Raw genomic sequence first — 72,089 nt, forward strand, 5'->3', positions numbered from 1 at the left:
AGCATGTGATTAATACCCTTAAAAATTGCGTGCTTTAACTGCAATTAATTTAGAATCCTGCTTTTAACATTTTGTATCAACATTCACAACATTTTATGTTGTGGCCTTCAATTCACTGTTTAGATTCATGTACTGATAAGTAGCTGTTAGATAAAATGCTGGAAATTTCACTCATCATTAGGGAATTGTGTTGCAGCATTGTCATAACTGCCAAATTGAGGGATCTTGACAACTGAAATCATGCGTGACATTGAGGGGGTAGCAGCCATCTGTTATTGTTTAGCAGCCTACCAATTTGTACCAAAGATGCACATTTGGTGAGTTGTCCTCAGTTATGCTGCAAAGTAGGAGACATTTAAAAAATAAACTTTATCCATGGGGCAGTGGTGGAGTTGCTGCCTTTCAGCGCCAGACATGAGTTTGATGCTGACTATGGGTGCTGCCTGTACGGTGTTTGTACGTTCTCCCCATGACCAGCCTAGGTCTTATCCGGGTGCTCCGGTTTCCACCCACACTCCAAAGATGTACAGGTTTGTAAGTTAATTGGGTTCGGGGAAATTATAAATTGTCCATGGTGTATATAGGATAGTGTTAGTGTGTGGGGATCGCTGGTCGGCACGGACTCGGTGGGCTGAGGGGCCTGTTTCCGCACTGTATCTCTAAACTAAACTAAACTAAACTAAAGTAAACATAACAAAGTAATATATACAAAAGGAAATAATGCAAAGCTCTTATTCTAATATAGTTTTAGTGTTGGTCAGTATATTTAGTGTTGCCTGTTTTATACATAGCAGTATTAGCACATCTCTGATTTATTTATAGCACCATTGCCACTCATGTGGCTCTCGGGGGTGATAACCTCTGATCTGATGGCAAATGAATTTAAATCAGTAATAAAGACATGCCTGCCATGTTACTGTTTCACACTTCACATAGCAAACTGGTCCACTTCATTGTCATGGATAGTTCTTCCCATGAGCTGACATGATATAAATAATGTGTAGGAAAGAACTGCAGATGCTGGTTTAAATCGAAGGTAGACACAAAATGCTGGAGTAACTCAGCGGGACAGGCAGCATCTCTGGAGAGAAGGAATGGGTAACGTTTTGGGTTGAGACCCTTCTTCATACCGAAACATCACCCATTCTTTCGCTCCAGAGATGTCGCCTGTCCCGCTGAGTTACTCCAGCATTTTGTGTCTACCTATGATGTAAATGATTTGGGCTCATGCCTACCATAAGGTGGGCAAAGATTAATCCCATTGACAACCTTACAATGTGTGCATTTTTACCTCTTCTTTATCTTTTATAACTATAATGCACACATGTAAAACAACATGTGCATGTCTACTTAAACAGGCACTTTGTGCTTTTTAAAATAAAAACATTGTCTCTGATTTATTTTCAAGAAAACTATTAAACATTGATCAACTTTATCAAATAGCTTCAGAAAGCAAAGAGACTTAAAGCCTACAAGCTGGCTGATTAAATAATGTAGGACCATTATTTCTTTCTACAATTATTGACATAATGACATATACAATACCTCATAGGATAAACATGCAGGATGTTTTGATTTCTAGTACCAGCAGAGGATGGTGCAAATTGGTAAAGTACAAATGTCTTCATTTGTGCCTTGTGAACATATTTTGGAGGCTGAAACTCTGAGATATCTGAGAGCAACATAGGATGGGGCCGGGAGTTATGGGGAGAAGGCAGGAGAATGGGGTTAGGAGGGAGAGATAGACCAGGCATGATTGAATGGTGGAGTAGACTTGATGGGCCGAATGGCCTAATTCTGCTCCTATTACTAATGACCTTATGACCGTATGATGGATATAGCTGCCTTCACACCCATGGAGGACACAAAGTGTTGCAGTAACTCAGCAGGTCAGGCAGCATGCCAGGCATGGAAAGGTGATGTTTCGGGTCTCGACCTGAAAAGTTTCCTATCATGTTCTTCAGTAATGCTGCCTGAACTGCTGAATTACTCCAGCACTTTGTGTCTTTGTGTGCATTAACCAGCACCTGCAGTTAGAAACATAGAAACATAGAAAAATAGATGCAGTAGACCATTCGGCCCTTCGAGCCAGCACTGCCATTCAATATGGTCATGGCTGATAATCTAAAATCAGTACCCCATTCCTGCTTTTTCCCCACATCCCTTGATTCCTTTAGCCCCAAGAGCTAAATCTAACTCTCTCTTGAAAGTTCTTTGTTTCCTCATTTTCACAGCCATAGAAGTAGCCCATAGCTTACTGTTCACATCATTGTGTTGGTCAGCACCTATGTGCCAGCCCTTCCTTTCTCTTCTGTCAATATATCCTGCTCTAATTGTGAGCTCTTGGTTTTTAATGTTCACAGTAGCTTGCCCCTCTCCAACATTTTGCACACACGAAGGCTAGAAAACCTCTTCAACATGAAATTGAAGGTTAGACCACAGTGTACTAGTTTCCTTCTGTGTACAATGTCCATCGCTGAAGACTCGGCAGATTCTTGGAGGTTATAAATTAAGCAAATAGCACTAAAGCTGCTTGCAAAGCACAAACCGTAACTGGCCCGTCTTCCGGAATAGCAGTGGTTCTGAAAGCAACTATCCCTAACAAAGTTCACTCGCAGAAGTTTTGAGAGAGAGAGAGGGAGAGAGAGAGGGCAGAATGCTATGAATGGCATTCGGCCAGCGGAATTCATCACATCCTGAGATTGTTGTCTCTGGAGCTCCTCAGCTAATGTGATCGATTTACTTAGTTTAGGACGGACAAATTCCAAAATATTCAGCTTGCTGGATGGCACTGGTGCCTCAGTGTGGGTTGACTGATGTCGCCACAACTCCGTGTGTGGAAATCAGAAAAGCCAAATTCCAACTCTTTGAGGTGTATGACAAACTGAAGGAGGAGGAGGCTGCGAGAATGATAGATGGAGTAGAGGCTGCCAACGATGGCAAGCGGCCTAGCGAGGCATGGATGGTCATGAACAAAATCAGTAGAAGGAGGAAGGCCAAGTCAGGTCAAGTCAACGGGAATTCTCCAGAGGACCGAATCAACACGTGGTTCACCCACTACAAGAACCTATTTGGATCACCTCCAACTGTCATTGAGGAAGATGAGGAGATTGAGACTGTGCTTATAGACGTACAGATTCACAACGGCCCCTTTACCTTGGAGGAGCTGCGAAAAGTGAAGACCTTGCTGAAGCAAGGGAAGAGTCCAGGCCCTGATAACATCCCTCCAGAGGTGTTGAAAAACTGTGAGCTCGACGACATCATGCTCAAGTTCTGCAACACAGCGCTAATGACGAATGACAAGCCCACACAATGGTCATAATCCAACATCATCCCTGTCCCCATATCTGGGACCTGAACAAGACTGACAACTATTGTGGCAACAGCCTGACATATGTCTTGGCCAAGATCTACAACCGCTTGATTCTCAACCGGATTAGGGCTGCTTTCGACCCGAAGCTACGTTACAATCAGAATGGCTTCAGAGAGAAGAGGACCACGGTTACACAGATCCTTGCCCTCCGAAGAATCATTGAGGAGGTGAAGAATAACCACCTGCCGGCCATCCTAACCTTCATTGATTGCAAGAAGGCGTTTGATCCATTCATCGATGCAAAATGATGATGATTTTGAAGGTTTATGGTATCCCTCCTCGTCTCCTGTGAGCCATTGAGGATATGCACTTGGGCACCATGGCCAAGGTTGCCACCCTGGATGGCGAGAGCAAAGTGTTCAAAATCCTCGTGGGGGTCTTACAGGGAGACATGCTGGCACCCTTTCTCTTTGTCATTGTCCTTGATTGTGCAATGAGGCAAGCGCTCAAGGAACACGAGGACCTCAGCTTCACAAACACCCCAATGCATTTGAGATGAATCAGGTCACTCAACTTGTCAGACCTCGACTTCGCTGATGACATCGTCCTGCTGTCAGACCAAATTGGGGAGGCACAGGAGCTGCTCGGCAGGGTCGAGACAGAGTGTGAGAAAGTGGGCCTCCACCTCAATACCAAGAAGACAGAGTACATGGCGTTCAACGGTGGTGACCATGAGCCTCTTCAGCCCTGTGGTGGTGCATCTCTCAAGAAAGTGGAGGACTTCAAGTACCTGGGAGTGAAGATGCAGAGCTCGGAGAATGACATCAAGGTCCGGAAAGCACTCGCATGGAAAGCCCTCAATAACATGGGGAAAATATGGATGTCTCGGATGTCTAACATTCTCAAACTGAGATTCTTCCATGCAACTGTAGAGACAATATTATTGTACGGGTGTGAGGCATGGACTCTCACTCGAGCACTGTCCAAGTCTCTCGATGGTATCTACACCCGAATGCTAAAAAAAATACAAAATGTCAGTTGGAGGGACCATATCACCAATACTCAGATTCCACCTCTGACTGAGAAGATCAGGTCGAGAAGGATGCGGCTCGCTGGTCATTGCCACCGCCATCCAGAAATACCAGCAAACAAGGTTGTGCTGTGGGAACCCACCCATGGAAGACGGAACCCGGAACGATCAAAGAAGGCGATGCTGAAGACGTCAATGGAAGACGCATATGTAGAGGCAAAAGAAGACCTTGCCAGCTGTATGGAGGACAGAGATGTGTGGTGCGTCCGTCACCGTGCCCGTCGGAAACCAGCACCACTGCGTCGCTAATATTTTCAAAGATTTTAAAATTAAATTAAAGTTGCAGATAATGGAATTCTAATGCTGGAAACACCTGGCAGGTCAGGCAGTATCTGTAACCCCTCCCATTCCCAGTCTGACCTCTCTGTCATGGGCCTCCTCCAGTGCCATAGTGAGGCCCGCCGGAAATTGGAGGAGCAGCACCTCATATTTCGCCTGGGCAGTTTGCGGCCCGGTGGTATGAACGTCGACTTCTCCAACTTCAGATAGCTCCTCTGTCCCTCCCTTCCCCTCCTCCTTCCCAGATCTCCCTCTATCTTCCTGTCTCCACCTATGTCCTTCCTTTGTCCCACCCCCGACATCAGTCTGAAGAAGGGTCTCGACCCGAAACGTCACCCATTCCTTCTCTCCCGAGATGCTGCCTGACCTGCTGAGTTACTCCAGCATTTTGTGAATAAATCGATTTGTACCAGCATCTGCAGTTATTTTCTTATAGTATCTGTAACCTAATACATTACCCTGTTTCTCCCTCCACAGATATTGCCTGTCCCGCTGAAAGTGTCCAACATTATTCATCAGTTTGTGTTGCATTATGTGCACCCAGGGCTAAGGAATAATTTCTCAAGTGTGATAGTTATGAAATACATACCTTAGCATATCCAATGACTGCACTTTGATAAAATTCATTTGCATTGTGTGTAAAATTATTAATTGAACTTCCACTCCTATTTTTTTAATTTCCCATCAGTTTATTTCGTATTTTATGTGAGGATTAAAATGTCTTTCTGAATCTGAATTTTTTTTGTTTTTTTCTTCTTTGTTCTACTCCCTAAAAACTGTTAATCTGTACTATTTTTCATTTTTGATAAATTTTACATTTGAAGCACCAATGGATGTTCCTTTAGTCAATGCATGCCACCTGACCTGCTGCATTTGTCCAGGATATGCTTCTGTGTGCTACCACAAAGGTTCACTAATATTTGCCATTAAATCTTGATCCATTGAAACGAAATGACAATAGGTTTCTGGGACAATTGTTTTCCAATGAGTTAAAATTGTTGCCTTGTCAAACTCATAAGACTTTGAGTGATCACATATGACTCTTTCTTTGATGATGTTTACTTTATTTAGAGGTGTCAAATCTGTGTATTTATATAGACGGACTTGTGGGCATCTAGACTTGAATGTTTTTTATTCTTTATTCTTTGTCACTACCATGGACTTATAGCTGTGACTATTCTTTAAGAAGTCTCAGAAATTTGACCTCGTTGTTGATTTCCCAAGGTAGATCTTATTTTTTTATGAAACTAATTCTGGTCTTAGGCAGTGTAGATACTAAAATAGATGTTAAAAGCAGATTTCTATTATTAGTAATTGCTTTGAATGATGCCAGTTTCGTATTCACGAAGAATGCTAACAAGGTTATTCTCTCTCACCTGCTTGATTGCATTGAATTCTTACTAGTATTGTTATTAATCATGATGTTTAGGGGTTTAAGTCATTTGTCAAATGCCAACCATTAATATTGATGACATCTCCTGTGGCACCGAATATTTTGAAGGGCTATTTCCTCCCCAGTCATAGAATCTGCCAAAATGATGTGAAGGTTGTAAGAAACCTTCAGTGACATGAGGGGAAAAATTGGTAGATTTTAAGCCCAGTGTAACACCAGGAGCCACACCTGATGGTGCTTTTCAGCAGTGTAACTACTGTAATAGGCAAAGTCAATTGGTTGTCTCAATTGCATATGCCTTGCACTACTTTGGGTACATTGCTAGGATATGACTGTGCAAAATCCTGCCCCCCCGCTATTTGATAACTTTGATCTGGTTGTAATTTCACACTTGCCAATGTCCCTGAGCGCTCTGACAAGATGGCTGATAAAAGCTGGGCTTTATTTTTCAATTTGTTATGGAGGCTGATGGGGATGGGGCTGGGACGTTTCTTCGAACTGCAGCTGCCACTAAAATACTAGCTCCTTCCATTGAAAGTGAGGACTTTTGGCTTAGTGAGTGCCCACCTTTAACTTTCTTCCTCTTATTTACTTTTTATCTGATGAATCTGTGGAATTCTTTGCCACAGAAAGCTGTGGAGGCCAAGTCAGTGGATATATTTAAGGCAGAGATAGATAGATTCTTGATTAGTACGGATGACTGAGGTCATGGGGAGAAGGCAGGAAAATGGGATCAGGAGAGATTGATCGACCATGATTGAATGGCGGAGTAGACCTGATGGGCTGAATGGCCTAATTCTGCTCTGATCACACGATCTATGATCTCGAGTTGAGAACTTTATTACAGTTCTGCTGAGTATTATTGGAATCTCTGTGGGAGACTGGTGGCACCAGCATTGAACATCAGTGCCAGTATCTGCTAAATGGCATTTCAGCTACATCTGGGGCAGTTTGACCAGCATCTTGCCTAGATTGCACTTTGGGACGTCAAATGTATAATTCATGGCAAGATCCTTAACAGCATTGATGTACAGTTGTAGTCTTTATTGATGTAATAGGGATCTTGGGGTCCAAGTCAATAATTCCCTGAAAGTGGCAACATAAGTAGATAGAGTGGTAGAGAAGATATATGATGTGCTTGCTTTCATTAGTCGGGGCATTGTGTATAAAAGTCGGGAAGTCATGATGCAGCTTCATAGGACTTTGGTTAGGCCGAATTTAGAGTAATGCATGCATTTCTGGTCACCCCAATCAGGAAGGATGTGGAGGCATTGGAAAGGGTGCAGAGGATGTTTACCAGAATTATGCCTGGATTAGGAGTTATTGGTTACAGGAAGCGGTTGGACAGACTTGGATTGTTTTCTCTGGAACACCGGAGGTTGAGGCATGAGATTGGGCAGACAGTTAGAACCTTTTTCCCCAGGGTGGAAATATCAAAAGCTCGAGGGCATAACTTTAAGGTAAGAGGGGGAGAGTTTAAAGGAGATGTGTGGGGCAAGTCTTTTACACAGAGAGTGGTGGGTGCCTGCAATGTGCTGCCAGGGGTGGTAGTGGAGGCAGATGAAGTAGTGGCTTTAAAGAAACCTTTAGACAGTCGCATGTACATGCAGGGAATGGAGGTATATGGTCCATGTACAAGCAGAAGGGATTAATAGAGGACATAGTTTTAAGGTAAGAGGAGCAAAATTTAAAGACTTTGTGCAGAGCAAGTTATTTACACAGAGAGTGGTGTGTGCCTGTAATGCACTGCTGGGGGTGGGTGGAGTCCTATACAATAGTGGCATTGGACACTTTTGGATAGGCATGTGGAAATGCAGGGAATGGAGGGATATGAATTATGTGCAGGCAGGTAAGAGTTGGTTTTGGCATCTTGTCCGGCACAGTCATTTTGGGCTGAAGGTACTATTCCTGTGCTGTAATTTTTTAATGTTCTATTTTCTATGATTAGGTAGTATCAGGTACAAATAGAAGTTAGACAAACTTGAATTGTTTTGTCTGGAACATCAGCAGTTGAGTAGGGACCTGATAGAAGTATATAAAATTATGAAAGATCGGGTAGAGAGTCAGAAGCTTTATCCCAGGGCAGAAGTGTCAAAGACTAGAGGGCATAACTTTGGGGTTGAGAAGGGCAAAGTTTAAAGGAGATGTGCAGGCAAGGTTTTTACAGAGTTACTTCAGCAATTTGTGTTTTATTAAGAAGCATGTTGGCCAAGCAAATGGGTAGCATTACCAGACTGAGGTGGCTGGGTATCTGTTTGTTAAAATAAATTGTATCTTCCTGCTTCTTGTCTCTTCTTGTTGCACTTCCTTTTGGTCCTCTTAACCTAAGATTGCATGGATTCATTCCAAGAGTCTTCCTTGCAGCTCAGTTCTTTTTATTTAGGCATCAGCCAACAGTTTTGCACCTCTTTTTTGGCCACAATTCTGACCATCAATGCAACCCCCACCTGATCACAACAGTCACACTCACTTCTTGTTTTCAGGCATTTATAAACGTTCACGTCAGTTTACAAAATAGCTGGGGAAAGGACATTTATGTCCTTGATAAGTAGTTATCTCTCTTCATATCTATCAGCATCAGAATTGCTGATTGGTATGATGGTGTGACACCATGACTTTTATCCAACAGTTTTTGATGATCTTTCCAAATCCTTTTCCATACTCAGTCAGAGAGAGCAATGTTCCTTATCAGATGGTGGATCCTGAATAAAATATTGTTCGCACAGAGAGAGAGAGAGAGAGAGATGAAAATTAGGAAATGAAATGGAATTGAGGACGACATTGTAATCTATTACACTGTATGTCAAGTATATTCTTATACTGCAAAGTCTGTGATATCATACATTAAAATGATATATTACCACCTCGCATTCATTAATTCATGGAAATTCCAGTTGATTATATAGTAAAAGTGATATGCCATGAGTTTTGATTCTCTGCAAATGTCAAGTATATTCTTATACCTAACCTGACTTTTCAAAGTCAGGGTAGGTATAAGAATGCACTTGGCATACAGAGTAAAGGACCAACGTATACATGGATAGTGGGATGTAAAAAAACAAAGTGCTGGGAGAACTCAGTGGGCCAGGCAGCATCTGTGGGGTGAAATCCAAACCTCTGCAACACACCGACCCAGTGCCGCCGCCAGGCCAACAGGCTTTTACTGCCAAAATATGTCTCTGTACTATTAAAGAACTTTGAAACTTGAAGAGCACAGGTTGGCATCAGAAACGTGGCAACTCTTTGTGTACTGCTCTGGAGAAATCTACTACTCTTACAATCGTTGGACTTTTGTACCTATCTATGATTGTGCTTATCTGTAGTATGATTTTACCAGATTGTATTCAAAACAAAGAATTTCACAGTACCTAGGTACAAGTGACAATAAAGTATAATTGAATGATTGACTAATTGAAAATGAACTGACAATGTTTCGAGTTGGGACAGACAATCAACTGACAGGGTAACAACCCGATATGCTGTCCATCCATTTCCCTCCACGGATTCTGCCAGACCTGCTCAGTTCCCCCAGCACTTAGATTTTTTTACTCAATATTCCAACATCTGCAGTTTCTTGTGTCTCCATGGTGGACATGCAATAGATACACCATTACACTGCTTCTATTGGAACTTTGAGACACGTAGGAATCAAAGAGTTCAATTTATGGTACAATTATCATGCACCTTCTGTCAAATCCTAGCAATCAATCTTTACTTTAGACACTGAAATGTTGCACAGAAAATCCCAGTGGTGGGGAGCTTTGGGAACTGTAAGTCCAAAGTCACCTTTTCTCTAGCAAGTGTGCTATATTTACTGCACCATATCTCAAATTACTCATTTACTTATATCCCAACTTGCCATTTTATGAAATAAATTTGTCTAATTTGCATTTGTTTCCTGATGATTATTGGCTCTGGCACTAAACGGCATGCGAGTGATGAGACTGGAATAATAAAACTGCCGAGACAGATATAAAGAATAAAAAGAAGCTTTAGCAACAATTCCCCACTTGCTGGAGAAAAACTCCCCAGCTTCACTGCATCTCTTCTGGGCCTCCAAGGTTGAGCGTCATGTCAATACCATAAAACATGTCATTATCAAGCTTCTGAACAACAATCATTAGCAGCTCTAAATGGCTGAAGTGGGAATAATTCTGTCATAATATTATAAATTCAGCAAATTCACAATCATCATTAAGTTCAATGGGGAGTTTCATAACAGGGGAAAAAAACATTTACTGGTCAGAGAGGGGCTCAAATGGTGGAGTACTTTACAGAGAAACAAAACTCGTGGAATCTCACTTTTATCGTACAATCAACAGGAATTTTGACGTATAGTAAACACAAGAAGTATTAATATATCATTCTTTAGTTTAGTTTAGAGATACAGCACGGAAACAGGCCCTTAGGCCCATCGGTCCCAAGCCGTGTCCGCGCTGACCAGCGATCCCCGCACATTAATACTATCCTACACCCACTCAGGACAATTTTTACATTTACCAAGCCAATTAACCTACAAACCTGTACGTCTTTGGAGTGTAGGAGGAAACCGAAGATCTCGGAGAAAACCCATGCAGGTCACGGGGAGAACATACAAACTCCGTACAGACAGCACCTGCAGTCTGGATCGAACCCGGGTGTCTGGCGCTGCATTCGCTGTAAGGCAGCAACTTTACCGCTGCGCCACCGTGCCGCCCCTTCTAATGTATGGTATCTCAGAATTCTCGTGACTGAGCATTTCCTCACCCAAGGTAGAGGGATGTCACTTAAAGGAAAGGCAACATTACATGGATTATATTTGAAGGACATCCAGAAAAACATGAAAGAGAGAAGTAAAGAATTATGCAGTTAGAATTAGAGTATGGGATATGGTAAATAGGAGAAGAGCATTGGCACCAGTATAGACCATTCGGACAGCATGGCCTCTATCTGCTGAAAATTTTAAAGAATTGCTCATTATATTCTATCATCATTCTTTTCCATCTACACAAGGATCAAGATATTTTAAAAACGCTAGCCACTTAATAAATCAGTACATACCATTTGGGTCAAACACAGGCAAATTGGACTAACTTAGATGAGGCATGTTGGTTGTCATGGATGAGTTGTGCCAAAGGGCCTGTTTCCTGCTATTGACTCTGGCTAAACAACTCTAAAATGAATATGGTACAATTGCATGCTAATGGCTTTAGGCCAAGTAAGTGAATTGCATCTGTCCCTGTGGAACATGTAAGTTTGGGACAGACGTTGGTCACACCTCGTTGCATACATAGTTCAGTGTGTGTGCCATGCCCAATTTGTTCAATAAACGGGCTCAATAAATAACAACTCATCAACAGTTTCTCCCAAAAGAATTCAATGACAGTATTAGCAGGTGATTTTTCTCATTTAATTTGTTTGGTAAACCGAAAAATGTCACAGTCTATTTTACATGCATTATTTGAAGAAAGAAGGTCAGTGCAGGATAAAGTGAAATACTGAATTATATGCCTTTTGTTGTAAATTGTTTGTCTTGTGAATTTATTGAATACAGACTCTCCAGCAGTTCATAGAATCTTATAAAGATATTTAAATATTCTTATGCAAATGACATGTCTTTCACTACCACCGCTGTTTTAACAAACAGTCCTTCTGTTGCATAATTAAAGTTAAATTATTAATGAGAATTTGGTGAATGATATAAACCTTCACAGTAATGAATTCAAGGGTGGGAGATGAAGTTATTTTTATTTCTCCATGGTTGATGAATTTATGTCAGTTGACCTTATTATCAGCACATCACGTTGTAACCACGAGATTAAACAATGCCATATTATGATTTTAAACTATGCTTCACTATACTGCAGACTTTTATCTGTGCTACAATATCATTTAGGCTCTAATTTGGATCAAATTATATCCAAAAATTTAAAATGCACTTTGTTGGCCTAGAAATTGTTTTATGCAAAGTACTTTACAAAGTGCAATCTGGGATTCTCTGCATACTCTAGGAAGTGTGCAATTTCCTTCTTGGTCCTGTGTGTGTCAAGATAAGGGCAAGACTGAGCAGGCACTAGTCTGTGAATGACCTATTAAGGTCATAAGCATTATTTCCCCAGAATTTCCACAAATCCTTCGCTTAAGTTATGGCATTCAACCAGTAAGGGGTCTCAACAAAAATGGAATTCCAAAACCTTTTGGGACCAATAATAAATATCTTCAGGTAGGACACAAAGAGGAACAACACAATATTCATCTTCAATGACCAGAAAATGTATGATGACTCACAGCTCAAGAAATAGATATCCCTATTTCCAATGCCAACATGTAATGTGCATTTAATTTTTTTTAAACCTACATGAACTCATTTCAAGAGGTTTCAACTCATTAAGGCCAATTTTCATTCACTCCTTACAGCATTATTGGTGTTTTAGAGGTGATGGGTGACCTACAGATCTGGATAATGCTGGTTTCTCAAACGTTGGCTTGGGCTGCCGGGAAATGCTACTTGTTCCAGAACCAAACCTACTCCTGCATCATCCCCCAACTTATTATTGGGTACATGGAGATCTTATGATGTATAATGGACCTCAGTTTTGAGGTGCCAGTGGGTGGTGAATAGGCTGTGCATACTTTGACAGTTTGTGCATGGTCCCTTTGGAAAGGAGCCAGCAAATGGTTAATTATCTCCTCAGTCAGACACACCTGAGGTAGGAAATCTCTTTTCTTTCCACACTTAGCAAGTTATTGTAGGTCTTGGCTACTTGGGTTGCTTGAATGAAGCTTGGTGCTCAAAGCGACTCAGACTCTTTGGTGTCTCACTCACTATCCATCTGAAGTGAATATGTTCCTATAGTGAGGGTCCTGCTTAATATGTGCACCATTCCACCAGTCTCTTCCAGTTATTTCTGCATTGGCTTTCGGAAAGCAAAAACTGAAGTCCAGCACCATGAAGCACTTGACCTTAAAATTATATTATGCTGTACGGAATATGAGCTTTTAATTAATTAGCTACATGTCATTTGGCTGTAAATTGTTAAGAAAATATATCATAAAACCGACTGCAGAAGGGTCTCGACTCAAAATCTATTCCTTTTCTCCAGAGAAGCTGCCTGACCCGCTGTTATGCAAGCATTTTGTATCTATCTTCAGTGTAAACTAGTATCTGCAGTTCCTTCCTACAAATATGAATGAATGAATGAATGAATGAATGAATGAATGAATAAGTTTATTGGCCAAGTATTTACACATGCAAGGAATGTGCCTTGGTGTTCCGTTCGCAAGTAACAACACAAACATACAGTAAACAATTAAGAAAAAAGCGTAAAACATTAAAATATTAAGAATACACATTATGGTTTAAACATGTGAGTGAAATAAACCAGAGCTAAATGAGACTACATTGTAAAGCAGACATATTGTGGTAACAAGGAACTGCAGATGCTGGTTTACAAAACATAAGACACGAAGGGTTGGAGTAACTCAGCGGGTCAGGCAGCATTTCTAGATAACGTGGATAGGTGACATTTGGGGTCAGTAATCTTCAGGCTGAGTGTAGTGGAGCGGTAGGTGAAAACTAGAAAAGAGAGCAGGAGTCAAAGAGGGGGAGCAGTGTGTGAGGATTTCACAGAAGTCCCATCAGAGAGAGGAGAACTTCTTCAAAGTATGCACAACTTGATGAGATTTCCCAGCGGATCACTCAAAATGTAAAAACAAGGAAATGCAGATGCGGGTTTACAAACAAAATGACACAACATGCTGGAGTAACTCAGCAGGTCAGGCAGCATCCCAGGAGAATGTGGATAGATGGCATTTCGGGTCGGGTCGGGACCCTTCTTCTGACTAGGAGGAGGCAGGGGTGGCGGGGAGAGAAAGCTAGAAGAGAAGCAGAAAGCACATCGTAGTGTTAGTTTAAACCAAAATTAAACGTCCTGTCTGTGCCACCACTTGTTCATCATGTGCACACCTGATTTCTGATTTTGGCTGGGGGACATAACATAAATGCAAACAATATAAAACATTGATTAGACTTCAGATGGAGCACTGTGTTAATTCTGGTGAACACATTACTGGAAAGATGTGATTGCACCAGAGAGGGTGACGAGGAGATTTATTAGTATATTGACAGGCAGGAAAATATATATTGTGAAACAATGTTGTCTAAGCTGACTTTGATTCCAAAGGAACAGAGGAGTCGGAGGAAAGAATTAACGGAAGATATCTTAAGATGAGAGATATGTTACATTCACAGGTCTTAAAGTCCACTGAATAAAGGGATTTCCATCGTTCATGAGGATTGTGATCTTCCTGGACGATACTAATAGGCCATGCCTAAAGTACAGTAGCAAGGTGGAATTCAATGACTAGTAGAAGCAAGTAGGATTGATAATATCGAAGGCCAGTCAAATAAGCACTTGAGAGAAAATGGAATAAATGGATAAATGAGTAAATTAAAAATGAACAAGCGTCAAAAATTAGGTCGAAGATTTATGATTATCAATCAAATGATTAGAAGGGAATTAAGGAATTGTTTCTTTCATCTTAAAACATCGAAACGTATAGCACAGGAACAGACACTTTGACCCAAAACGTCTGTGCCAAATATGATGCCAAGATAAACTAACCTCCTCTGCCCTCACGTGATCCATATCGCTCCATTCCCTGTATATGCATGTGCCTATCTAAAATCTCTTAAACACCGCTATCGTATCTGCCTCCACCAGTACCCTGGCAGTGCATTCGAAGCACCCACCATTCTCTGTGTAAAAGACTTGCCCTGCGTATCTCCTTTGAAGTTTCCCCTCTCGCCTTAAAGGTAAGCCCTCCAGTCTTTGACATTTTCACCATTGGAAAAAAATTCTGACTGTTGACCCTATCAATGCCTCTTATAATTTTATAGACATCTATTAATTCTCCACTCAACCTCCGGCATTCTTGAGAAAACAATCTTAGTCTGTCCAATTTCCCCTGTAGCTAATATCCTTTAATCCAGGCAGCAATCTGGTAAATTTCTTTTGCACCCTCTCCAAAGCCTTCCCATCATCCCTGTAAAGGGGTGACCAGAATTGCACGCGATTTTCCAAATCAAAAGTGTGGAAATGTGGTAGAAGTGGTAGAATCCACTCATTGCATTTAAAATTTGCTCGGGTGAACAATGAACTCTTTGCACTTTACAAGGCCATGAACCTGGAGCTAGGAAGTGTACTAAATTGCTCCTTCCTAAACGGCTGAGATGATGGCAAAAATGTCTTCGTTACTGGCACCAATATTAATTTAAAGTAGGAAAATATCGGAACAACATCTGTGAAGAGTAGTAACTGAGTGAATTTGCCAAGAACATACAGTTGAATTTTCAGGATTGATTCGGGTTTATAATTGCTTTTTGCTCCCACATGTTCCATCAGGTTCGCTCATGATTGTGTTGCTTTTTAACTATTGCGAGCTCAGTCTGCAGATTTCTACTGCAACAAAGGAATGATGGAATTTAGATTGTTTTGTCAGTCTCTGAGCCACCGTTGCTCTGGAGGAAAAAGCTAATGAGGGAACACTTCAGAGTATTGCCTAACTTTTGTAGCAATTAGCAATTGATACCAAAAGTAAGAATTTGTCATCGTAAAATAAATGGGCTAGAAACCTCTTGATGAATGGGGACAGGAAATTTCTGAAGAGTTTGTTCCTTTATAATGTCCCTGTTACTATGGGCAGTTGGCATGACAAATGATTAATGTGTGAACTGGGATATATTGTAAAAACTTCACGCGTAAATATGTGCATGGAAAGCATTTTTTTCTCATGGTTCAGAGAGCGCAAATCCATGGAGGTAATGTGTGGCTTGATTGACATTCCATGCTAAATAAAGATGATGATGTAAAGCATTTCCCACAAGAGTTGTATAGCTTTTTGGAGGACTTTTAGAAAGTGCTAACTGCTCCCTTTTGTTTGTTGCATTTTCTTTTTCACTGTGCTGTCTCTTGCTACTTTCATGCATTCTCCCCCATATTATCATTAATTATGGCATAGATGAATGTTCTTCATTTTCACTTTAATAATAATAATAATAATAATTCATTTATTTTATATAGCGCCTTATCGGATGCTCAAAGCGCTTTACAAAAACAATCAACATAAAAACAAACAGACAAACTATCCTAACGGAAAAGCGGCGAATAAACAACGCCAGCGTCCTCTCACGTCAGGGTCCGGCAGTAGACAACAAAAAGCACAGGACACACAGATACAATTTTTACACAAACAGCCATCACAGTGATTGCTCTAGGCACACCCTCACTGTGATGGAAGGCAAAGTCTTATCTCCTCCTCATTTGTCTCCCTTGGTGCCACGAGGTGATCGAGGCTCCCAACGTTTTGAAGCCCCCACCGGGCGATGGAAAGTCCCAGGGCCGAGCCGAGCAGGCCGATGAAAGTCCTGAGCCCCCACCGGGCGATGGAAAGTCCCAGGGCCGAGCCGAGCAGGCCGATGAAAGTCCTGAGCCCCCACTGGGCGATGGAAAGTCCCAGGGCCGAGCCGAGCAGGCCGATGAAAGTCCTGAACCCCCACCGGGCGTTGGAAAGTGCTGCGGCCGAGCCACGCAGGGTGATGAAGGGCCTGCGAGCGGGTTGATCGAGCCTCGTGATTCGGGGCGGTCGAAGCTGCTACGGCTGGAGCTCCCAAAAACCGGTCGCCAGCCAGGGACCTGCGAACTCCCGATGTTGCGGTCTGCAGGGCCCACGGCCGAAGCCTCCGAGATGGTAAGTCCAGGCCCTGCGACCGGAGTCTTCAAGGTCGATCCCAGCTGGAGGCCGCCGACTCCACGATGTTAGGCCGTAGCGAGAACGGAGATACGACACGGTAAAGGTCGCATCTCCGTTGAGGAAGAGATTAGAAAAAAAATGTTTCCCCCAACCCCCCCACCACCCCCCCACATACACAGAGTTAAAAATAGAACAAAACGTACATTAAACGATGACAATAGACAGAAAACAAAAAAAAGACAGAGAGACTGCCGGTGAGCCGCAGCTGCAGAACACAGCCACGTACTTTAGCCTTTGTGTGTAGTTTTTGAAGTCACAAACGGAAACAATTTTATCGTCATGTCATTTTGTAAAAATATATTTGCTTTATTTATTTGGGTCTGTGATGATACTAAACCTTTCAGTTGGAATTTTAGTGTAGGATCGATTTCTAATTTAGAACATAGGACAATATAGCACAGGCCAATATCGCCCTTTTGCCCACAATGTCAGTGCTGCACACGATGAGAAGATAACCTAATCTCATCTGCCTGCATGTGATCCACATTCTTCCATTTACTGCATATCTTTGTTCTTATCTAAAAGCCTCTTAAACACCACTATCATATGTAATACCATCCCTGGCAACACATTCCAGGCACCCACTACCCTCTGTGTAAAAAATGTGCTCTGCACATCTCCTTTAAACTTTGCCTCTTTCACCTTAAAGCTACGCCCTCTGGTCTTTGCCATTTCCACCCAGGGAAAAAGGTTCTTACTGTCTCTCCTATCTATGCCTCGCAATCTATTTGGATAAGCTTGTCATGTATGACCTGAATTCTTTCGTTTATTTATTGTCACGTGTACCGAGGTACAGTGAAAGGTTTTGTTGCGTGCTGACCAGTCAACCAAAGCAATTAAGTCATTGGGACAAAGATGGTTTCTCATCCACAAGCTATGGGACCCACATAGCAAGGTGTTGCTTTACATGGTCAGTCATGGTGGACACTGCTTATAGATTCACACTCTATAGGTAACGAATAGAGGAATGCGGCTAAAGAGATTTCATTCAAATGGATTGGGTGCACATTTGATTGATCAATGGCCTCTCTCTGTGGTACATTTCTATGATGTTATGAACCCTGTGAGGAATCTCTCAGGGTGAATCTTGCTGCCTCTCCTCAAGTCTGAATCAAGATTTTACCCATTGTTAGGAAAAAGAATGTTAAGCGTATTTTGTAAAGATTTCACTTTAGAAGAGAGTTCACACTCTGTCTGAAGAAAGAATGGGCACCACTCTTCTCCCATGCTACACCCTGTGACAACCCCCACTGACCCACCCAATGGCTGATGAAGAGATAGAGGGAGGAGCTGATTTAAGCCATCAGTATTATTTTTGTAGTGTATGAATTGCTGATTTTTACAGCATTTTCTCTGCTTGTGTATATGATGCTGATGTATGTCCTTGAACCAAAACAAGGACAAGATCAATGGATCTGGAATGAAGGGAAACAATCAGATGGTGCTAATGCAAGAGGTGAAGATTGTATGTTAGGAAGGAACTGCAGATGCTGGTTTATACTGAAGATAGAAACAAAATGCTGGAGTAACTCAGCGGGTCAAGCTGCATCTTTGGAGAAAGGGAATGGGCGATATTTCATTTTGGAACCCTTCTTCAGAACCCTTCATCGACCCGAAACGATTCCTCTTCTCCAGGTGAAGATTGTACACTGCTGATGAATGGGGAATGGAAGACTAACTTAGTGAACCACACCTTAATAAGAGTTTGGGCAGTCGGCTTTGATGGCCATTGCTGCTCCTCCTGCTCTTGTTCATCCCCTTTCTCAGCTTCACACATTGCAAATTGCTATCAAGTCTCATCACTTCAGATTTCCCCTCCAAAGCCTCTAACCTGATATTCCTTCCACCCAGCACTGTCTATTTCTATGTGTAGGAAAGAACTGCAGATGCTGGTTTAAATCGAAGGTATAAACAAAATGCTGGAGTAACTCAGCGGGACAGGCAATATCTCTGGAGAGAACGTGTCAACCCAAAACGTCACCCATTCCTTCTCTCCAGAGATGCTGCCTGTCCCGCTGGGTTACTCCAGCATTTTGTCTCTACTGTATATTTCTATGTCCTATCCAAGATTCACAGGCAGCACTGCTCTAATTGGCCTCTTGCATCTATGTGGTTTTGCCCTGCTGTACCTATATCCTCATATCTCCACTCTGCTTTGTCCAGTACCGTCCAACCTACACCTGGGACACCTTGCATGCTCTCCACCGTTTTAACCACTTCCAATTCCCTGACACCTACCGCCTCACCCTTACGCTGACTATTTAAGTCACTTCTCTCTACTTACTCGACCTTTCTATCTACATCTCAGGAGGCAAATTAATGACTGATATCTAATACTGACCCACTGACTCCAACAGCTACCCAGGCAACAACCCTTCCCGCCCTGACCTTTGTAAGAATGTCAGTCCTTTCTCTCAGTTTCTCTCAGTTTCGGAGGCTTCGGCCACGGGCCATGGGCCCTGTGGACGTCTGGTGCTCGCAGGCCCCTGGGTGGGGGCCGACTTCGGGAGCTCCGGCAGCGGCAGCATCTTCGTCCGCCCCAAACCGTGGGGCTTGGGTCGGCCCGCTGCGGACCTTTCACCGTCCGGCGCGGCATGGAATAGGCCGCGGGATTTTCCACCGCCTGGCGGGGGCTTAAATATCGGGAGCCCTGACCGCCCCGACATGGCAATTTCAACTGCGGGAGAAGACGGCAGGGAAGAGAAAGACATTCTGGCCTTCCATCACAGTGAGGAGGTGACTGGAGGAGACTCACTGTGATGGATGTTTTTTTTTAATGTTGGTTTTTGTGATTGTGAGCTTTTTGCTTTCTTTTTTATTGCCTCTCATTGTTGACTGTGGTTAACGTAATTTCGTCCAAAAACATGTTTTTGGATGACAATAAAGGCTATTCTATTCTATTCTATTTTATTCTATTCTATTCTATTCTATTCTATTCTATTCTATTCTATTCTATTCTATTCTCAACATGAGCTTTCCATTCCTTTGTCAGGAAATGGGGCTTCTCCCCTCTATGGTTGACTAAGAGCTCATCTGCATCTCCTCTACATCTTGCACTTTTGCTCTCACCCCTCCTTCCCCTAGACAGAACAGGGGGTAAATGTCACCTCACCGTCTTTGCATCCAGCACATCATTCTCCAACATTTCTACCAGCGGCAATCTCACCACCAGTCACACCGTTCCCTCCCCCATCCCTTTCTGCTTTCAATAGTGAAGCTTTCTCCATGGCTTCTGGTTCACTTATCCCTCCCCACTCATTGCACCCTCTCCCTCTGGCACTTTCCCCTGTGATCATAGTAGGTGTAACACGTGCCACTATACCCGCACCCTCATCTCCATCCAGGGGCCTAAACGGCCCTTCCAGGTGTGGCAGAGAATCACCTGCAACTCCTCACCACACCCCTTGCCTTTGGTCTCTTGACCTGGCCTCCTCCACATCAGGAAGACCAAAAACAGACGAGGTGAGTGCTTTGCTGAGCACCTGTGCTCTATCCGCTGTGACCACCTGGATCTGGTTGGCAGCTATTTTAACTGCTATTTCCATTCCCACACGGACCTATCTGTCCTTTGATCACCCCCACTGCCAGAGTGAGGCCCTACCCAAACTAAAGGAACTAAACTTCTGTGTAGTCCATAATCCAACGACATAAATATTGAATTCTCCAATTTTAGGTAACCCACACCCTCTGTCCCTTTCTCCTCTCCTACTCTCCTACCTTCTCGGGTCCTCTCACACACACCACACCTCCCACAATACCCCCAGCACCCTATCGCCTTATTTCTTTCCCCCCTTCCTCATCTACTCTATGTGCCATCACCCACAAGATCCTCCCACTGGATCCCCTTCTCCCCCCCCCGCGCTCCCTGTTCTATCTCTTCTCTGATGATCTCATCTGTCACCATCCCTCCTTGTTGAGGTCTGCTCGTCACCTTCCTTTCCTGTCAGACTTGGGAATCTGCAGCCTTTTGTTCTCCACTTAGAACCTCCCAACCTCTCTGGCTATTTCCATCATTCCCTCCCCCACCAGACATACCTGTTAATCAACCTTTCCCCACCTATTGCTAGTTAGCTCTTGCCCCACCCTCCATCTACATCTTTATCATGGCCATTTCCCTTCTGCTCCTCCAGTCTAGATGAAGCGACTTGACCCAAAATCTTGCCTATCCATTTCTTTCCACAGATAGGCGCATTGGTCACATTGGTCTTATAGACAATAGACAATAGACAATAGGTGCAGGAGTAGGCCATTGGTCTTATTGTTTCAGATTAATAACACTTCATCAGAACCGCAGAACACAGACGATGGAGTGACACAGCAGTGCAGCTGGTACAGTTGCTGCCTCACAATGCCAGAGACCTGGGTTCAATCTCGACCTCGGGTGCTGTCTGTGTGGAGTTTGCACATTCTCCCTGTGACCGTATAGGTTTGCTCTGGCTTCCCCCCACATCCCAAAGACGTTCAGGTGTGTAGGTTAATTGGGCTCTGTAAATTGCCCTTGGCGTGTAGGGAATGGATGAGAAAGTGGGATAACATAGGACTAGTGTGAGCAGTCAGCATGGACTCGGTGGGCTGAAGGGCCTGTTTCCATGCTGTATCTCTAAACTAAAAAGATGCTGTCCAATTGCTGAATTCTCCCAGCAGCTTTCCTATTTTTGTTACTGTAATTTTGAGTTTCCAGGGGATGTTAAACGTGCTGTAGAAGTACGTTTTTCTGTGATTCCTATATTTTTGACTGTACTTGATGGTTCCCAGGTGCTGAAAACAGCGGAACTGTCCTAAAGACACAGATGTGGAACCTGCAGCAAATGACTGGGACATTAGGTCCCCTGGGATATTCCAGGCAGTGAAAGTGTTGGTCTCACTGAGCTGTTTTGTTGTCTCGCCAATTTTTCTTATGATATCAATGTCCTCGTCAGCTTGCTATGCTGCTGTGTAGAAATGTTCCAACCAGACTCATTAGCCATGCTGCTCAAGAGGTGGCCTTTAACAGGATTGCCTGCTCTGAATACAGACTGTGAAGAGTCCTGACTGCTAATGAAACTGATACAATTTAGAATGATTAACAGGAATCGAATATGAATCTGCATGCAAGTATGTGCTCAGGCACTTTTCTGCTTTGCTGTCTATCTGGTTGTCTAATGTAAAATCCAATCAGGCCTCGTGAGTCATGCCTGAACTGTGCGTGTGCATGTCAATATTGTTTTGATCATACGTGTATGTTGTTATTTTCATTACAAACTTACCATGTTCATATAAATATGTATTACTTGTTTTCTGGTCTGATTTCTCCTGTAAGCTTACAGAATCATTCACACTGCCCTTGAGATCCATAATAAAAACACACAAAAAATAAATGCTGGAGATAGTAAGAATGTAAGGCAGCATCTGTGGAGAGAGATTTCTTACATCTGCAGTTCTGATGAAGGTTTATTGATCTGAAACAAGAAGACCAATGAGACCAATAAACTTAACATCCGTGGTGGGAAAGTTACTCAAGAGGATTCTAAGGGATAAGATATACATGCAATTGGAAAGGCAAATGTTGATTAGGGATATTCAGCATGGCTTTGTACATGAGAGATAGTGTCTCATGAATTTGAGTGTCTTGAACAAATAATGAAAAACGTTGATGAGACCAGGGCCATAGACATAGTCAATAAGGTCTTCAGTAAGGTCTTTGATAAAGTTCCACGTGGTACTTTGGTCTGGAAGGTTAGATCGCATGGGATCCAGGGAAAGCTAGATAACTGGATTTCAAAATTGGCTTCAGGGTAAGAAACTGATGTGGTTGTGGAAGGTTGTTTTTGGACTGGAGGGCTGTGACCAGTGGTATGCATCAGGGATCAGTGCGGGGCCCATTGCAGTTAGTCATCCATATAAATGATTTGGATGGGTACGTACAAGGCATGATTAATAAGTTTGTAAATAACACAAAAATAGGTGGTATCACAGACAGTGAAGGTGGATATCAAGAATTACAGCAACACCTTGATCAACTGGGTAAATGGGCCGCGGAATGACAAATGGAGTTACTTCAGATAAAAGTGAGATGTTGAATTTTGGAAAGTCAAACCTTCAGGACCTTCAGAGTGAATGGCAGGACCATCAGAGTGAATGGTAAGGCCCTGAGGAGTGTGGTAGATAGAATAATGAAGAAGAGTTTTGGAAAGCATGCCTTCAACAGTCAGGGAACTGAGTGCACAGATTGGGACATTATGTTGCAACTCATAGGTGAGGCCACCCTTGGAGTTCTGTGTTCAATTTTGGTCAACCTGTTATAGGAAGAATGCCATTATGCTGGAAGGTTTACGAGGATGTTGCCAGGGCTTGTGGGCCTAAGCTTTAGGAAGAGGTAGGGCAGCCTAGCTCTTGGAACATAGGAGTCTGAGGGATGATCTTACAGAGATGTATACAATCATGAGGCGAATGCACAGTGTATTTTCTTGGTGGGGAAATCAAGAACTGGAAGGCATAGGTTCAAGTGTGAGGAAAATATATAATATGAACCCTTTCACACAGAGGGTGGTGAATATATGGAATGAGCTGCTGAGGAAGTAGTTGAGGCAGGTACAATAACATTTAAAAAACATTTGGACAGGTGCGTGGATAGGAAAGGTTTAGTGGGATGTTGGCCAGGCACGGGTAAATGGGACTCACATGGGTGGGGCATCCTGGTCAGCATGGACAAATTGGGCCAAAGGGATTGTTTTTATGCTGCCATCACTGTAATCGACGATCACTTAAAGTTGAGTATAATTGTCCTCCTGGTCGGTCCTTTCTGTGGTTCTTGAGATGGCTGAAGAATTTGCTCATGGAGCCATTGACTTTATTGCAGTGTGGGCATGGATGGCCGCTACTGGTGATGGGTTGCAGTTGGGACTTCTTGCTGGCGAGTCTCTCCTTTCATTGCCAATGCTTACTGTCCCTATGGACAATGCCAATGCTGACTGTCCCTAATTATCCCATTCTGTTCCAATGCAAGTAAATCTGATCCCGAAGAGTCCATTGCAATAGCTCTCTTACCATTTACCGGCCTATAATTTCCTGGATATCTCTGCTTCCCTTTTTTAAACAAAGGCACAACATCGGCTACTCTCCCAGTCCTCCTGGACCTCAGCCCCGGCTAGAGAATACATAAAGATATTCAACAAGGCCTTTAAAATCTGGTGAAATAAGGTTTACTCTCAATGATTAAAGATTGGTAATTTTTTTCCTCAGCACAGCTTTCGATTTTTAGCACCTTCTTATCATCTTTCATTGCATCGGGTCTCTTTAGAATTGCCCAAAAGCAAAATTTTGAGGATGTTAGAAGCCTGTGGCAAAAACAAGAAAGACAGGAAATGCTCAGATGGTGAGGCAGAATTGACTTCACATGCTGACTCTATTTCCCTTTCCACAGAAGTTGTCTGACTTGTTGAGTGCAGTCAGTTCACATTATTTATTGATTTGCTACCATAGATCTGCCTTCCTGTGAGGTTAGCCTCCAAAAGCTATTTTATTTATTTTTAATAAATGTATCTCTCTGCACTCTGTATACATTCACTATATAAATAGAATGACCAGCTTCCAGGCCAGTTAAATCCAGTTATTTGTTCTTCTAGAAACATAGAAACATAGAAAATAGGTGCAGGAGGAGGCCATTCGGCCCTTCGAGCCAGCACCACCATTCATTGTGATCATGGCTGATCGTCCACAATCAATAACCCGTGCCTGCCCTCTCCCCATATCCCTTGATTCCACTAGCCCCTAGAGCTCTATCTAACTCTCTCTTAAATCCATCCAGTGATTTGGCTTTCACTGCCCTCTGTGGCAGAGAACTCCACAAATTCACAACTCTCTGGGTGAAAAAGTTCCTTCTCACCTCAGTTTTAAATGGCCTCCCCTTTATTCTAAGACTGTGGTCCCTGGTTCTGGTCTTGCCCAACATTGGGAACATTTTTCCTGCATCTAGCTTGTCCAGTCCTTTTATAATTTTATATGTCTCTATAAGATCCCCTCTCATCCTTCTAAACTCCAGTGAATACAAGCCTAGTCTTTTCAATCTTTCCTCATATGACAGTCCCGCCATCCCAGGGATCAATCTCGTGAACCTACGCTGCACTGCCTCAATTACAAGGATGTCCTTCCTCAAATTAGGAGACCAAAACTGTACACAATACTCCAGATGTGGCTTTACCAGGGCCCTATACAACTGCAGAAGAACCTCTTTACTCCTATACTGAGATCCTTACGTTATGAAGGCCAACATGCCATTAGCTTTCTTCACTGCCTATTCTATTGGAGCGATCTCTTTTTTTATACAACTCCATCTTCCAATTTCAAAACTGTTCAGTGTAAGTTTAAATGGAAGTAATTTGCAAAGTAATGTCATTTCCTTTTAGATACTTAAACATTCGAATGTGTTTATTAATGCATGTTCAGAAAATTACAGAATTTATTTATACCTCCTGATGCATCCTCCCTCGACCATCCAGGAACCCTGGCATTCCTTCCAGGTGAGACAGAGATTCATATGCATCTCCTCTAACCACATCTGCTGTTTCTGGTGTTCCCGATGGGGACTCCTGTACATCAGCGAGACTGAGCGTAGGCGCGACGATTGTTCCGCTGAACACTTACGCTCGGTCCACCAAGGCCCACTGGATCTCCTGACTCCTCAGGATTTTAACTCCCCTTCCCATTTCCATACTGATCTTTCCATCATGGGCCTCTTCCATTGCCAGAGTGAGGCCACATGAAAATTGGAGGTATGACACCTCATAGTTTGCTTGGGTAGCTTATAACCCAGCAGTATGAACATTGAATTCTCTAATTTAAGGTAACTCTCCTCCCCCTCATCTTTCCTCTTTGCCCCTCCCCTTTCTCCCCTAAAAGTCAGTTAACCCATTTCACAGTTCGCAATGATACATCCCTCGAGATCACACCATCTCGAGCCAACAATTAGCCTATCAGGGAACATCCCTGCCTGAGGTCGTCTCTTGCCGGTTCTGATTTGTCCTGGACTTTTCCTGATTCTTGCTCTCCCCTCCCCCCTCCCCCATAATCAGTCTGAAGAAGGGTGCTGACCTGAAACGGCATCTAACCATTTTTTCCAGAGATGCTTCCTGACCCTCTGAGTTACTCCAGCATTTTGTGTCTATCTCGAGCATATTTACGTTTATTTGAGGGGTGTATTGAGAAAACATTCATGCTATTTGCACTTTTTGTTATCTGTTGAAGGTCCAAGCCTTTCACTGATAATGAGTACTTTTCCTTAAGAAGCATCCGACCCAAAATGTCACTTGTCCATTCTCTCAAAAGATGCTGCCTGACCCATTGATATACTCCAGCACTTTGTGTTTTACTCAAGATTCCAGCATCTGCACTTCCTTGTGTCTCCAATGATTTTTTCTTGGTTCTTTTGATGTTTGAACCAGTACCTGATCACATTTTCAAATATTAAAAAAACATTCGATGTCTTGCAGAATTTTGGCCAACAGGGAGACATTAGTCAGACATCTGCTTCTTTTGTCATGGTTTAGAATTGTAAACATTGCATGAGAACTGTAACGATTGATTGCACTGACTGATCAATAGATAGCTGGCAGCAAGGGGGTAAAATAAAAGGAATGATCATATTTCTTGTGGTTACTAAAAGCATGTGTGCGCTGTAGAATTCTTTATTGAATCACTGCGGTTTGTCTTCAAACTCCACTTATTCGGTCAGGGAATCTCAAAGAATGATCATAATTTTATTTTACAAGGATGTTTAATATGGAACTCATCCAATTTTGTTTAGTAAGGTGAGAGGTCGGAAAAGAGGTGAGGATTCACTTTGTATTACGATATCTAAATTTCTGAGTCGAAGACAATTGTAGCATTCCTGCCTGGATGAGATTTCTCCAAGCAATATCAGGAGCCAGAAGCAACCATGCAAGATTTTAAAAAATAAAATGCATCTGAAATTCCTCAGGGAAACGAAAGAACATGAATGCTTCGCAATGTCCCTGGAAGAAACCCTGGTCCTACCAACCGCTCATCTAGCAGCAATTCCCATTCAAGGTCTGTGATTTTCCTCCCATGTTTCTCTGGTCTGCAGCCTGTTCCATTTTGTGCAGCTATGTGAACCACCACAAAACACTTCCAACAAACCCTGACTGACCATCCCCACCTCGTCATCCCACAACTCAAAATGATCAGCGACAAACCAAAGGTATTTGGCCTGCAAAATTGCCCCAGTGTCAATGAAACTCAGCAAAACATTTGCCTTTTTCAACACTTTCCAATATTATGTTTAAATCTCTGATGAGGTATAATCTGCCACAAAATCACATCATTTTAACATATAGAGTATATTTAGTCACATTGTATAGAACATCGAAAATAGGACAGTACAGCATGGGAACAGGCTGTGCCAAAAACAATCCCAAGTTAAAGTAAGCCCTCCATTAATTCCTCGACCGCAGAACCAGCCAATCTACATCTACTAACACTCTCCTCCGCCTAGCAGAGCTGGTTCTTACCCTCAACAACTTCTCTTTTGACTCCTCCCACTTCCTCAAAATCAGAGGCGTAGCTATGGGCACTCGCATGGACCCTAGTTATGCCTGCCTCTTTGTAGGGTACATCGAACAATCCCTGTTCCAGGCATACACTGGCCCCATCCCCGAACTCTACCTCCGCTACATTGATGACTGCATTGGTGCTACCTCTTGTACCCATGCAGAACTCACTGACTTCATACATTTCACCACTAATTTCCATCCTGCTCTTAAAAATACTTGGACCATATCCGACATCTCCCTACCGTTTCTGGATCTCACCATCTCCATCAAAGGAGACAGACTAGTGACCGACATCTACTACAAGCCTACTGACTCCCACAGCTATCTTGACTACACTTCTTCCCACCCTGTTTCCTGTAAAAAGTCTATCCCCTACTCCCAATTTCTCCGTCTACGCCGCATCTGTGCCCAGGGTGAGGTGTTTCACACTAGGGCATCAGAGATGTCCTCATTCTTTAGGAAATGGGGTTTCCCCTCTTCCATTATAGATGAGGCTCTCACTAGGGCCTCCTCTATATCACGCGCCTCCACTCTTGCTCCCCCTCCCCCCATTCGTATCAAGAATAGAGTCCCCCTTGTCCTCACCTTCCACCCCATCAGCCAGCATATACAACAGATTATCCTCCAACATTTCCGTCACCTCCAACGGGATCCCACTACTGGCCACATCTTCCCATCTCCTCCCCTTTCTGCTTTCCGCAGAGACTGTTCCCTCCATAACTCCCTGGTCTACTCGTCCCTTCCCACCCAAACCACCCCCTCCCCAAGTACTTTACCCTACAACCGCAGGAGAAGTAACAACTGTCCCTTTAACCCATCCCCTCGACCATCCAATGACCCAAACAGTCTTTCCAGGTGAGACAGAGATTCACCTGCACCTCCTCCAACCTCATCTATTGTCTCCATTGTTCCAGATGTCAACTTCTCTACATTGGCGAGACCAAACACAGGCTCGGCGATCATTTCGCTCAACACCTTCACTCAGTCCGCCTTAACCAACCTGATCTCCCAGTGGCTCAGCACTTCAACTCCCCCTCCCGCTCCCAGTCTGACCTTTCTGTCATGGGCCTCCTCCATTGTCATAGTGAGGCCAACCGCAAATTGGAGGAACAGCATCTCATATTTTGCTTGGGTAGCTTACACCCCAGCGGAATGAACATTGATTTCTCTAACTTCAGAGAACTCCTCTGTCCCTCTCTTTCCCCTCCCCTTCCCAGTTCTCCCACTATCTTCCTGTCTCCAACTACATCCTTTCTTCATCCTGCCCCCTCCCCTGATATCAGTCTGAAGAAGGGTCTCGACCCGAAACATCACACATTCCTTCTCTCCTGAGATGCTGCCTGACCCGCTGAGTTACTCCAGCATTTTGTGATACCTCCAAGTTAAAGTGATCCCTTCTGCCTGTACGTAATCCATAATCCTCCTTTCGCTGCATATCCAGGGGCCTATCTTAAATGCCACAATTGTATCTGCTCCCACCGACACCCCTGGCAGCCTGTTCCAGGAATCCACCACACTGTATAAAAGAGCGTGCCCCGCACATCTCCTTTAAAATTTGCCCCTCTCACCTTGACGCTATGTGCTCTACTCTTTGAAATTCCCACCCTGGGAAAAAAGGTTCTGACTGACGTGAAAATCAGCTGAGGATTTATTTCCGCATAAATCATTGCAAAGTTGCCGAGCTGTGTTTATGCTTTAATGTATGTCAGAGAGGAAGAGTTCATAGATATTTTGTCTTGTTACACTTCCCTTGGAAAACCATCTGGGAAAATTCCTGATTTTTGTTTAAGTATGATGAATTGGCAAAAGCATGTATGCTTCAGCTGTCAGATGTAAGCTGGATACTCCTGACATCCTGTGGCTACAACATCTTAGACTGGTTGAAGGGCAGGTTTCATCACATGGGCATGGAGGAAGGGCTTGGTGCTCTCTCGTAAGGGCTACAATGTGTAACCAATACAACTGAGAAGTTTAGACTGCGGGAAGTAAGTGACTGCGTTCTGATAAAAGGTCCTGAACCTGAAATGTTAATTATTTCTCTTTTCACAGATGTTATCTGACCTACTGAATGTTTCCACTATTTTCTGATTTTATTTGTGCTATTTTTAGTGCCTCTACATCAACAAAGCTGAATTATGTTAAGTGAAAAGCGGTTTTATAGAGATGGGAATAATGTGACTAAGGATTCAAACAGGTCATTTTAGGACTGGATGGGCTTGCTTCCACAAGTTTTTCCATAGTCTAATGGTAATCCAAAGCCTTTTTTATTACTGTTCCAAAGATTTTATTTGACCAACAACAACCCAAAAGGATTATTTTTTTTGCACAGAGAGCGATTATGATCTGCAATGCACCTCCTGAAAGAGTAGGGGAAGCAGATTCAGTTGTGGCTTCCTGAAAGGAATTGGACGTACACTTAAAGAGAAGTTGTTTGTTGGGTTATTGAGAATTTGCCAGGGGATAGGATCAAATTTCTCTAACAAAAGGCTGGCAAAACCTCAATGACTCAATAGCTTCCTTCTGTGTTGGTCAGAGTGTATATGGTCTTGTTTCCACGCTGTCCAAAGTCTAAAGAAAGATGAATAGATTTGAAGATATTACTTGAAGCACGTGATTTAGGGTTTGTGCAGGAAAGAGGTTCTGAGCTACAAGATTAGAAATGATCATGGATTGGATAGCCTGCTATTGCTTACGTTTCTGTGTAACAACTCTACAATTCACTTAGTGACCCACAATGCTGAAGACTATTTGAGCTTGATTAAGTGGGGAAAGGAACGGTGGTTGAATATATTGAAGATCCACAAAATATATGTTGCCAATCTTAGAGAACTTGTCCATAACTTAACTCATCTTACTGATGTTGAAAATGAGTGGAAGGCCAATTACAGCATGGTTTATCTAGCAAACCCTGGCAGGAACTTTGGTTTAATGAACAGGATTATTCAATCAGACAACTGCTTGAAGAGAAATAAGGGATACAAAAATCAAGTCTTCAGTCCTACTACACCAAACCTCCAGTCTTTGGTCCAGTCTACATTACAGTTAACTGGAAGAAAGTAACAGAAGGAAAGAATATCTGATGAAATCCAACTCCACAAGGGAAAATAATGATGAAAAACATTTCCACATTGCACCAGAGGTGAAAAACGGCCACAAGCATATCAATACTGCATCTGTGAAGAAATACAAATGGCGTTTGTCACTTGAAAGGTGGAGAACATACAGCATTAGTATGACAATTCAGAGAGCTTGTAAGCACGCCATTTACCATTGCAGATAAACAATCAAGGAGCACTTGATAATGCAGATAGGATACTTACAATGGCCAAAGTGAAGTTAAATAAATCTCAACCGTATGGTAGAGCCAACAGAGCCACAAAATGAAGTGTGCGATTGCAAGCACTGACTAAACCTGATCAACCAAAAAACATTTGTTACCGTGCATAAGCAGAGCAAAATAAAATTCTTCTCCAACCACTATCTTGCTATTTCACTGTATAATTGCTCCTGTACATCCATTGATAGCTGTGAAATTGCAAGAGTGCCCTTGATCAACTTCTTGAAAATATAATTGAATTAGTCCTCCAGGAAATACAATACGAATTTTAAAGAAAATTGCAGTATCACTGATGTGATTATTATCTCTTGACAGATTCTGATGGAAAAAATAACATGGAGATTTCTCCACATTTTGACCTTTGCTCCTTTATCTGGGTATGCGTATTGAGTCATAATTCACCTATCACATTTGACAGTTTGATGACTTCCACCTTCAATATGAGAGACCCACTATTCACATTAGAGTGGAAAATAGTTAACATCTTAATAGAGTATTGATAAAACAATTTGATCTTCAACCACATAGGTGACAGTGGTTGGCTCCTTGCTGTAGAGTAAGAGGGAAGATGATTTAAACTCTGATTCACTGACAAAACCATAATTGAGGTTGGCATTTCTGTGTGATACCAAGAGAGGGGTTCTCCTGATCTCTGCTCAATTTCTGAACTAACATCTTCATGTGATCTTTTAACCTGCTTTTTTTGTTGTTGAGAGTAAGCCGTGTACAATTTGGCTGTCATCTATTGTTATATAATAACAATACTTCAGAAGTACCTCTGAGGCTGTGAATTGCCTGGGTTTTGGAATTAAATGCACTGCATAATTGCATGCTTTAAACTTTCCTTACAGCCACCTTCTTGAACCATGGTGGTGCAGCAGGTAGTGCTGGTGCCTCAGAGCTTCAAGAGCCCGGTTCAAACCTAACATCAAGGGCTATCTCAGAGTCATAGGGGCACACACCACAGAAACAGGCCCTTTGGCCCAAGAAAGATGCCCCATCCAAGCTGGTTCCAGGGCAACATTTGGCCCACGTTCCTCTCAACCATTCCTATCCGTTTACCTGCCTCAACTACTTAATCTGGCTGCACTTTCCATAAACTAACCACCCTCTGTGTGAAGAAGTTGCCCCTCAGATTCATATTAAATCTTTCCACTCTCACCTTAAACCTATGCACTCTAATTCTTGATTTCCCTAGCCTGGGCAAAATATTCTGTGCATTCAACCTAGCCACTCCCTCATGAATTTATACATCTCTGTAAGATAAATCCTCAGCCTCCTACATTCCAAGCAATAAAGTCCTAGCCAGCTCAATCTCTCCTGATAATTCAGGCCCTTGAGTCCTGGCAATATCCTTGAAAATCTTCTTTGCACTCTTTCCTGCTTTATGTCTCTGTGGAGTTTGCATGCTCTCTCTATGATTATGTGGGCTACTCCACTGCCCAATCAACATTTCAAGCCGGGAACACTGAAAGAGCAGAGGGGAGATAGCCAATACCATTCCTTCTCTCCAGAGATGCTGCCTATCCCGCTGAGTTACTCCAGCATTTTGTGTCTATTTTTGTGTGCCATTATAATGAGATTAGGGGGAGGGGTGTTCCGAGATTGAAGGTAACAGGTGGATCCAAATGAGGAGGGGTTGATAAGCAGATGGTTTCAGGAGGAAGAGGAACGAACAGGGTGGGAGGTAGTAGGTGGAGCTGCAGATGATAGGAAAGGAAGGTAAAGAATGGAACCAAGTGAGAGACGTAGGGTTAGCAGATGGGATTAATGGGGGAGGAGAGTACCCATTAGGAGGAGTGTATGGCTGATGGGCAGATGAGTGGCCTACCACTTGCTGGCCTTTGACCCACCTCACCTCTCTTTTCCATCATTATCCCCCCACCCCATTCAAGTCAGTCCGAAGAAAGGTCTTGATCCGAAACGTCATCTGTCCATTCCCTCCACAGATGTTGCTTGACCCGTTGTGTTCCCCCTGTACTTTTGTTCTTTGTTCCATGATCAACGTTGATTTAATCAAATGCAAAATATTGCTGATGCTGGAAATCTGAAGAAAAACTGTTTTGAAATACTCAACAGGTGATCGAGCTGAAGCATTAATTTTGCTCTCTCTTCAATGCGCTGCCAGCCCTGCTGAGTATTTTCAATACTTCTTTTATTTCACATGATTAATGATCCTGATAAAATGGTGATTTATGTTTGAGCTTCAATGGTGTGTGGTTTATTGAGGAGCACATGACAAATCCAAATGGTGAATGGGTTAAACATTATTCATTTCTTCTGTAGATATTCTGTTACATATTCTGTTTGAATTCAAAGCTCTCCCTTCTTCATCAAAAGGATAACACAGAGAAGCAAAATGTCCCAAGGCTTTGTTAATATTGAAGCATCACTTTGGTTTGTCAAAGTCTTCCAATCTTTGTGGAGCATGGCACGAAGGGCTGAATGACCTACTCCTGCACCTGTGTTTCTCCGTTTCTATATTGATGAAATTAGCAAGAGCACCTTCTCCATAGCATGAATACTGACAAGGAAACAGAACTGTTGTTGCATTGTGCCATTTATCGGAGTCATACAAAAAATAAATTCAGTAAGTAGTAGTTTATTTTTTTCTTTTAAGAGAGTTCATTCAGTTTAATCAGTCGTTCATTATGGATTGAGATGTAAAGCGAAGGCCTCATATTATTCCAATTAAGACATTAAGAAAGGAATGCTTGATTCAGTTTACTTCACTGAACCTGGAACACTGCCCAGTATGGTGCTCCATAATGAATACGTAACTAGCTTGGATAGAATTGCAACTCCCCAGCTCAGACCAGATTTGAACCTGTAACCCAAAATACCCTACTCACTGAAAGCTGATCTAAGTCATAGGATTTACTGCTTTGAAGTCACTGACATCTTAATATAAATGATCTTCTCTATTTGTTCAGTTTAGATTTATTCATGGACATTTACATCTCTGCATGAAATGGGAACTACTTGTCTGAAATAAAGCTTGGTTCAATTTTTAACAATCATTTGGATGAAATATCGTTCACAACAGCCCAATTTTGTTGCCCAGCACGGCCTTCCCAAGATCTAATCCTATCCAGAAGTCAGCCAGCAGATGGGTCAGGTACTCTCTAAGCTGCTTTCCCTTCCTTCAGTTCAAACCCTCTTCCCCAGGAAGAAACACCGGCTGATAGATTATTGCAGGATGGTAAAAGGAGAATTATTATTGATCTACAAAGACATAAACTGGAGGAATTGAAAAATTATCAATGAAACCGCTGCATGGGAATGTAGATATGTATAGATTTGGGCAATGAATAAGAGCAGTGATGTTCCAACATATTACACCTCTATTCAAATATCTGCAGATACATTAGGCTTAGAAATGAAGAGGGACCAACTGAGGAAAGGAAAGCTGCACAATGGAGCTGTGTTTCGACGTTATGTCAGAAACATGGGATCCCATGGCAATATTCAAAGAAGTATTGGAAACTTCTCCTGCTATCCTGCTGGCCAATATTTACCTTTCAATTCACATTACCAAGACTGATTATCTGGTAATAATGTCCTCAATGTTATGACACTCTTTGAAAACTCCATTTTCAGTGAGTTGTGATCTGATCTACTGGTTCTGGTGATGCATCTCACTGCCATGTTGCAACTGTTTCTTGAGTTTCATTGAATAGCAACAGAAGTCATTTCATTGAAGCATTATTTTGACTGACTCCAGGCAACCAGTTATTGAGGTAGAAATTTGTCATCAGTCACCTGGGCTAAAGATACAAAACAACCTTGACTGGACATTGTATTCTCATTGCAAAATTCAGTTCCATTGTTCGCAATGGAAAAGGATTACAATCCACAGGACCCGTAACATTGGAAAAGGCAGGAGGGTATTGAAAAAGGCAAACTTCACCAGTCAGTTCTAGCAAAGACCAAGGCCTGCACAGATAAAAGAGAGAATAGTAAGACAGTAAAGGTGACTAAAGGTCTTTTATGTCCACTTCCTGAGTTTGGAGCAACTGTCCCATTTTTGAGAGTCAGGGAGTCATTCAGCACAAAACAGGCCCTTTGGCCCAACTTCCCCATGCTGACCAAGATGACCCATCTACGCTAGTCCCACCTGCGAGCATTTGGCCCTAATCCATCTAAACCTTTCCTATCCATGTACCTGTTAATTTTATCACCACATTTCAGTTCCAAGAAGCTACAGTGACATAAATGGGCGGTATTCTTCCTCCTGCTGCTGAAATTTGCAAGTATATTGGTGGATGGATACTTATTGGCAGTTCTGTGAACGTGGTGAGGAAGTGAAGGTTGGAGCTGGTGTGATTGTCGAACAATTCCTCTGATTTAACCCATGATTGACTTAAAAGATCCTCATGTAGGCAAGACTGTGGAGTGGAATGCTGTTGAGAACATTTAAAGGTATATGTCTATTAATTTCCTTAAGCTTTGTATGTACTGCTTTAACATTCATTCCCACTAAGGCAAGTGTTAAGAATCAAAAATTATAAAAACTCAAGGTAACTTAACTCCACTTTCACTTTTTATCTGCTACTTAAATTTCCATTTACCTATCTGTCTCAGTCAAAGGTTCAAGTGCATGATAAGACCTTATATCTCTATTGGTAAAGGCAGAGGGTGTTCTACTATTTTATCTTGAACAGTACATCTTCCTCAATCACTCTTGGAAACTTAATGCCATCTTGCAATGAAAGGTCAGCTATAGCTTGGTTTGAACCCATTCTCACTTCAGTCAGAAGGTTATGTTCAGGGCTCATTCAGATTCTGAGCACAACAATCTAGGTTTATATTCTATTGCAGGGAATGCTGCAATGTCAGAGCTGTTGTCTTTCAGATAAGATGTTAAATTGAGACCGCCTCTGCTCTGTCAAGTTGTTTATAAAGATACAAGGATTCTATTTTGAAGCAGGACAGGAGGATTAGCCCTGTGACCTGACCAATCTTTATTCCTCAATTAATGTTTCTAATTAGTCAGTCATTATCACACAGGCTTAAAGCTCCAGTATAATATGTTTGTTTTTATTTTCTATCCCTATTTATACACTCATGACCAATTTTTAAAAAATAATCATATTTTAAGTTAGTTCTGGTGCCCTTGAAATTTAACATTGATGGATCTTCATCTGTGTGCTCATGTGTACTTTTCAGACTCATGCCATTTATAATCTGAACAAGTCCTACCATCCACTTTCAATTCCCTTTCCATTAGCTATTTAGCTATTCTACTGTGCATTCATGAGGTCTACAACTAACCTCAGCACCACTGTTTTGCAAAGTTCACATTATCTGCAAATGTTATGGTGCTGTATACTGTGCTCAGGTTTGCGGTCCTTTATAAAAATTGAGAAGACCAAATATTGACTCTTGGGGAAATCACCTCAGAATACCTTTGATTCTGAGAAGCATATGTTTCCATTACCATCAGCTGCCTCCTCTTCAAACCGATTTATTAGCTATTCTGCACCATTCCTTCATTCTCTCCTTTTTACAAACATAATCTGTAGCACTTTGTCAACTTCCTGCTCGGAAGTTTATTATATGTTCAACATCTACAAAAACACCTGAATGGCTTAAATCCCTGATGAAGTAACTTCAATCAAATTAGAAATGTCTTCCTTTTAACAAATTTATGCCGGCCACCTTTGATTAACCTGTGCTTTTTCAATTAAAGATTTACTTTGTCTCTGATAATGGCTTCTAATAACTTCTTTATTGAGGTGACTGACTTGATTACTTCTAATAACTTCTGCTTTCAAGGTGACTGACTTGAACTTTCCTGGCAAATGTTATCCCCTTTTGTTTTGAGAAATGGTATTACAATATTACATTATGGTATTACATCATGACAGTACTCATAGATTACAAAATAAACGACAACAAAAAATCAACTAAATTAAAAACCTCAATATTATTGCAGTAAGCCCAAAGGCCTGAATGCATCTAAGGCAGTTCATAGTTCTTAGTTTACAGTAGTTAGTGTTCACAGTGTTCAACAGCCAGATGGATGTTTGAAAGAAGCAGTTCTTGAACCTCAAGGTCACGGTTTTGAGATTCCTATACCTTCTTCCTAATGGTAGGCGTGAAAAGAGAGCATGGCCATGGCATGATGTGGCATTGGGAGTACTCCTAAGATATCTATGCTTTGAGATGCTGATTTTTTAAATCTTTTTGTAGCTTCTGCGAATCTTTCTTAGCATTTCCTCTACCAGTTGGTTCAATCATGGACTGTATTCCTGTCTGCTCCCTTTCCCTTTGTAGAATGCCTAACGCACATTCAGCATATTCGTCACCCTGATATCAGAGAGGCACAATTCTTTTCAGGTAACACATCTGTTTTTCTTTTCAGGATGCCCTTTGCCTATTGCATTGGTTCACTTTTCTTATCCTAATCCACAGTGCAGAGAACATTATAGAATACATTAAAACACAGAATCCTAAGTGATTTTACTTTAAATTTCTTGAGTGGCTCGCTGTGAATCGCTGTGTAAAGCCATTTGAAGCAGCTCTAATGTGTTTGATGAGGACCTCTGTTCAGGATGGAAGTAGAAGGGATATTGAAGATTCATTTTGCCTCCTCCAGGGATATCCTTGAGTGTAAACATGTTCAGTTAAAAGCAGCAACCAAGTGGCTTTTAAAAGGCAATGTAAAAAAGAAAAGTGTAATGTATTGGTCTCTCTAAGGTACTGCGGATGATGGATATGTGATTTTTGAATTACAATTCCGTGGATGAGAACACTGTATCTGGCCGGCATAAGGAGCTTAAATAAGTGGTTGTCAACATCACCAACGTCCATCTAACACACTTAGTCCTTGGTTGGTCTCTTCATCAATATGTTTCATTAGATGAGGGGGCAGACATCCTGCCAAATGTCTCTCTCCCACTTTAATTCAATCTCCAGTGCTTTACTTGGTGTCACAGACAGTCACTTCATTATTGGTACAATTATCCCTCCAGGTAGCAGAGGTTCCATCTGGGGGATGAACCTTGAGTATGATATGACATGGTATGGTACTTTATTTGGCACATGTACCGAGGTACAGTGAAATCCATTTTTGTATACAGTTCAGTACACGTGTCACTATACATAAGCACTGCGCCATCTTAGATTCACATCTCAGATACAGGTCAAGTATACAGCAGAGCCACAGTAAGGTCAGGCAAGGTCAGGAGACTCCTGACGGGTACCCGTAAAAGGGACCACATCACCCCGATTCTGGCCTCTCCCCACTGGCTCCCTGTACGGTACAGAATCAACTTCAAGCTCCTCTTATTCACGTATAAAGCCCTAAATGGACATTCCCCCCCCTACATCAAAAATCTTCTAACCCACCTCTCTAACTCCAGGTCCCTCAGGTCGGCCAACTTGGGGCTACTCACTATCCCGTGGTCTAGGCTTAAGCTCAGGGGTGACCGCGCTTTTGCGGTTGCAGCTCCTAGACTGTGGAACAGCACCCCTCTCCCCATCAGAACTGCCCCCTCCATCGACTCTTTTAAGTCCAGGCTCAAAACCTATTTCTACTCCCTAGCGTTTGAGGCTCATTGAGGAGGCGCTGTGAACTGTTTGCGTGCTACTGTATGTTTCATTTTTTTCCTTAGTACCTAATCAGATGTACAGCACTTTGGTCAACGTGGGTTGTTTTTAAATGTGCTATACAAATAAAATTGACTTGACTTGACTTGATACAATTTATATCTGTGTTAATTTTTACTGTTCCTGAGATGATACTGAGTTGTAGCACGAAGCACATGCATTGAATGGAGGACAATTTTGAAATGAAGCAACAAGCAGACATAAATTGCCTAAGCAAATATCATGCTGATGGACAAACTCAGTGGATCAAGTAGCAACTGTGAAGGCAAAGGGATGGTCGATGTTTTCACTCAAGACCCTGTATCAGGACTCAAAATACATTTCCATGCTGTCCAAAAAGCATGAGAGTTAAAGCCAAAATTATGGATATGAGGTTTTAGTTTTGGACTCTGTGAGATTATCAGTATTTCTGATTTGAAAATCAGGTTGCTGTAAATTTCAGAAATGAATGAGGAAAAAACAATAGGTCTTTCTAGTTCATGTCACCTTCTCATTTGGATTTAAACATGAGAATTGGGTGGTTTTCTCTAAAAGACTACTAAGTACAACTTATTTGCTTTATTATTGCATATCGGCAAAAAGCAAGCGTTTACTATGTATTTGATAATACTATTTTTATACCATTGATATAAATTGATCTAACTTTTATAATAGTTTTTGTCAGGATTCTTCAGGAAGTGACCAGTTTTCCTTTGAAGTGGAATGATACTTGTGATGATAATTATGATACACGGATTGTTAAAGGTTTCACTAAGGCAAACTATTGCATCTTTATGACTCCTGAAGGACCAATTTGTATCCACTATTTTTGGATTATTGAGATAATATATGCGAATACTCAGCATATTACCAAACTGCTTGTATGCAATATTAATTAGGCTTTGCAGTTAAGTGACCGAAAGCATAATAATAGTATGTTTGACACATTCAAGCCATACCAATTACTGAAGTTGCACAAGCTCATCTTTGAATTGAAGTTAGTTCTTTCTTTATGGAGTGTAGGGTGGGAGCAAGTGCAGTTCAGCAAGATGAAGGCTAGCCTGAATTAATCAAGTATATTTATGTCCCCAAACTCCCTAAAAATGCAGAACAGCCTGTGTCTTTGCAAACACTATAAGAAGTGACTGACATAATGAGACGAAACAAATAAAATAAATGCAGAACCTTTCACTCATTCTCCCAGTAATTTAAGCCAGAAACATGAGGAATCATTGATGAAACTCAAAGGGAACATTAAGGGCAACACTTTCATTGCTTAATGAGCAGTTTGATTTTTACCTTGAAAGAAACAGCATCAAATGTAAAGCACTACTACCTTTGACCATTTATATAATGGAAGACCAAAAAAAAAATGTGTCGATGAGACAGTAAACTCAATTGTTGATCACTGTCAGAGATGGAATCCTTCCAGATCCTCCAGACGGGTGTTGTGTGCAAATGTTGCACTAATTTAGATGAATCGGAAAACTATGGACTAAATTCAATTTTGGGAGTCTGAACACGTAATCTAGTGTGATAACTAAGGGCATCAGTGAGGGGGGGTCCTCTGTTGGAACAGATAGAATCATTCACTGGAATTTAGAAGATTGAGGGGGGATCTTATAGAAACTTACAAAATTCTTAAGGGGTTGGACAGGCTAGATGCAGGAAGATTGTTCCCGATGTTGGGGAAGTCCAGAACAAGGGGTCACAGTTTAAGGATAAGGGGGAAGTCTTTTAGGACCGAGATGAGAAAGATATTTTTCACACAGAGAGTGGTGAATCTGTGGAATTCTCTGCCACAGAAGGTAGTTGAGGCCAGTTCATTGGCTACATTTAAGAGGGAGTTGGATGTGGCCCTTGTGGCTAAAGAGATCAGGGAGTATGGAGAGAAGGCAGGTACGGGATACTGAGTTGGATGATCAGCCATGATCATATTGAATGGCGGTGCAGGCTCGAAGGACCGAATGGCCTACTCCTGCACCTATTTTCTATGTTTCTATGTTTCTATAGAGTCATTTTAAAGTATTTATTTAACTGGTAGCCAATATAGTTCAATGATCACAGGGCAATGTACAATTGATGATTGGAAACAGAGTTTTGTGTAATAAGATGACCACACAAATCCCATGCTATTATTTTTTAGAAGAGTCGGTGCTTTCCAGGACAATATTTATTCCTCAATTTACATCACTATAATAGATAATCTAGTCAAAAACACATTGTTGATTGTGGGTCCCGACTATGTTACATTTTGGATCATGTGATTGTTACAACACAAGAGTAACAATTATTATTTTTTAAACAAGAGCCATGTCTGCATGAAGTAGATGGGATTGTCCTGGATTTGTGATAAATATAAATACAAGCCTCTCTTTTTGTGCGATTTTAATGAGAGATAATATGAACCTAGAGCAGGGTATCCACCAGTGGTAAAAGGTCAGAGGAAGGTGTTGTTAACAAATTTGGAACAATGTCTGGAACACCATTCTTCAAAGCTAGAAGTTAATTGGGTAAAATGTTCATCAGTTTATCAACTGAATGTGAGCAGAATATGAGGATCGTAAAATAAACGGAAACATGATATGCAATAACATGATTTAAACTATAAACCACTCTTAATGTGCTCTACAGATCAGAAATGTATCTCTACATGTTACAGATACTTCTCTATTGAACCATAAATTGTGAACAGTATCTATGCACCATAAAGCACCACACACCACAAAGGTGGCATAGTGGTACAGCAACTGCCGCACAGCGCCAGAGACCTGGTTTCAATCCTGACTACAGGTGCTTGTCCGTACGGAGTTTGTACGTTCTCCCCGTGATCTGTGTGGGTTCTCTCCAAGATCTTCGATTTCCTCCCACACTCCAAAGAAGTACAGGTCGTGTAGGTTAATTGGCTTGATATACATGTAAATTGCCCCTAGTGTGTGCAAGATTGTGTAAATCTATGAGGACCGCTGGTCTGTGTGGACTTGGTGGACCAAAGAGCCTGTTTCCACGCTGTATCTCTAAACTAAACTAAACTAAACTAAACTAAACTAAACTAAACTAAACTAAACTAAACTAAACTAAACTAAACTAAACTAAACTAAACTAAACTAAACTAAACTAAACTAAACTAAACTAAACTAAACTAAACTAAACTAAACTAAAGCTGCCCAAACAAAGATGATTATGCAGGTGCCTGGTCAAGATCTAAATTTAGTAGAAGCATTCTGATCTCTTTCATCTGTCACTGGCACCAGATGTCCCTCAGTCTCTCTCAGTCTCCACCCTCTTACTAACAATCCCATTATCGTCTCCATCCCAACCACTCCCTTTTCAGCAATTTAAAATATGTTTAATTCTATGTTTTCTCAGTTTTTATCCTGACATGAAATGTTCAGGCTGTTTTCTCTCTCCACAGATATACTTGACCTATGGTATATCTTTTTCCCATTTTCTGCTCTAACCTTAGATTGGCAGCACCTTCATTTTTTTTCTCTTTCACTGGAATTGTATAACTCTGATGTAAATGTTTACATAGGCAGAAAACAATGTACATGAAGGAATTCATAATCGTAAATGGTCACACAAAACTGTAGCAATAAGATCATACATTCTGTTGATAGCATTTGTAAACTGTTTAATGTTGTTTAATGTCATCTATTTTGTATGTTAAGCACATTGCTTATGTTGTCAACTGATGCTACATAGCACCATAGAAACATAGAAAATAGGTGCAGGAGGAGGCCATTCGGCCCTTCGAGCCTTCATTGTGATCATGGCTGATCATCCACAATCAGTAACCTGTTCCCAACTTTTCCCCATATCCCTTGATTTCGCTAGCCCCTAGAGCTCAATCTAACTCTCTCTTAAATTCATCCAGTGATGTGGCCTTCACTCCCCTCTGTGGCAGAGAATTCCACAAATTCACATCTCTCTGGGTGAAAAAGTTCCTTCTCACTTCAGTTTTAAATGGCCTCCCCTTTATTCTAAGATTGTGGCCACTGGTTCTGGACTCACCCAACATTGGGAACATTTTTCCTGCATCTAGCTTGTCCAGTCCTTTTATAATTTTATATGTCTCTATAAGACCCCCTCTCATCCTTCTAAACTCCAGTGAATACAAGCCTAGTCTTTTCAATCTTTCCTCATATGACAGTCCCGCCATCCCAGGGATCAATCTCGTGAACCTACACTGCACTGCCTCAATTACAAGGATGTCCTTCCTCAAATTAGAAGACCAAAAATGTACACAATACTCCAGATGTGGTCTTACCAGGGCCCTATACAACTGCAGAAGAACCTCTTTACTCCTATATTGAAATCATCACGTTATGAAGGCCATCATGCCATTAGCTTTCTTCACTGCCTATTCTATTGGAGAGACCTCTTTTTTTATACAACTACATCTTCCTCATATGACAGTCCCGCCATCCCAGGGATCAATTTCGTGAACCTACGCTGCACTGCTAATATTCATTAATCATCTTTTTCTTTTCCTCATTACTGTTTGTTTTGGATTTCGTCCTTCTTCATATGTCACTTGAAGAAAAAAAGCCTGGTTTGAGAAGCATAAGCAGCAGGAAAAGTTTTAGTTTAGTTTAGTTTAGAGATACAATGTGGAAACAGGCCCTTCGGCCCACCGAGTCCGCAACGACCGCACACTCGGGGCAATTTACAATTATACTAAGGCAATTAATTTACAAACCTGTATGTCTTTGGTGAATGGGGGGAAACCAGAGCTCCCCGGAGAAAACCCACACAGGTCACGGGGAGAACCTTCAAACTCCAGACAGACATCACCCATCAGGATCAAACCCATGTTTCTGGCGCTATAAGGTAGTACCTCTACTGCTGCACAACCATGAGGCAGGAAAATAGGCAAATTTACACATGGGGGGTGGGTGGGGGGGAAGGCATTATGTGCAGTAAATAAACAGGATGCCTTATGGATCTGCAGCAAACTCATTGGAAAAACATTTTGAGTATATGTGCTTATCCTCAGTAAGCATCAAAATTGGAGAACATCTTGTTATGGGTAGAGTTGCTGCCTTACAGTGCCAGATATGGTTCAATGGTTCTTTATTGTCATGTGCGCACATCCTGACTACATGTATGTATGGAGTATGTACATTCTCCCTGTGATTGTGCGGATTTTCTCTGGGTTTCAAAGTCATAGAGTCAATAGTGTGAAAACAGGCCCTTCAGTCCAACTTGCCAATGCCGTCCAACATGCTCCATCTACACTAGTCCCACCTGCCTGCATTTGGCCCATATCCCTCTAAACCAATCCTATCCATGTACCTGTCTAAATGTTTCTTAAAAGTGTTAAAATATTTCTGTGATAGTACCTGCCTCAACTACCTCCTCCGGCAGCTCATTCCATACACCTTTTGTGTAAAAAAGTCGGCCCTCAAGTTCCTACTAAATCTTTCCCTCCCTTACTTTAAATCTGTGCCCTTTGGCGCTCGATTCCCCAACTCCAGTTTCCTTCCACATTCTAAAGATGTGCAGTTTTTTAAGGATAACTGGCTTTGTAAATTGCCCACATTGTGTAGGATAGAACTAGTCTATAGGTGATTGTGATCGAAATCTAGACTCAGCAGGTCCGGCAGCAAAGGTGGAATGAGAAACAGAGTTTTCAATGCAAAGGCATGTTGTCAGGACTGAGTGGTGACAAAAGTTATAAACTCTGTTTTTCTTCTCACACATGATGCCTGATTTGCTGAAAGTTTCCAACATTTTCTGTTTTTGTTTCAGATTTCCTGAATCTGCAATGTTTTGGATTCCCACTGACAATAACTCATCTTATAGCGCATTTGACAGTGAAAGTGTTTCTTCTTACACATTTCCAAAGGTCACTCTAACATTTATAAGCAGCCCAATGACTTGCTATGGTAAGTTCTAGAATCTGTCATCTGTGCAACTTGCTGAAGGTTTGAAAAAAGAAAGATCCCTTTGTAAAAGCAAATAAGGTCATCGGGTCAAAAAGAATAGGAGTAGAATTAGGCCATTCAGCCCATTATGTCTACTCTGCCATCCAATCATGACTGATCTATCTCTGCCTCCTAACCCCATTCAACTGCCTTCTCCCATTAACCTCTGATACCTGTACTAATCAAGAATCTATCTATCTCTGCTTTAAATATATCCACCGTGGCAAAGAATCCAACAGATTCACCACCCTCTGACTAAAGAAATTTCCCCTCATCTTCTTAAAAGAACATCCTTAAATTCTGAGGCCATGACCTTTAGTTCTAGACTCTCCCACAAATGTACAAATACAATCTCTACAATTAAGAAAAAGATTCAAGATTCAAGATAGCTTTATTTGTCATCCAAAAAACAATTTTTTTGGACGAAATTCAGTCACCCACAGTCCAACAATAAAAGCATTAAAATAGGCAGATTACACAATAAAAGCATTAAAATAGGCAAATTACACAACCCCAAAAAACACACAAAAAAAGAAACATCCATCACAGTGAGTCTCCTCCAGTCCTCTCCTCACTGTGATGGAAGGCCACAATGTCTCCTGCCGTCTTCTCCCGCGGTCAGGTTGTTGTTGTTGTGGTTGCAGGCCGCCCCGGACGGTCCGCAGCGGGCCGACCCAAGCCCCGCAATCCGGGGTGGCGAACACGCTGCCGCTGTTGCTGCACGTCGGGGCGGTCGTGATAGAATTAATAGAATTAAGCTTATTGAAAATCTGATTAAATGCATTAAAATTATCTCTATTCAGCAAAATTGCATTAATACAAGAGATTTTCTGAGAGATCAAATAAAATGTTAAGTATGAAACTAACTGCAGTTGCTGGTACAAATCGTTACTGTTACTGTAAATTGCTATATTTTTAATAAAATAAATTGTACAGTGTCAAACCACTTTCCATTCTTTAATGATAATTCCTCTTTCTTACATGGAGTTATGGAGCATGGAAACAACCTCTTTGGTCCAATACATCCTTGCCGATCAAGATGTCTACCTAAGTTAGTGCCATTTGCCTGCATTTAGCCCATATTCCTCTGAATCTTTTCTTTCCACGTTTCTGTCCAAATGTGTTTTAAACATTGTAAATATACCTACCTCCAATGCTACTCCTGGCAGCTCATTTTATATCTCTACTACTCTCTGTGTGAAAAAGGTTGCTCCTTAGGTACCTTTCCAGACTAACCCTAAATCTAGTTGTAGACCCCTTAACCATGGGAAAAAGACTGTGACTATCAACCTCACCTATGCCCCTCTTTATTTTATATATCTCTATAATGTCACACTTCAGCCTCCAAAAATCTCTACAGTTAAGAAAAACTGAATTAGTTTATTACAAATATGATTATGTGCCTTTAAAATTATCTCTATTTAGCAAAAGTGTATAAATGCGAGAGATGTTCTAAGAGTTCAAATAAAATGTTCCTGCTAAACTATTACTCCAGGAAAAAAAAACTCAGCTTCTTCTTATAATTCAAGCCCACCAACCCCGGTAACATTCTTGTTAACCTTTTCTGCACCCCTTTTCAGCTTAATCCCATCTTTTCTATAGCTAGACAAGCAGAACTTTGCATGATACTTGTGATCTCACTATTGACTTGTACAGTTACATCATCACATTCAAATTCCTTTGCTCAGAGCCCTGTCTGATGACTTGCACTAATGCCTTATTTTTTTGGTCTTTTTTTCCCCTGTCTTGTAGAATTTGTCTGTAAGCTGTGTATACAATACAATACAATACAATACAATACAATATATCTTTATTGTCATTGTACAGGGGTATAACGAGATTGGGAATGTGCCTCCCATACGATGCAATAATTTAATTAGCTAGTCAGTATTAATTGAAACAACCCAATGAAACAAATTGTAACAGTTTTAAAACAGAATAAAGTGCAAGTATATCTGTGCCGGATCACTGTGCGATGTGACCATCCGGCTCAGCAGGACCGGTTCATAGCAGCTATGGCCCAGGGGATGAAGCTGTTCCTGAGTCTGGAGGTGCGGGCGTAGAAGGCCTTGTATCGTCTGCCCGATGGTAGAAGTTCGAACAGACTGTTGCAGGGGTGTGAAGAGTCTTTATATCTTTGTATATTGCCTGCAATGCTGCTACAAGCAAGATTTTCATTGTATCTGTACCTCTCTGTACTTGTGTATATGACAATAAACTCGACCTGACTTGACTTGAAGACAATCATGCTAAATGCTTTCTTCACGACCGTGCCTACCTTAATCACCACCTTCAATGAACCATAGGCACACTGCTAGATCTCCTTGTTCTTCAACACTCTCTAAGGCCCTGCCATTTACTGTGTAAGTCCTGCACTAATGTTATGCATACCACTTGTCTGAATTAAATTCAGTCTGCCATTCCTTGATCCTGTTATAATCATAGATAACCTCTTTTTTCCCTGCTTTCTATGCTACCAATTTTGGTGTCATGTGCAAACTTACCATGCGAGCAATATTGTCACCCAAATCATTAATATAAACTGCAGACAACAGTGGACAAAACACGGATGATTACAGACCTCCATTCTGAATGACAACTCTCCACTGCTACCCTCTGATTCCTTCCCCCAAGAACATTTTGTATTCTCTTGGCATTCCCACCTGCATCCCATGTGATCTTATTCCAGACGAGGCTACCACGCCGAACATTATCACAGGCCTTACTGAAGTCCTTTGTTGGGCAGAGCATCCTGTCAATTTACTCTGTCATTGCTCATTGTTTGGTGGAGTAAGCAAAATTTAAAAAAAATCTCAAACCTGTTTTCTTTTCTTTTCCCTAACCTACATCTCCCAGGAGTACATTGTGCATCCAGTCACCTGGCTTGGAGTATGGATTCCAGGGGCTGGTGCATTTGATAATTTTCATTAGATTTAATATTACTTCACCATTGACAGAGATTTAATTCAGAAAAACATGCTAGTTTGCTTGGAATAAATCACCTCAGTTGTGAATCAGATATGGTCACATATGTCAATAGAATGCCAAGAGGCAGGGAGGCAATATTCCTGAAATTAATGATTAATACACAGACCAAAATTGTATTATAAATTTCTACACAAAGTTACATAAATAAATGATTAACTTTTGCCTCAGTAATTTAATTAATCTCCACCTTTCTCATTATACTTCTCTGAAGTATTTCATGTTCTCTTAGTTCCTCACTTATATATTCTGTCCTTCATTCATTCTACAATCTTTCTTATTCTATACTTTTTCTCATTTACTTCACCCTTTTCCTCGGTCCTTTTCTGCATTCCTAGTCTTTCTCTTTTTTGTCAGGTAGTCTTTGTGAGTGTATCCTTTGCAATTCTACCTTTGAGAATGACGGTGAATCTATGGAATTCATTGCCACAGATGGCTATTGAGGACAAGACATTGGGTATTTTTGAGGCAGAGATTGCTAGGTTTTTGATTAAGAAGGGGGTTCAAATATTATGGAGAGAAGGCCGGAGAATGGGGTTGACAGGGAAAAATAGATCAGTCATGATTGAATGGCTTAGTTGATCCGATGGAATGAATTCTGCTCCTTTGTCTTATGGTACAAATCAGATGATTAGAGTCTCTGCCATGAAATAGTTCTGTAAGACCCACCTTGATCCTCCCTCATTGCACCCCATTCAGTGATTATGAAACTTCCTCTAAATATTTTATATCACATCAAAGGGAAACCAAACTGAAGGCACAGACTATTTCTTTAAATGGATGGCTCAATTTTCAGAAACACTGTCAAATCCAGAAAGCATCTTTGAAAGCTCAATTACTGTTGCATATGCATGTTGCAAATGACATTATAACGTAAACTAAATAAATTTTAAATGAACTACATTTTTTTCTCATGTAAAATATTCCCTCTGAATAGTGAAATTCATTACATCTTAAACAAGAGAATCATGTGCAATTTTTAACCCCCATTGTCCAGTGTCTGAAGGTCTCTGACCATTTGCCTCCACAGTTGCTGCCTGATCCACTGGGTTTGTTTTCTGGTGTCCAATAATTAGCTTGTCATGACTGCAGTATACTACTTCTGCTCATCAGAAGCCCTCTGTTGAATCTGAGACTCTCCACACAGCCTGTGTACTATTAATAGAAAGTATACTTACTAATTGCTCATCAACTGATGTAATCAATGTTACAAGGAAAACGGTTTCCTAAAAGCTTTCAGTCCCTTTATCATATCTTACTATGAGTAATCATAATAGTGTCCAATTATATTTTTTTCAAGTGCCCCATTTAGTTTTCTCAAAACACAATAGTAATACTAAATCGGTGATATAAGACAATTCATATTAGTTATCTTTCACCGGGTCATCAATTTTCATATACTGGACTGAGTGAGTCCATTAGGAAGGTTAAGGATTGTTGGTGAGTCATTATGGAGATTGCAAACTTGCACAAGTGCATGTTTAACTATTAGATGTGTGCCATTTGTGGACAATGATCAGGAACACAAAAATGTAGCCAATTATCTTTTCTTCTCCCCAGCAAAGGAGCCAGGTGAAAAAGCCCAGCAGAGATCCTGTTGCAAATCTTGAATCAATTTTGTTACCTCATCTGATTTCTTCATTATACCACAACGATTTCACATTTCAAAAACATCAGGGTTAAATAAAATAAATAAAAGCATTTAATTATGAACATTATGTCCAAATTATCATGAGCTTTTGAAATCACATTTGAAGGAGTCAAAAGCCTCCATAAGAATTGTGAGCTGCAGCACGTTAGAGAGAATTGCTATTTGTTCTTACAACAAAAACAACATAAGCAGGATGAGTTCATGCAGTAGTTCAAATGACTCACACTTGTATTGTTATTCCTTGTAGTTGCTAAAATAAACCCCTAATGTTATGTGAAAAGTCAGGAACCATTTAGCAAGGCAAGCAGCAGTCTAGACAAGAACAGCAAAAAAATCCAGGTGTTGGCATTTTGAAACAAAAAAAAAAACAGGATGCTAGAAATATTCATCACAATAGCTATCTTTTTTCAATCATTTGTTCCTTTTTCTGGATGTCACCAGCAAGGCCGGCATATAATGTTCTTGATCTCAATGCCTTGTTAACCAATTTCAGAATAAACCATATTACTAGGTCTGGAGCAACATAATCCAGTTTAAACTCTCATTACCAATTCTCGATTATTAACTAAATTAAATTCCACCACAGCCATGGTGGGATTTGAACTCGTCTTCTCTGGATTTTTAGTCAATATCTCTGGATTATGAGATATCCTTATCTGAGGAAGGGTCCCGGTCCAAAATGTATCCTATCCATTCCCTCCACTGATGCTGCCTGACCTGCTAAGTTACTGGTGCTTTACACAAGATTTCAGCATCTGCAGATCCTTGTGTTTCTCTGGATTAGTTGTTCAATGATCTAAATGCTGAGCAACCACCATATACCAAGATGGATAGTGAAGGAGTTAATTCCTCAGAACTGACATGAGTTAGACATTAAACATGGTTTAACTTGTAGAGGAGGAGGAGAACAAGGGGAATATTTTTGATAAGGTGAAGACCAAAACAGTGGATGAAAGAGTTGTAGCTTTGGAGTTGAGTTTTGATCAACATCTCATTAAAGTCAAACAGATTACCTTTTGCTTTTCAATTTGCTTGCTGGACCTGCTGGTTATTTTATTGTGCATTCAGGCATCCAGATCACCCTGCACACCAATGCGACCAAGTCTCTCCCCTTTTAATAATTGCACTTGTTTTAGGATCAATGTTTGCTAGACAGGATGAAAAAGCAGAATTGGAATTTTCCCTGAAATTTGTTTTTCAGGATCCCAAATGGATTTGGCATGAAAGTGAATTTCCTTGCATGATTAAAAAGAAAAGTTTCCTATCCTGTTATTTTTTTCTGTCTTTTCAGTTTCCACACATGGGATATGGCTTTCCCTGTTATCTTCATGGAGAGGTTGGTTTTCCTGTTTGCTCTGGGGAGAAGGAATGGGTGACGTTTCAGCTCGAGACCCTTCTTCAGAGCATCTTCCCCAATTATGCTACAGTTTGACATGAAATGAATCTGCAAATCTGTGATTTTTCTCTGCTGGTACCTCCCTGGATTATAATATCTTCAACGGAAAATAATTGTGTAGATCTTCCTTATATGCATCCTGTTACTTTATCTATTTGAAGATGGAACACGTAGCATAACTGTAAGCAGTAACTACAAAAGTAAATTACTTTCTTTTAGTGCTAGGACAGATGTGATATGTTCATGGATTTTATGCCTAATAACAGAATGAAATAATATGCAGTTAAAATGGAATAGAATCTTGTATGAGCAAAAGAGTGTCTCTATTCACGGAACTTTCTGAGCCACAGACAGTTTAATAATGCATTTAAATTTGGAAAGATTGTGAAAATGGTGGTTTGCAATAACTTTTTATAAGTAATATATTCATAGTCTATAGAAAGTGACAAGAAGCCCAATTTAATATTTATGAATTAAAACCTTATTTTGACCCTGGCATTCTGGTATAAAAATCAAAATATTACTTCAGGCATTCATATTGACTTTTTTTATTACAAATAAAAATGAGAACTGGAAAGTCTAATTTTTTTATGTCATTTACTGAGAACCTAACGCCCTTAGGGTGTGGCATTGGTTTACAGCAGTAGCATGAAACAGTTTCACTGTGGACCAACACTTAGTTTTTCTCACCAAGAACTTTTCCATTGACTTGAAAAGAAAATTATATGCAATTTAATTTGTGACTCGTCTGTTTTCATTATAGTTGAAGGTCGATTTCCTCCACTGAATCTATGAGTGAAATACCTTTTACTGTAATTCAATGGATCAGGCAGCATTTCTGGAGAAGTTGGTGTCTTTCTCAGACTGAAGAGGCGTCCCAACCCAAAATGTTGCCTCTCTTTCCATTTTGCCTCTATTTACAGTTTTAAAAAAGAAACATATTTTTACATTATTCTGTTTTTATTTGAATTTCGATCATTGCATTCCCATTCCCAAATCCATTCCCTGTTAACCTTGAAATGCTATTGGTGAGCAGTTCTCTTGAGCAGTAATGGTCCATTTGGTGAAGGTACTCTGAAAGTAAAATGGGGAGTTCCAGCATAAATGTGAGGTTATCCACTTTGGCGGCAAGAACAGGAAAGCAGAGTATTACCTGAATGGTGACCGATTGGGAGAAAGGGAGATGCAACGTGACCTGGGTGTCATGGTGCACCAGTCATTAAAAGCAAGCATGCAGGTGCAGCAGGCAGTGAAGAAAGCGAATGGTATGTTGGCATTCATAGCAAGAGGATTTGAGTTTAGGAGCAGGGAGGTTCTGCTGCAGTTGTACAGGGCCTTGGTGAGACCACACCTGGAGTATTGTGTGCAGTTTTGGTCTCCTAACCTGAGGAAAGACGTTCTTGCCTTAGAGGGAGTACAGAGAAGGTTCACCAGATTGAGCCCTGGGATGGCGGGACTTTCATATAAGGAAAGACTGGATAGACTGGGCTTGTACTCGCTGGAATTTAGAAGACTGAGGGGGGATCTTATAGAAACATATAAAATTCTTAAGGGGTTGGAGAGGCTAGATGCGGGAAGATTGTTCCCGATGTTGGGGGAATCCAGAACCAGGGGTCACAGCTTAAGGATAAGGGGGAAGTCTTTTAGGACCGAGATGAGAAAACATTTCTTCACACAGAGAGTGGTGAGTCTGTGGAATTCTCTGCCACAGAAGGTAGTTGAGGCCAGTTCATTGGCTATATTTAAGAGGGAGTTAGATGTGGCCCTTTTTGCTAAAGGGATCAGGGGGTATGGAGAGAAGGCAAGTACAGGTTACTGAGCTGGATGATCAGCCATGATCATATTGAATGGCGGTGCAGGCTCGAAGGGCCGAATGGCCTACTCCTGCACCTATTTTCTATGTTTCTATGTTTCTATGATTACATCATGACAATGAAGGGATTACAATATACTTGCAAGTCGGGATATAGGTTATTAGTAGTGATACTTGAAGGTGATGGATGCCAAGGGAGGTGGAAGGGAAAAGGGGAGTTTGGGGGAACTGTGGTAGAGACTGAGCAAGGTTAGGGATTACGATATACTTATTACCTTTGTTCTTCAAAGTGATGAAGAATGGAATTATGTGAAAGATACATCTTCTGGATGTGCTGGGACGCATCCTCAGTGATGTGACCTGGGGTCATTGGGTGTTTCTGGGCTCACAACATCAGACACCCTCACCCAGGCGACCCAGCCGGGGCGGATCAGGCCCCGACTTGCGTCCCAGCAGTAACTGCCCACGGATCAGCCCTCTTAATCCAAGCCATCTAGTGGCTTTCTCTGCAGCTTCGCTTGCGGATTGAATGGCCCTCTTCTTTGCCAGCCCCGTAATGCCCAATTGGTTGAGGACTTTGCAGAGTGAGCGTCCTGCAAAGCCTCTGCAGCCCACCTCTATGGGTTCATAGCGTGTCTTCCAGCCTGTCCTGGCACATCTCCACCAGTTCCTGGCACTTTGCGCATTTCCTCTCATTAGCTTCTTCAATATGCTCTTCCCAGGGCACTGTCAGCTCCAGAACGATCAGCTTTGTCACTTCGGAGGTGATGATCATGTCTGTCCGGAGTGATGTTGCTGTGATGTGCTGTGGAAATTTCAGCTGTTTGCCCAGATCGACGTGCAGCTGCCAGTCAGTGGCCGTGTCGAGGAGCCCCGCTCTTGTTTTTGGTTGTGGTCGAGGCTTCTCTCCAGCTTTGACAAAAGTGATTGATGTCTTCGGGGCATGGTGGTGTTTGCTGTTACTGATGGCAGTGGCTATGCTCTCAGCAACTACCTTAAGCACCTGGTCATGGCGCCACCGATAGCGACCTTCGCCAAGGGACTTTGGGCAGCTGCTAAGGAGATGTTCTAATGATCCTCTTCCAGAGCAAAGTGGGCAGGAAGGTGTCACGCTCTTGCCCCAGATGTGGAGGTTTGCTGGGCTTGGTAGAGCATCGTAGACAGCTTGGACAAGGAACTGGACGCACTGGAAGTCTGCCTGCATGATGTTTGACCAGGTAATCCTGCGCTGCGGTATGCTCTCCCACCTTGTCCACGCTCCCCTGCTGCCTAGGCCCCACCGTCCTGCTCACACGCTCTTCCTCCACACCTGCTCGGACCTCTTCCTGGATTAGATGGTGTCTCTCCTTGCCCTGGGCCTTGCCAACCTGGGTCTTAGGGAAGTATCCCAAGCCCACTCTGCCAGTTGTCATGACTCCCACCAATGCCTTTTGCCTTAGGCGTGACTCTGCCTCCTCCACTGCTTTTTCCGCCCTCCATTTTCTCCCTGTTCTCACCTCGATGCCAGCCGATGACACCTTTTGGTCCCTGGAGTCCCTGTACTGTAGGGCTTCTCTTGTTCGCGCCACCATAAACTCTTCTGTGAGACCACTGAAAGGGAGCTGCAAGATGTTACTGGTCCCGTACAGTGTTGCACTGTTGAGGCTGCGGGGAAGGCCAAGCCACTTGCGAAGAAGGCCACTGATCTTCCTTTTGAGGGACTCAACTGTGGTCAATGGAACAGCGTAAACCAGCAGAGGCCACAGGACACGGGGCAGGATGGAATGCTGATAGATCCAGGCCTTGAATCTGCCAGGCAGGCCTGACTTGTCGACTTCGGTGAACCAAGCTTCAAGGTCTTCGATGGACTTTTTAATGACGGCAGAGTCTCTCAGAGTTGCGTCAAAAAGCTTCCTCAAACTCTTGACAGGTTTCTTAGTGATGGAGGGAATGGTAGTTCCTGATAATAAGAAGTGGAATTTGTCAGTCACCTTCCACCTCTTCAGCACCATGGACCTTGACTTGGTCGGCTTGAAACTCATCCTTGCCCAGGTGATAAGTTTCTAAAGACCTTGTAGGATCCACCTACTCCCTGGGACCGATGTTGTGGTGATGGTAAGGTCGGCCATAAAAGCTCTTATTGGGGGCTGTCGTACACCAGACTTGGTTAGGGGGCCTATGCATTCCACCTCGGCTGACTTGGCCACCATGTTCATGGCAAGAGCAAAAAGAATAACAGAAATGGTGCAGCCTGTTATTATTCCTTTTCCAAGCCCATGCCAGTCTGATGTTTCTGACCCAGAAGTCACTCTCAGACTGAAATTATGGTAATAATCCAGGATCAGGACCTTGATCTTACTGGGAACATGGTAGCGGTGTAGTGCAAGTTCAACCAGTCTGTGCGGCATGGACCCATAGGCATTGGCAAGATCTAACCACAGGACAACTAGGTCGCCTCTGTTTTCATGGGCTTCTCTGATGAGCTGCGTGACTACTCCAGTGTGCTCCAAGCAGCCGGGAACTCCAGGAAACGCATCCTTCTGCACTGAGGGGTCGATGTACCTGTTTTTGAGGAGAAACTCAGTTAATCTTTGGGAGACAATGCTGAAAAACACCTTCCCTTCCACGTTCAGCAGCGAGATTGACCGAAACTGATTGATGTTCTTTGAGTTTTCCTCTTTCGGGATCCAAACTCCTTCAGCGCACCTCCACTGGTCAGCAACTCTCCCCCTTCGCCATACCACCCTCAAGATCTTCCATAAGTGTGGAAGGAGCTCTGGGCAGCGCTTGTACACTATGTATGGTACGCCACTAGGGTCTGGTGCAGAGGCTGAGTGTGCCGACTTGATGACCTCCTCAACTTCCTTCAGACTCGGCTCCCTCAGATTGAACAGTGTTGTTGGGGGGGCTGGGCTGATGAGAGCTTTGTTGGGCTCGAGCTCCTGTTCCCTCATCAGATCGCTCAGGGTGTCATGGAGGAAGAGATTGACTTCATTTGTTGAGCACATGAGGCGGCCACTGCGCTTGTCCCTGGTGAAGTAATCGCCTAGTGAAGCCAAAGGGATTGGCAATGAATGCAGCTAGTTTCCTGGCTCTCTCTCTTCCTCTTCTCCTGTGCCACTCTGCTCTGTGGAGGGTCATAAGCCTTTTCCTTAGGATGTTTCGTAGGTCGGCCAAGGCGCGCATCACGAGTGATGCTCTCAAAGATTCAGCAAATTGATGCAGCATGTTTTGCAGTATAACAAAAATGGATAAAGAGGATATCCAAGTGGTATGGAAACAAGGAACGGCAGATGCTGGTTTACAAAAAGAACGGTAGATGGACTGTTCAGGAGATAAGACACTTCGTGCAGAATGTGACGATTACATTTGTGTAGTTGGTTCAATTATTTTCTAGATAACAAGCAGGATGGTGAGGAAAATAGCAATTAAAACCCCAGTGAGTGATCAGGTAAAATTATTACAACCTTCTTGTTGGGGATGAACATTGCCTAACACTTGTCAGAGCAAACATCTCACCATATTTCTGCCCAAGCCTCGGTGACATTTAGGTCATCTTGAAAGGATTTGCAAAGGAAAATGGACATTGTTTAATCATCAACAAACAGGTCCACGTGTTCTGATAGTATAATGAAAGGAGATCATTGACAAAGCAGCTAAGATTGCTCCTCTGGGCTTTTAGTCTAAGCTGTGCAATACGGCATCTTTTAAATTAGAAACAATGACCTGGTTTATCTTTGGCTAATAATTTAATGATGTTGAAGCAAATTGGTCACAGAGTGCATGCAGCTAAAGCAGTGAATATTCTCATCATGTACACTCACACTGCTCTCTGCATGGATTAAGACGGTTTTAATTGTTATAGGTTTAAGTGTCCAGTGAAGGGCATAGTATACTTGGAAGAAGGAAGGAGGTACGTTAGGTGAATGATAAGAATTAACTCTTAATGCACCAGTAAAGGGCCTGTCCCACTTAGGCGATTTTTTAGGCGACTGCCGGTGACTGTCAAAGTCGTAGCAGATCGCCGAGATTTTATTTTACCCTACGACAATGACCTCGGCAATGCCGAGACAGGTCGATACAAGTCACTTTTTTTGTGAAACTAGCACCTGGCTAAGAGATTACACTGTCATCGGAAACATCGCAAAATTCCTACGCTTATCAATGCTTCTCCGGCGTCATAATTTTCGCTGAAATCACTGACAATTCTGTAATTTCTTGAGAGTTTTGAAATATAACATCTTGCCCGGGTTACTTGAAAACCAAGCTTCATGGTAACAAGGCATAAACTGGATTTACTTCCAGTTTACTAAAAGCAGTATTAAGAAATTTAATTTTAAACGTGGTTAAATGGATTTTTGTGTGGAGTGTGGGCATTCTTTGAAAATGCAGAGGAGATGCATATCTGGTTTCTGGGTTGCATATCTGGGTTGGGAGCCTACTTTAAAAGTAATCGCTGATGGCCATAAACATTGAGAAATTCCCAAGCGCCAATCTACCTGTCAAATGTCCTGACGGCAAATAAATTGGTTAAACACAAGTATTTTATGGTATCTTCAAATGACTTTACTTAATTTAATATTACGTGCTTCTAAATGCATCTGCAACAACCTAGCAAACCTGGGGACAGCATGCGACAGCGCCCGCAATAAGCTATGATACCTGGCGACAAGCCAGCTGTCACCGAGAAATTTGTATCTGGAAAATGTTTCAGCGACGTGCTAAGATCCACTACGATTCTTGGAAGACTCCTCACGATCATGCCTGCGGCACCCTGGAGAACATTCGGCGACAGCCTAGTCGCCAGCAGTCGCCTTAAAATCGCCTAAGTGAGACAGGCCCTTAAAACACTTTGAGGAATGTTTAGATAGTCTTAAAAGGATTTGCAAAAGGAGGAAAAAAGGATTTTCAGTGTCCTGATGAAGGCTTCCGACCCTGGCTTCTGTCTCTGCCAAGGACTCTACAGTGGCTGTCCATGCACCAATCTCCCACGTCAAAGGATGTCACACACAAGCATCCACCTGGAGGGACATGTTACCTGCAACACTTCACAGTCTGTGGCTCCAGGTGCAGGCTCTTCTGCCATCTTACAGAAATAACTCACCAGGAGGGCAATCACACTTGACACTGAGTAATCATTGATGATGATGGCTGATTTTATCCACTTCAAAGGACAAGCTAATTGGGAGCAGTGCAACTGGGACTGCCAAGCAAATTAATTTCACATTACTGTTAAGACTTATTTTGTCTAGGAAGGAACTGCAGATGCCAGTTTACACCAAAGATAGACACAAAAGGCTGGAGTAACTCAACGGGTCAGGCAGCATTTTGTCCTTGGCCATGCACTGGAAATTTGTGAAATGCGATAATCCTTACTGTTAGATCTTATGCCTATAAATTTGTTTTGATATAATCTTATTCAGTTTTATGTACAAATCAAACTGATAGAACAAAGTTACTGCAGTTTAAAAAATGTGATTTCAACACTTTTAATTGCATTAATTTATTTTAATTACTCCCACTAAAGCATTAAGCACTTTGATTGATATATTATGAATCTAATAAGGTGATTTAATTCACTGCTGGTCAGCTGTGGCTGTTAATGTGGGCACCGAGTGTTAGTGCCAGTGCACTCCATGTTATTTATGAAAGAAGATAATTACACTCAATGATTAATGATTGTTACTGTGGTGGATGGGGGGTGACTTGCAGTGTGCTCCAGCACTTTGACTATTTCCACATGCATCAGCATGTGGAAAAAAAGGGCTGCAACTTACTGGTATTGTGATGGAGCAGTAAGCTGGCGAGAAGAACAAAGACACATGAGACTTCTGGTGAATGATGGGATCCTTCACAAATCCGCTTGAAGGATAGAGACAGCAGCAAATCGCATGACAGAGAAAGAAATAAAGTGTATTACAGTCAAATGAAGCACAGGAAGTGAAATATAACTGGGAAGAAAATATTGGATTAAACAAAAAGATAAGAAATATAAAATAAACATTATAAATTGGATTTTTAAAGAATTCCAAGTATTTATTCATATTAATAATAATAACAATAATTAATATTAATACATGAAGTTTATTCCACTATAAGAATTATTGGGTCAGATTGACGGAGTGATGTTGAAGAAATCAAACTCATATCATTAAAGAAAGAAAACAAATGGCTGGAACAAGTCAATGGGTCAGGCAGCATCTACAGAGAGAATTGGACTGATGGTGTTTAGGAAGGAATTGCAGGAAGACACATAATGCTGGAGTAATTAAGCGGGACAGGCAGCATCTCTGGAGAGAAGGAATGGTGGTGTTTCGAGTCAAGACCCTTCTTCAGACTGGTTCGGGATAAGGGAAATGAGAGATATAGGCAATGATGTAGAGAGAGATAAAGAACAATGCATGAAAGATATGCAAAAAGTAACGATGATAAAGGAAACAAGCCATTGTTAGCTGTTTGTTGGGTGAAAATTAGAAGCTAGTGCAATTTGGGCGGGGGAGGGATAGAGAGAGAGGGAATGCCAATGCTACCTGAAGTTAGAGAAATCAACATTCATACCACTGGGTTGTAAGCTTCCCAAGCAAAATATGAGATGCTGTTCCTCCAATTTGCATTTAGCCTCACTTTGACAAATGGAGGAGACCGAGGACAGAAAGGTCTATGTGGGAATGGGAAGGAGAATTAAATTGTTTAGCAACCGGGAGATCGGGCAGGTTCAGGCGGACAGAGCGAAGGAGTTCAGCGAAACGATCGCCCAGTCTACATTTGGTCTCGCCGATGTATGAGAGTCCACATCTTGAACAACAGATACAGTAGACGAGGTTGAAGGAAGTGCAAGTGAACCTCTGCATAACCTGAAAGGCCTGTCGGGGTCCCTGGACAGAAATTTGGGGTTGGGACTCTTTTTCATTAGTCTGAAGAAGTTTAGTTTAGTTTAGACATAGAGCGTGGAAACAGACCTTTCGGTCTACCCAATCCGTGTCAACCAGCAATCACCTGTAAACTAGTTCTATGCTGCACACTGGAGAAGTTTTTATTTGGATGGAAACCAATTAACCTACATATGTGCATGTCTTTGGAATGTGGTTCGAAACCAGAGCACCCGGAGAAAACACACGCGGTCACAGAGAGAATGTGCAAACTCCGTACAGACAGTATCTGTAGTCGGGATCGAACCCCAGCTCTCTGGCGTTGTAAGGCAGCAACTCTACTGCTGCACCACTGTGCTGTCCCAAGTGTCCCAACCCGAAACGTCATCTTCCATTTCCCTCGGTGGATGCTGCTGTCATGTTGTACTCCCCCAGCAGCTTGTATTTTGCTCAGGGTTTCGGCTTCTGCAGTCTCTTGTGTCTCACATCATTACATATGTATTTATGCTGTTAAGTATCAGCTTACATTTCAGTTTATATGTGGGGTTTAGCTGGAGGTCAATGGTTTCCTGCCTTCTGGTGGTGGGTCCCCTCACATTGAGATCTGGGGATATTTTGGCTGGAAGGACATCTGAAATGGAATGGAATGAAATGGAATGGAATACTTTACTGTCACATGTGACTAGGCACAGTGAAATTCTTTGCTTGCATACCCAATGTATAAAAAATAGTGGCCACCGACGGTCCTGACAGAGTTACAAAGCACGCCAGCTCCTCCTTTTGTTCTCCCCCATCTCCCGGTTCCCCCACTGCAGGACCCCATTGTCCATTGTTCTCCCCCCTCCCCATTGTCCATTGTTCTTTGTCCTTCCTCCCTCCCCATTGCCCATTGTTCCCCCCCCCTCACGGTGGTCCCCCATGCCAGGTCCTCCATTGTCCTTCCCTCTCTCTCATGGTGGTTCCCCTGCGCTCTCATCGACCGTCGACCATGGGTCGACTCGCGAGGCTTCACCACGAGTAAGGACAGATACGTGGATTGAGTAAGGACAGATACGTGAGAGCGCGGGATGCACACAACAGAATTCTCAGTTGGGAGGACCTGAACCAACAAAATCTGGCATAAAACCAACGGGATTGGATGCAAGACTTTGACCCGCGTACTTCCTATTTAATCAGAATTTTACATTGCTTGTTTTTAATATTGTTTACAGAGTACTATCTTTACATATTCTGTTGTGCTGCTGCAAATAAAAAAAATTGTTGTTCTGTCTGGGACTCTCTCTCTTGACTCTCTAGAAACAGAAAATGCGAGAAGTGCTTGGCAAGTCAAGAAGAATCAGTGGAGACAAAACAAAATTAATATTTCAGTTTGATGACGTTCCCTCAGAAAGGTCATACACTCAGGGATAATCACACACCCAAAGTAAAATAATTCAGAAAATGCGAGACTGAGGAATTAAGAATTTACTCACTGATGTTTCCAATGATTTCTAAATTTTAATTAAACTTATAAAATGGCAGATAATCAACAAAGAAAGAAAGGAATAAGGATATAACATGGATAGTAATCCATACGGATAGAGCGGAAGAGGAGTTCATTTTTAAATGTCAGAAGTTCTAATTTTTAATTTGCTCTTCAGTTTCATAAAATACATTAAATGGAATGAATTCAGCCATGAACGTCTTAGGTAGCTTTGAATGTCTGTGTTAATTTAGTAGATATTCTTGGTATGTTAAATTACAGGTGCAACACTGACAAAGTATTTTAATAAACTTTTCAAGCTGAATTGCAAACTAAGACCTCATGCAATTGTTCAATTCAAAAAGTGCTCAATGTCATGATAAACCTTCAGATCACCTTGAATTCAGACAATGTTTTACTTTCCAAACTACACTAATGGGCCATATAATAATATTTGCATATCAAAGCATTTAAAAAAAAGTCGAGGTACAGCTTGATGGGTTCACCTAATCCCAAATAGAAAGAGGAACAGTTTGCTAATTATTTTTTTTAAAATCCTTTGTTAAATTTCCATATTCAATATTCTGACTGCGGAATCCTGATGCACAGAAGAGCTGAAAATAAAAACGTACTCTTTAGTTCTTTTATCAACCCCCACACAGTCAGGGAACATCAGGGAATTCATTATTTTTTTCCCTCTTTATTAGGCCACAGGAGACTGTAGATAGATTCAAACCTACCATACTCGAAAATATAAAATATACATATTTTAAATGCTGTTCCACCAATTATTCCCACCGATTTCGATAGGCCCTGCAGAAAGACATTTCTCTGAGAGGTGAGAACATAATAATGAAAGAGCATCCAACATGATGAATTTTATGATCTCCTAGCCACTGAAATTGTCCACTTTCGTTTTTGTGTTGATCCTTTTGAACTTTCCCCTTTATTAAAATCTTTTCTCTGATGACTTTGCCATGCCAACAAAGCTATGATGTTGTTACCCTCGGGATTATATGAAATGCTCGGAGGCTAGTTCACATTAGATGTGAACTGGAGTAAAATTCAATTTCTGATACCAGTATTCCTCTTGCACTGCATCTGCTTTCTGAATAACTTGGGATCGTGGGTTCCAGAAATATGTTTTGCATTTTGTATTTCTTTGCCAAATACCCACTTCTCATGTGTCAGACGAGTTAGGGAGTGTGAATGGATTATTTCATCTAGGATTTTAAAAATTAGTTTCTATGATAACCATCCTCACTGTCTGTTTTGCTGTCGTCTGCAAATTTACTATCAATATTATCCAAATCATTAATGTGTATATTAAACCCCAGTGGGCCCAGCACTGACCTTGGGCACACCACTGGTCAGAGACCTCCAATCGGGAAAAACATACCGCATAACTACTTTTTGACTCTTCCCTCCAAGCCAATTTTGAATCCAATTGGCTAGCCTACCTTGGATATGTGCAGTGGTAGACCTGTTGCCTCTCAGTGCCAGAGACCTGGGTTTGATCCTGACCTCAGGTGCTGTCTCCGTGATGTTTGCAGGTTCTGCCTGTGACTGCATAGTTCTCCTCTGGCTGCTCTGGTTTCCTCCCACATTCCAAAGACGTGCACGTTTGTCGGTTAATTGGCTTCTGTAAATTGCCCCGAGTGTGTAGGGCATATAACTAGTGTGAACGGGTTATCGATGGTTGGTGTGGACTTGGTGGACAGAAGTGTCTATGCACTTAACTAAACTAAACTATACTTGGAGCCCAAGTGATCTGACCTTCCAGACAAGCCTACCATGTGGAACTTTGTCAAAGGCCTTGCTAAAGTCGATATACACAACGTCAATTGCACTGCCCTCATCAGTCCTCTTGACTTCAAAAAAACTATCAGTTTTGAGAGGCAAGATTTCCCATGCACAAAGCCTCATTGACTATCCAAATACTGGTAGTCCTTGTCCCTGACAATCTTCTCCAATAATCCCACCATTGATGTCAGGCTCATTGGCCTTCAGTTCCCTGGTTGGTCCTTGCTGCTCTTCTTAAATTACAGCACATTAGCCACCCTCCAGTCTTCTGGAACTTTATTCAACATTATATAGTATTCCTCATGTAACAATATAATAATCAATCTCCGTGTTGTGCAATTCAATAGGATGATGGTTCTCATTCTAATTCCATCATCCAAATCATTAATATATATTGTAAATAGTTGCGGCCCCAGCACTGAGCCTTGCGGCATTCCACTCACCACTGCCTGCCATTCTGAAAAGGACCTGTTTATTCCTACTCTTTGCTTCCTCTCTGCCAACCAATTCTCTATCCATGTCATTACCCTACCCCCAATACCATGTTGGAGGAACTCTACAAACTCCCTTTCTTGGGGTCCAGAACCAACCTGATTTTCCCAGTCTACCTGCATATTGAAATCCCCCATAACCACAGTGGCATTAACTTTGTTACATGCCAGTATTAACTCCTGCTGCACCTTACACCCTATATCCAGGCTACTGTTTGGGGGTCTGTAGATAACTCCCATTTGTGTCTTCTTACCTTTACAATTCCTCAACTCTATCCACAGTGACTCTACATCATCAGTCCCTATGTCAACCCCTCGCAAGGGACTGAATTTCATCCCTCACCAACAGAGCTATCCCATCACCTCTGCCCATCTGCTTGTCCTTTCTATAGGACGTATAACCCTGAATATTCAGTTCCCAGTCCTGATCCTTCTGCTGCCACATCTCTGTAATCACCACAATGTCATATCTACCAATCTCTAATTGAGCTTCAAGCTCATCCACTTTACTTATACTCTGTGCATTCATATATAATACTTTTAATCCTTTGCTCATCTCACCTTTCACATCGATTCCTATTACACTTGGCCATACTCTCCTATTCCTTTGTGAGCTTTCTGCCCCGTCAACTCTGGGGTCTTTCCTAACTTTTCCTATACTCTCTTTCCCTTTAACTCCATCCTTGTCTATCCAGGTTGACATGCAGATTAATTGGCTTAATTGGTTGGAGGTTATTTGGCTTAATTGGTTAATTAAAAGGGTATTAGTTCCAAGGAGATTTTCTTCAATAAAGGCATACCTACTAGCGAAGGGTGTCGATCTGAAACGTCACTTACAATTTTTCTCCAGAGATGCTGCCTGACCCGCTGAGTTCGTCCAGCATTTTGTGTCTATTTTTAGTGTACGGGTGATCACTGGCAGTTATTTTCTTATACTACTGGTTGGCATGGACTCGGTGGGCCGAATGGCGTGTTTCCACGCTGTATCTCTAAGTGCAACAACTGACTGTTTACAGTCGAAACTATCCACATAAATATCATTTTACCACAGCTGCATCAACAAAGACCATTTTTCTGATGTCACTGTGGTTTTTCTTTATCAGTATTCTGTAACAGAGTGCAGATTTACATTTATATCATCTGCTCTGTAACTGTAGGTAAGGTCCATAATATGCAATGAGCATTGTATGGAGATATTCAGATGTTGGGTCAATGAGAGGTCATTATTGTAATGATGTGAACAGGCATTGATAAGAAATATATGGTGCATAAGCAGAGTATGCTCATACCTAGATCTGTTTATACCCTGGGGAACTATATGAATGTATTTTATAAATTAAGTGACAAAACATGCAAATAAGCAGATTATTGTTCCCCTAGGTTTTATTTTACTTAGTCATATGTCTATTAATATTCATAACTATTTCAGAAGTGATCTTGTCTATGACCGTAGGTACTGTGGAGATTTAATATCCCTACTTAGTAAACTTGCTGTGTATGAGGTTAAATAAAAATAGCAAACACACTTCAAGTTTTTTTTTGCAGTGTTACACATTGCAACCTTGAAAAAAGAAGGTTTTGCATTTCAAAACTGCAGGTGGTACCAAAGTGATGTACAGCCAATGAAGTGCCTTTAATGAGTAGCTACTATTGTAACGTTGGAAATGTGGACAGCAAATTATGCGCAGCAGAGTTATCCAGGCAATAGTGTAAAAGTAATTAAATCAACATCCTTTTGTGATGCTGATTGTGAGATGAATAGAGGGAACAATACCAGTACTCATTTTCAAAGTTGGCCCATAGAAAGGTATGGATTATTTGAGAAAGCACACTGATCCTCAATTTCATCTGAGAGGTGGCACCTCTGACAATGCAGCAGTCCCTCACCACATTGGAGAGTCAACCTAGATTATAATCCCCTAGATAGACACAAAATGCTGGAGTAATTTAGCGGGTCAGGCAGCATTTCTGGAGAAAAGGAATACATCAAGTTTCTAGTCGGAACCCTTCTTCAGACTAATGTTTTGGGTTGGATCCCTTTTTCAGAGCCTACCCAAAATCTCACCTATTCCTCTTCTCCAGAGATGCTGCCTGACCTGCTGAGTTACTCCAACATTTTGTGTCTACCTTTGGTATAAATCGGCATCTGCAATTCCTTCCTACACACTTATAATCTCCTGGTGCTGGAGTAGGATTTGGCACATTAAAAGTTTTCATCCAGAGGTAAGGATGGTACCACTAGGCCAGAGATAACCAAAAATGGAGTAAAAGATGAGATTTCAGTTTATCTCATTTGAATCGTTAATCTTGTGGACAAAGATATGGCATAACCACAAATGTGTTACTGTGGATGCATCAGAGTTTGTGAAACATTAGTGGTTACAATTGATGTCTTCCATAGATTACTGGATACAATGCTGGTCTCTTAACTGGAGGAGACAATGACTTGTCAAACAATCCCCTTTTTTCTATAGTGTTCCATCTATGTTATGACGTATAATGAAATAAAGAATGGATCAACTGGGCTTATATTCACTGGAATTTAGAAGGATGAGAGGGGATCTTTTAGAAACATATAAAATTCTTAAGGGATTGGACATTAGCCGCTAGATGCAGGAAAAAATGTTCCCGATGTTGGGGGATTACAGAATCAGGGGTCACAGTTTAAGAATAAGGGGTCGGTCATTTAGGACTGAGATGAGGAAAGACCTTTTCACTCAGAGTTGTGGAATTCTCTGCCACAGAAGGCAGTGGAGGTCAATTCACTGGATGTTTTCAAGAGAGAGTTAGATTTAGCCATTGGGGCTAAGGGAATCAAGGGATATTGGGAGAAAGCAGGAACGGAGTACTGATTTTGGATGTGTCACAAAAAGCTGGAGTAACTCAGCGGGTCAGGCAACATCTCAGGAGAGAAGGAATGGGTGACGTTTCGGGTCGAGACCCTTCTTCAGACTGATGTCAGGGAAGGGGGCAGGACAAAGAAAGGATGTAGTTGGAGACAGGAAGACAGTGGGAGAACTGGGAAGGGGAGGGGGAAGAGAGAGACAGAGGAGCTATCTAAAGTTAGAGAAATCAATGTTCATACCGCTGGGGTGTAAGCTGCCCAAGCGAAATATGAGTTGCTATTCCTCCAATTTACAGTGGGCCTCACTATGATAATGGTGGAGGCCCGTGACAGAAAGGTCAGACTGGGGGTGGGAGGGGGAGTTGAAGTGCTGAGCCACTGGGAGATCAGGTTGGTTAAGGCGGACTGAGCGAAGGTGTTGAGCGAAACGATCGCCGAGCCTGCGTTTGGTCTCACTGATGTAGAGAAGTTGACATCTGGTACAGCGGATACAATTTTGGATGATCAGCCATGATCATATTGAATGGCGGTGCTGGCTCAAAGGGCCGAATGGCCTACTACTGGCCCACCTATTTTCTATGTTTCTATGTTTTTCTGTTTGTCCCCTTCAGTTAGAGACTTGCAATAACAGTCACTGGAACAGTTGAGGGTTTTTATTTACGAATCACAGGGGGGGGAGCAGTGAGAGATAGCCTCACAGAAGACCCTGACTTTACTTCATTCTACACCTCTCTCACTTCTCCCCCTCTGTGATTCCTACTGCTCTCCGGCTCTATGACCATGTTTTAACCCGACTCGCTACCGCAGCCACGTGTGTTTGCTTGGCACTTGCCTGCAGCGCCATCTGGTGCCTCGTGGCTTCCAACTACGGATCAAGACCTCCCAGTTTGGGTCCAAAATTGATTTCAGGTAATCCACCACTTCTCACAACAGTTCTTCTACTGTACCCTGTGTTCTACAATGGCCGTCGAGCGTCAGCACCAGAAAGCCCTCTCCCTGTCCCTCCCACAGCTTTGGGACTCACTCACCCAGACCTGCAATGGACTCTAACTTTACTTCATTCTCCATTGATAACGATTTTTATATACTGAGTGGGAAATGTAAGGGGTGGGAAGGGCAACATTAAGTTTGCTATTCAATTTGTACCCTTCATTTCTTCCAAAGTTGCATTTTGTGAATGTTGAAGAAAGTATTAGGTTTATTTTTTACCCAGGGAAAAGCAAAAGGCAAATATTTAAGTGTACATGTCAGATTTTTTACCTCTGACAATTTGATTGAATCTGATTCCTAACCAAGTGTGAATCTTTGTGCTGTTCTGAGTTAAACTGCTACAAACAAAGGTCACAGCACCATCACCAAAATTACAATAAGCAAGGACCAATAGAACACGAACACAACTGATATTAATTGTCTAAAAGTTATTGAGCAAGAATGCAAACTCTTGGAAATATTCCACGTCTGACTTTGATACCCATCTAATGAAACTCAGAAAAATCAAATCTCATAGATCAAGGGCATGTGGAGTAGAATAAAGTTTTATAGGCTTATAAACTATGTATTTTATGTGATTAAAGTGGCATATGCTTACCTATCACCAATTTGAGGAATACCAATAAAAGGAGAGATGGATGAGCACGTAATTATGCAGCTGACAGTTAAATGTCTATTGCAAAGAAACTTTTTAGAAATAATAAAATGAGAAAATTAAGTGTCAGCTGCAGAGACGGAGCAATAAATGGGAGGTTAAACAGAGTTGTTGGCACGATATATATGATAAACCTAGTTGAATTTCTTTGTTGAAATTGTAGAGAGAGTGACTGAAGACAATACAATGGATGCTCAGCATATGGACTTCCCAAAAGCATTTGATAAAATACCACACATAAGGCTTGTTAGCACATCTGAAGCCCAAGAGGAAAGGTTTAGACGCAAAAGATGGTATGTTGCGGAAATCAGAAAGTAGTGCTGAATGCTTGGGCTGAAGATAAACATAATAAGATCTGAAAAGAATGCTGTGTTGCAATACCTTGTGAACCGTTGTTGGTTTTACTCTACCCTGAGTCCTGAGCTGCCATCTACCTCATTGGAAACAAACAGAAAATGTTTAATTGGACTTTACTGGACTTTATCTTGCACTAAACATTATTCCCTTTACCATGTATCTGTACACTGTGGACACTCGAATGTAATCATGTATAGTTTTTCCGCTGACTGGAGAGAATGCAGCAAAAAGCGTTTCACTGTACCACATGTACCGACATGTGACAATAAACTAAACTAAACTAATCTAAACTAAACTAAACTGCACTAAACATCCAGAATTTATAGCAACCGAGGGGAGGTGAAGTCGCCTAACTACAGCATGCAAAATACATGTTTGAAATATGTCAGATGGAAATACAATGAATAGTGAAGAGGACTGTGATGGATTTAAAGTGGCTGGTAAAATCAGAGAATAGATGGCAGATGAAATTCCATGCAGAAAATTGCATGCTAATATATTTTGGTTAAAATAATACATTAAGACTATACATGCCAAAATGTGTGATGTTTGTATGTGTTTGGGGAGGATAAATAATAGAAATTGATAATTAATCTATTTTTTATAAAGGAAAGAATAGAGGAAATAAGCTAGACCTGCATTAAAAACAAGATTGGCCCGGGAAAAAGATTTATGTCCATTTCTGAATTCAGTAAGAAGATTTTGTAAGAAGAATCCACTTCAGTAAGAAGATTTTGTAGATAGGCCTAGGAGATTTTGTCGAGGTGGTTAACATCACAAAGGTAGCAAAGATGGTTGTCAAAAATTGCAAAGAATCTTGATTGCTTGGGCAAGTGGGCTGAGGAGTGATTAATGGAGTTTAATACAAATAAGTGTGAAGTGGTGCATTTTGAGAAATCTAACCAGAGCAGAGCCTACACTGTGAATGGCGGGACTCTGGGGAGTGTTGTAGAGCAGAGCGATCTAGGGGAGCAGGTACATTGTTCTTTGAAAGTGGTTTCACAGGTAGACAAGATGGTCAAGAAGGCTTTCCGCACATCGGCCTTCATTAGTCAGTACCGAGTATAGAAGGGGCGGCTCAGTGGCACAGCGGTAGAGCTGCTGCCTCATAGCTCTAGAGACCTGGGTTTGATCCTGACCACGAGTGCTGTCTGTGTGTAGTTTGTAAGTTCTCCCTGTGACCGCGTGGGTTTTCTCCGTGTGCTCCGGTTTCCTCCCACACTCCAAAGACGTACAGGTTTGTAGGTTAATTGGTTTCTGTAAAATTTCAAATTGTCCTTGGTGTGTAGGATAGTGCTGGTGTTAAGGGTGATCGCTGGTCGGCGCGGACATGGTTGGCCGAAGGGTCTGTTTCTGTGCTGTATCTCTAATGTAAATTAAACTAAAGTAAAGATAGGAGGTTATGTTACAGTTGTTCAGGACATTGGTAAGGTGCAGACCATTATAACTTTGTGCTGATACTTACCTGCAGATTGGCAATGAGATATGAGAGAAATTGAGGAGATTTACAGATGTATAGTTTTAGTTGAGAACTTATGAAACATTTACGTGGACTACTTGTTCCTGGAGCACAATGTTTGAGGCATAATAGTTCCAATGAGAGTCAAGATGAGACAACATCATTGAGTCCATACATGGGTGGTTATCTAATAACATTAAGTAAACCTACATGTTTAGAACAAGAAACACCAAAACCACAATCAGACAGTCTAAAAACCTGTGACTCAGTTATGTTTGTAAAAATGTCAAACCTGCTTAAGTAATATTGTTTATGAATGTGCCAGTAACGTAGTACATGTAACCCTGATTACAAAAATCAGTTTGAAGCCATCACTCCCATAGGGATTGTATTGTGTGATTAACTGCACTCTGGGCTGCTTCAGTGGAGAGTTCCATATTCTGGCTGTGAATATCATTGAATAAACTACTTAAAATTTACTTGACCTTCTTTTGTCTTGGGCTGTACATTCTGCAATTTATTTTTGTGCAAAGAACTTCTTTCATTTTATATTTAACTTGAACCAAGTTGGCATAAAACAACGGTGGTCACGGACCGATTGCAGAGCATTCTCACGGGTGAAGGTGAGCAGCCAGAAGTTTTAGTGCATGTCTGCACAAATGATGTCAGGAAGAAGAGGAAAGAGATTCTGCAGCATGACTTTAGAGCTCGGAAGAAGGTTGAAAATCAGGACTTCCAGGGTGGTTATCTCTGGTTTGCTTTCAGTTCCTCCTGCTGGTGAGGGCAGAAACAGGGAGATAGGGGATCTGAATGGGTGGCTGAGGAGCTGAGGAGTTAAGGGCCTGTCCCACTTTAGGCGATTTTAAGGCGACTGCTGGCGACTGTCAAAGTCGTAGCAGATCGCCAAACTTTTCTTTTACCAGACGACAATGACCACGACAATGCCGAGTCAGGTCGAGATTAAAGCGTCACCGGAAACATTGCAAAATTCCCACGCTGTCAATGCTTCTCCGGCGTCCTAATTGTCGCTGAAATCACTGACAAGTCAGTAAGTACTTGAGAGTTTTGAACTTTAACATATTGTACGGGTTACTTAAAAACCAAGCATCACTGTAACAAGGCATAAACTGGATTTACTTCCAGTTTACTAATAGCTGTATTAAATAAAATAATTTTAAAAGTGGTTAAGTGGATTTTTGTGAAAAGTGTGTGGGCATTCTTTGAAAATGTACGGGAGATGCATATCTGGTTTCTGGGTTGCATTTCTGGGTTGGGAGTACACTTTAAATGTAACGGCTGATGGCCATAAACATCACGAGAATTCCCACGCTTACCTGACCATCAAACTTTCGCCTCCAATCTACCTGTCAAATGTCCTGACGGTAAATAAATGAGTTAAACACAAGCATTTTATGGTATTTTGAAATGACTTTACTTATTTCAATATAATGTGCTTCTAAATGCATCTAAGAGAACCTAGCAAACCTGGGGACAGCATGCGACAGCGCCCGCAATAAGCAACGATACCTGGCGACAAGCCAGCTGTCGTCGAGAAATTTCACTCCCGGATGATTTCTCAGCGATGCGCTGAGATCCACTACGATTCTTGGAAGACTCCTCATGATCACACCCGCGACACCCGGCGTACTGTCGGCGACAGCCTAGTCACCGGCAGTCGCCTTAAAATTCCCTAAAGTGGGATAGGCCCTTTAGATTCTTAGACCACTGAGATCTGTTTTGGGGTAAGGGTGAATTGTACAAAAGGGATGGGTTGCACCTTAATAGCGCAGCATTCTGACAGGCAGGTTTGCCACTGCTACATGGGTGGGTTTAAACTAAGTAGTGGGGGGAGGGGGAGGGGGAGCGACAAATTGGAAATACAAGGATGGAGTTAAAGGGAAAGAGAGTATAGGAAAAGTTAAGAAAGGCACCAGAATTAACTGGACAGAAAAAGTTCAATCTCTCCCTTCTTTGTCCTCCAGCGGTCGGGGGCCTCTAACTTTCCGTTGACGGGACGATCTTACTCCCATAGCCGGCAGCGGGCCTTCCTCGTCAGGGTGATTATGCTCCTGCATCGGGGGGGAATCTCAGCTCCCTCGCACCGGGCGATCTACCCCGATGTCGGTCTCAACCCGAGACTGCGAGCTCCTTGATGTTAAAGTCCACAGGCCGCATCGATCCCAGGCAAGGAATTGGCTCCGATGATTGAAGATTGGAGCATCGATCCCAGGCAAGGAATTGGCTCTGATGGTAAGTTCACGCCCCGTGGTGAGGCTCAAAGTCAGTCCCGAGCAAGGTCTCCAGCTCCACGATGTTGGGCCGCAGAGATACAATCCGGAAAACAATCACATTTCCGGCAAGAGATTGAAAAAAAGTTTCTCCCAACCCCCCCCTGCCCACCCCCCACATAAAACAAACCAGAGAACATTAACATATACTTTCAAAACACAACAAAAAAAACAAAAAATATTAAAAATCAGACAGACTGTTGGCGAGGTGACAAGAGATTAGATAGCGCTCTAGGGCCTAGCGGAATCAAGGGATATGGGGAGAAGGCAGGCACAGGTTACTGATTGTGGATGATCAGTCATGATCACAATGAATGGCGATGCTGGCTCGAAGGGCCAAATGACCTCCTCCAGTACCTATTTTCTATGTTTTTATGTTTCTAAATTTTAAATCTCTGATCAAAGGTCTCAGACCTGAATCTTAACCCTGTTTCTCTTTCCAGAGATATTGCTTGACCTACTTAGTGTTTCAAGCATTTTCTGTTTTTTTGGAGCTACTTTTTTTCTGTTTACCCAGTCAGTCCATGAAATGCTTGAAAAAAGGGTTATTTGGTTGGTACGTCTTTGCTGTTCGTAGGGGAAGGTGGTGGAGGGATATACTGATTACATTACTGAAAGATAGAGGTGGGTGAGGGGGGGGGGAGGAGGTGGGGAGGGGGAGGGAACTGGAGGCGAGAAAAGGCGAGAACAAATCAGGGCCGGCAACAGATGACGGAAAGAAGGTTGAAGTTCATAATGGGCCATTGTTGGCTGGAGAAGATGTACTAATCAGA

At 41.9% G+C, this 72,089-nt stretch overlaps 1 pseudogene; it reads right to left on the reverse strand.

Annotated features, from left to right (window-relative positions):
- Positions 1-10,109: 10,109 nt before the first annotated feature.
- On the reverse strand, positions 10,110-55,283 carry LOC144592617 (uncharacterized; annotated as a pseudogene).
- Between the last annotated feature and the right edge of the window lie 16,806 nt (positions 55,284-72,089).

This window comes from Rhinoraja longicauda, chromosome 1 (assembly GCF_053455715.1).
Source record: "Rhinoraja longicauda isolate Sanriku21f chromosome 1, sRhiLon1.1, whole genome shotgun sequence".
Taxonomy (NCBI): Eukaryota; Metazoa; Chordata; class Chondrichthyes; order Rajiformes; family Arhynchobatidae; genus Rhinoraja; species Rhinoraja longicauda.